The 72,089-nt window shown below is 34.1% G+C and overlaps 4 protein-coding genes across 4 annotated transcripts; all 4 read right to left on the bottom strand.

Moving 5' to 3' along the window:
* Positions 1-17,512: 17,512 nt before the first annotated feature.
* Positions 17,513-21,143, bottom strand: LOC127868977 (uncharacterized). Its single transcript, XM_052411203.1, has 6 exons — positions 21,072-21,143; positions 20,428-20,611; positions 20,072-20,188; positions 19,134-19,283; positions 18,032-18,155; positions 17,513-17,647 (listed from the first exon to the last, which is right to left on the bottom strand). Exons 1-6 carry the CDS (start codon positions 21,120-21,122, stop codon positions 17,617-17,619), a joined length of 657 nt encoding a protein of 218 aa, XP_052267163.1. The 5' UTR covers positions 21,123-21,143; the 3' UTR covers positions 17,513-17,616.
* Positions 21,144-32,850: 11,707 nt separating this feature from the next.
* On the bottom strand, positions 32,851-35,520 carry LOC127865482 (uncharacterized). The gene is made up of 6 exons (XM_052405337.1): positions 35,414-35,520; positions 34,771-34,978; positions 34,020-34,127; positions 33,573-33,722; positions 33,285-33,408; positions 32,851-33,124 (listed from the first exon to the last, which is right to left on the bottom strand). The coding sequence occupies exons 1-6, from the start codon at positions 35,462-35,464 to the stop codon at positions 33,097-33,099; spliced, it is 669 nt and encodes a 222-aa protein (XP_052261297.1). The 5' UTR covers positions 35,465-35,520; the 3' UTR covers positions 32,851-33,096.
* A 13,628-nt stretch (positions 35,521-49,148) lies between these two features.
* On the bottom strand, positions 49,149-54,738 carry LOC127865526 (uncharacterized). The gene is made up of 6 exons (XM_052405371.1): positions 54,615-54,738; positions 53,385-53,580; positions 51,828-51,935; positions 51,431-51,580; positions 50,124-50,247; positions 49,149-49,544 (listed from the first exon to the last, which is right to left on the bottom strand). Exons 1-6 carry the CDS (start codon positions 54,663-54,665, stop codon positions 49,517-49,519), a joined length of 657 nt encoding a protein of 218 aa, XP_052261331.1. The 5' UTR covers positions 54,666-54,738; the 3' UTR covers positions 49,149-49,516.
* A 3,447-nt stretch (positions 54,739-58,185) lies between these two features.
* Positions 58,186-59,950, bottom strand: LOC127865490 (uncharacterized). The gene is made up of 3 exons (XM_052405342.1): positions 59,806-59,950; positions 58,610-58,733; positions 58,186-58,288 (listed from the first exon to the last, which is right to left on the bottom strand). The coding sequence occupies exons 1-3, from the start codon at positions 59,930-59,932 to the stop codon at positions 58,228-58,230; spliced, it is 312 nt and encodes a 103-aa protein (XP_052261302.1). The 5' UTR covers positions 59,933-59,950; the 3' UTR covers positions 58,186-58,227.
* Positions 59,951-72,089: the final 12,139 nt, after the last annotated feature.

Raw genomic sequence — 72,089 nt, 5'->3', positions numbered from 1 at the left:
AGTTGATTTAGGTAAAATTACCACTTCAATTTTATTGCGATATATATTTTATGGTTGAAAACAAAGCCTCTGACAAATAGCCACAATTCTGCCATTTTTCGTCGCATGTAAAATTACTGCCTCAACGATCAACAATACAGGAAGGTTCTGCATCTGTCAAATTTAAGCGAAATACAAGAAGTACATACAGCGGGTTTGATTCTACAAACATTAAGAGGGTGTATATTATATAAGTTAAAAATAAATAATTAATCAAAGTACTGAAAGTACTGGTTTGTGTGTTTTTAAAATGGTGTGAATAATAGGTGGAATTAATTGAGTTAAAACAGTGTTTTCACGTTCCATTTCAAGTTTTTCAAGTTTTTGGACTAACACGTAAAAGGTTTCAAAGTGTGAGTATGTGAAAATTGCTTTAAAACCGTCTAGACAGTTAGCAGGCTGATGAGCGGTTGATGATTCAACTATTGTGTTATGTTTTTCGAACTTTTATGGACACCGCCATCTTTGGTGACATGTTCAATCAAGCCTAACCGAGTTTAGTCAATGGATTGTATTTATAAGCAAGGGTCACGTCGAGGTGTTCAATGTATACTGCCCAAATAAAAAAGTGCCCAAAATAAAAACAGTTTCTCACCAATATCCGAAATGAGTAAACCGGACAAGAAACGTAAAAAGGAAATTAATTCTACTGGGAGTGTGAGTGAGATTGATAGTGAATTGAAAGCTGACCAGCTAGACAGTAATGTTGTGCCAAAATCGTCCAAACATGAGAATCCAATTGATGATAAATTACGTTCAAACGAAATATCGGAAATTAAAAAGCAATTAAAAGACATAAATTCTAAGTTATCGAACATAGTTTCCAATGTCGATAGATCAGTAAGTAAAATGAATGAGAAAGTAAAAGACATAGTTGAGCGAGATGAAGAAAGGCTAAAAAATCTCGTCACTGAACTCTTTGAAAAAGTTAAAGAGGGCTTTCTGAAATCCCTTACAAAGCAACTAGAAGTTCTAGAATCGAGAATTTTTGATAGGGAAGTAGAAAACGATAAGTTAAAGAACGAGATCAAAACTTTGAAATCGGAAGTAAACCATCAGACAGAAGAAAATGAGAAATTAAAAAGTGAGATTGGAAACTATGATGATAATCGAAGAAAAGTAGAAAATGAATCAAACCAATACAGCAGGAGCAATAACATTATCATTAGTGGTGTCGAGCAAGTCAATATAGAAAGTGAGTCCAGCTTTGAAACGGCAGAAGAGACAACCAAAATAATAGTCGCAAAAATAAATAGCATTGCCAACGAGAATCTTACCACAGAGGACATAGATATAGCCCATAGATTAAAGAAGGGTCCAGCTGGCTAGAAGGATATTATTGCGCGTTTTAAATCGAGAATGACCAGAAACAGAATCCTGAGGCAAGGTAAAGTGCTTCGTTCTCAAAACCTTTTTGTGCGCGAAGACCTCACACCCTTAAATCTCGAGGTATTTATGAGTGTCAAGCGTAAAATGAAAGATGAGGTGAAAAGTGTGTGGTCCAGAAACGGGTACATTTCGTATAAAGACACAAGGGACGTTGTGCATCATGTTGAATGGGATGATTACCAACACTGGCTCGACTTGCCGTGGCCGAAATAGGTTCAAGCCGTCTGTATTCCTCAAACCCCCTATGTAAACGAATACCGGGGTATTACGTGCGTGCACTCATCAATAACATCAATAACAAGTGTATACTATATTAATACAACAAACATCATCAACTCATTTTTTTATTGTTAAAACCAGTTTAAAATTATTGTAACCTGATTTGTTTCGGTCTCTATACTACGATTTTTGTCTGTCCATGATATCGAACAGTTGTAGTAAGTTATAATGCACGTGCTCCTCGAGTATATCGCTTTATAGTGAACTGGAATTTATGTGTCGCTGATATTGTGTTAGAAAAACTAATGTAAAACTTGTCATTGTATGCATATCTCTTTTTGTACGCCTCGAAAGAGACTGTCTCGATAGTTTTATTTTTAACTGTTTTACTCATCTGAATCTCAACAATTTCGCAATAAAACCATATTTATATAAATAACGTATTCTTTGAGAATGTTTCGTTAAAAAATATTAAAAAATAACAGCAATAAAATGTATTCAGAACTCTACTAATCCCGATATAAAAACAACTTTTTTACCGTTATGTGCCTTGTGTCAAATTAATAGTCTGCTGTTAATAAATGATTTTGAGACACTTAAGTTTGTAATAACAATGCGCGATCTCGCAGATTTAGGTCAGTTTTAATTAAACTTCATTAGTGGTATAATAAAGATGTATCGCATGGGCTGTTACTATTGTGAATTAATTTCAATTAGTTCTCCTTGTGTGATTTATGGTTATGTATATATGCACATGTGTGTATGTTTATGCAAATCTGAATTCATATATATATATTTATATATATAGGTGTGTGGGTGTATGTATATATAGAAATATAAACGCATATGTGTAAGTGCATTTGTATGCGTGTATATATGTGTGTGAATGCTCGTATGTGTATGTATGTATGTGTGCAAAAAGGCATGCATACAGATTATAATGATATTTTAGTGTATGTAAACGAGTAAGTGTGTAAAATGAAGGTCTTGTGTCATGCTTACAGTTACGTTTGTCAAAATGCTCATTTTAAACCAAGACATCAAGAAGCCTTTCTGCTTTCGTTTTTTTTCGTTTTAAGGCTCCTTGTTGTCTTTTTTTAGTTTCTTTCCAATTCGATGAACAGTGGCCTTGGTACATCTTTAAACTAATAAAGGTGTATCGCACAGGCTGTTCTTATTGCTAATTAATTTAAATTAGTTTATTTGTGTGATTTATGGATATGTTTATATGCACATGTGTGTATGTGTATGCAAATCTGAATGCATGTATGTATATATAGCTGTGTTTGTGTATGGGTATATAGAAATATAAGAGCCTATGTGTATATAAATGCTGCAGTGCATTCAAAACAAACATATAGAGTAATATGGCACCTTTTTAATTTTTTATAATTGCAAAACATGAACTACATTGTACTTATGTTCGAGTTCTACACTTGCGTAACGAGTGTTTTAATATCACTATCAAAATGCACTAAATAATGTTTATAATTAATTGACCGTATTTCTAATAGGCAGACCCCTGTTAACTGTCTAGTCAAATATACATGTATTATTATCTCATGTTTATTTGTTCTTTTTTTTTCTTTTCAACTTATTTCTTGATGTTAAGCGGAAAATATCTTTGTTCATCTTTGTGTTCAACTTATTTTTTGGTGTATAGTAGAAAATATCTTTCATCTAGGATGTTTTTTTGCTCATTTTGTTTCTTTTCAACTTATTTCTTGGTCTATAGTAGAAAATATCTTTGTTCATTTTTGTTTTCAACTCATTTTTTGGTGTATAGTAGAAAATATCTTTCATCTAGCATGTTTACCCCAATTCGATGTCTTAGGACAGTAACCAAGTGGACAGGCGCACAAAAGATTGCAATTTACTTAACTCTCCTTTTGTATGAGTATTAATATATGTACTCTAAATGTAAAAGGGCTAAATAACAAAGACAAACGCACTAAAATTTTCAAATGGTTAGACGAAAAAAAATATTATATATGTCTTTTACAGGAAAGTCACCTAACACATACCTTAGCACAAACATTGAAAAGTGAATGGGACGGAGATATTTATCTTAGCGGACAACATACAAATAAACAAGGCATCGCTTTTCTGATCAAAAGTAATACAGGAATAACAGTGGATAACTTTAACGAAATAATAATTGGCAGGCAAGCAAGTATAGACATAACAATACACGAAACACAATTAACATTAATAAACGTTTACGGCCCAAACACAGATGAATCGAAATTTTACGAAACATTACAATCCTATATAATAAATAACCAAGACAAAAACATTATAGTCGGAGGTGATTTTAATGTTGTTCTTAACCCATTATTAGATAAAAGAAATGGAAATCTTTATACCCACTCAAACAATAGAAACATTTTAAATAACATAATTGAAAACTACAATTTAATAGACATATGGCGTACAGTTAATCCGAATGAAAGAAAATTCACCTGGCACTCAAACACAAAACCAACAATATTTTGCAGATTAGACTATTTTCTAGTATCTGAGTCACTTTGCAATATTATCGACACATGCAACATAAAACCAGGATTTATGACTGATCACTCGACAGTTGAACTTAAACTGCATGAATTACAACCTGAAAGAGGCATAGGATACTTTAAACTTAATAATAGCATATTATTAGATACACAATATCAAACACAAATAAAACAGGAAATAACCAATACTGTTCAATATAACAAAGATGCAAATCCAAACACCTTATGGGAAATAATCAAAGGAAATATACGTAACACAACAATAAGATACACGTCTTTTAAAAAAAAAGAAACACACAAACTTGAAAATGAAACCATAAAAGTCATTGAAGCACTTGAAAAACAGTTGCATGAAACAAACACAAACGATACCACCGCCATTGAAAATGAAATTGCTTCAAAAAAACAAATATTAGAAGGAATTTATCACACACACCTCAATGGCATAATACTTCGAGCACGGGCACAGCATGTTGAACACAATGAAAAAAATACAAAATACTTTGCAAATATTGAAAAACGTAGAAGCGAACAAAAAACTATACACAAACTTGTGGTCAATGGCAAAGACATAACAAATAGAAGTCAAATACTAGAAGAACAACGCCTATTTTTCGAAACGCTCTATAAACGAAATAATGTCGAAAATAACACCCTCTTTAAAAATACGCATCATGCTTTAAATGAAGAAGAAAAACAAGTATGTGACGGATTACTAACTGAATATGAATGTGGATTAGCTCTTAAAGAAATGCAAAATAACAAAAGTCCGGGATCTGATGGCATCACTACCGAGTTTTATAAAATATTTTGGAACGATATTAAAACACATTTAACTAATTCACTGAATTATTCATTCAACAACGGAGGTCTAACCATGCTTCAAAAACAAAGTATAATTTCACTCATTCCAAAACCTGGAAAAAACTTAGAATCCCTGTCAAACTGGCGCCCGATTAACTTACTGAACAATGATTATAAAATAGCAGCTAAAAGTATAGCAAACAGAATTAAAAAAATATTACCATCAATCATTTCAAGATCTCAATCCGGTTTCATAAAAGGACGTTACATTGGTGAGAACGTTCGTCTTATACAAGAATGTATTAACTATTTCAACAACTCAAATAATTCTGGTCTAATTTTTTTTGCAGACTTTGAAAAGGCATTCGATTCGCTTGATCATTCGTATATGTTCGCTTGCTTAGAAAATATGAACTTCGGTGAAAGTCTCATCAAATGGGTAAAACTGTTCTATACCGACATTAATAGTATAGTTACTAACAATGGCTTCTTCTCAAACAGCTTTAACATTGAACGAGGGGTTCGACAAGGGTGTCCACTTTCATCATCGCTATTTATTATATGTATCGAGTATCTATCACATCACATCCAATCAAAAAACAAATAAAAGGCATATCGCTAGAACCTGACGAAGAAATTAAACAGTCTCTATTCGCTGACGATGCAACTTATTTCTTAAATGACAATTATGACTCTTTCCATAACCTTATAGAGTCGCTAACCCTTTTCGGAATGACATCGGGTCTTAAACTTAACAAAAGTAAATGTACTGTGCTACGAGTAGGTAAATCAAAACAAAGTAATGTTCATCATAAAAAAGAAATGAAATTTAATTGGACATCCGATGAAGCCACTACGTTAGGAATTACATTTACAAATAATGAAAACGATACAGTTCTAAAAAACATACTGCCTAAATTACAGAATTTTAAAAATTGCTTAAAATCATGGCACCACCGTAAACTAACACTTATCGGAAAAAAACACAGTATTGAAAACATTTGCACTTCCTAAATTAATATATGTATTAACAGTTCTCCCAAATCCACCAAATGATATTATTAACGATATTAATTCAGCAATATTTAATTTCATATGGGACGATAAACCTGACAAAATTAAACGAACTCAGTTAATTCAACCCGTAGAAAATGGAGGTATCCACTTAACGAACATTGACTCATTCTTGAATGCAATCAAATGCAGCTGGGTTAAAAGATACCTAGATAGTACCAATACGAGTAAATGGAAACTATTCTACCAGAAAATTTTAAAAAAATATGGTGATTCCTTACTGTTTGAATGTAACATCAGCAATAATATCTTACATGAAATTGCCAACGAAAACATATTTCTATATAATGTTCTATCAGCATGGAGTAATGTTACTCATAACCTAGACTACCAAACCAACAGTAAAATTATTTTATGGAACAATAAAGACATAACTTCAAACAATAACACGTTTTTCTATAAACATTGGTTTGAACGAAACATTAAATATGTCGACCAATTATACGACGACAGAATTAAGGACTTCTACTCTTTTGATAATATATGTTACATATACGGAATACCTTCAAGTGATTTCCTGAAGTACTACACATTATTCAAAAACATACCCAAACATATCAAATCTAAAATCAATACAAATAACACACCATGTACTCAAACAACATTCGTAGAAAACATACTTTCAAGACAAAAGAAAACGAATAAAATATTTTACACACTACAAATAAAAAAACCTACAGAAAACTCCAAAACCCAAAATAAATGGCAGGTCCTTTTTCGAGATCAAGAACTTAATTGGAAACACATATTTATCATGCCATATAAAGCAACTATTGAGAGCACACTGAGAAATTTTCAATATAAATACGTCCATAGAATTATAGCTACAAACAAATATCTCTTCAAATGCAAATTATCTAACTCCAATTTATGTGACTTCTGCGGTGAAAACATCGAAACTATAGAACATCTATTTTGGGAGTGCAAACACATCCAGCCTATTTGGAATCAATTAGCATCCTTTCTTGAACAACAACAGCTAAACGTTAAACTATCCTTATTAAGTGTTAGTTTCGGAATTAACTCATTAAAATCAATACATGGTAATAATATTGTGAATTTTATTCTTATATTGATGAAATATTTTATCTTTCACATGAAATACAGGAAACAAATACCAAATTTTAATTGTTTTATCCATAGTCTTAAACTCAAAATCCAGATTGAGAAAGAAATAGCCCTCAGTTATGACACTTTGCAGATCTTTGAACAAAAATGGAATCGAATTAAATTCTCATAATGCTTGTCCACTTATATACTAATCACTTATATACTAATCACTCTTATGTAAGTTTTGCTTTTCCATGTATTTTTCTTTTCATTTTTTTTTTTAGTATTATTCACACCAAGATTTTTTTTTTCTAAAAACTTTATCAGGCATAGTTTATGTATACTTTGTTAAAACCATTGTTTGCAAATGAATAAAACATGTATGTATACAATATATGCTTTAAAATGAATAAAAAAAAAAAAAAAAAAGAAAGTACTGGTTTGACGATGCTTTTGAAAAGGATGGATATATAGAAGATATTTGTGGGATCCGGTGGCATATCGATTTTCCCAGAAAAAATGCGAAAAATATCGATATTTTCACTGTTATTTTTCACTGTTTAAAAAAGTGAAATACCAGTTTATTTCACTGATATTTCTGTATAAATCACCGGAAAGCATAACATAAATAAGCATCCATTTAAGTTAATCCACTGGGGGCTGACGAGGTCAAAGCGTAGTCCGTTTCGCTACGACGTCGGGTATATGTTTTACTACGAAAACATTGTGTAAATACACTACTTAATCAGGCGAGGTTTATCTTTTCTGGTGTTTATGGATTAGAAAACGGAACATCCAGTAATGGTAGGTACTTATTTTCAATAACAAATGCGCGTAGTTGCAACCTTCAGGTTTACTTTGAGCTAAAATCGAAATATTTTTATTTGAAGCAATGCATAAGGTGGTTATTCTGTTAAAATAGCTGTTAAAATAGCCAATTACGGTAACTTAAATCAAATAAAAAATAAAATAATAAATAAAACTACATTTTACGTTTATTCAGTGTACATTACACATTTTAAAGTACAATACAGGATACGAACATGTATTTTAATTATTCAAATGCTTTGTTTCGAAGGAAATTACAAGTAGCTTTATGTATAGGTTTCGCACAGAGTATGTATTGGTTGTGCAACGAAGTACAAATATAATGTATAGGTTGCTCAACGAAGTTTCTGTATCCATTTCAGGATATATCACATGCAGTTACTGCAGACTGCCATTTCCCAGTGCAAAAGATGCCTTGCTTCACTGTGCGCATGAACATCCAAACGAAAAGGTTGAACCCTGTGAAAGCCGGCAGAGCCCCGGTATACTGTCACTACGCCGGCACTCATCGGGGCTATACCGGCATCAGACCCCGGCAGAGCTGCGGCAACGCCCCGGTCTAACCGGGGCTCCACCGGGAAAGTATTCAAATGTTTAATACCTCCGGGATGAACCAGTAGGACATGCAATGACCAGCTTGGCACTGGAATGAACCGGGACTGCACCGGGAACAACCGGGACGGCACCTTCAGAGCACCGGTTTACTTATGTAACGTAGCTATAAAGGGACTCTGCCGGCTTTCACCGGGGCTCCACCTTGGCGTTGCCGTAGCACTGCCGGGGTGTGTTTGGGCCCCGGTGGAGCTAAGGTGCCGTCCCGGTACAGTCCCGGTTGTTCCCGGTGCCACGCCGGTCGTTGCCGGTCCTACCCGGTGTCTCCCGGTTCATCCTGGAGGTATTAAACATTTTAATACTTTCCTGGTGGAGCCCCGGTTGTTCCCGGTCGTCCACGGTTCATCCCGGTGGAGCACCGGTTCATCCCGGTAGGCCCCGGTTCATCCCGGTAGATGCCTGATCACGCACTGGGGCTCCGCCCACATAATAGTGAGACTGGGCCTTAACAGCATTGTAATAGAGGTAAATCTACCGGCCGTCATGTACGCAGTAAACAATAACCTGTGACAGAAACCCACTGCCACACCTTTACAACAATATATTGGTTATGCAATTGCGGATTTGTGCCAACGGCTGTTACAGGTGTGGATTTTACAGGTAAAATCATGTATACGAACATGAAATTCATCTCAAAATAAGTTGACGATAACCGATTTTCAAGAAAATCGCTTTAATATATACAATGCAAAAATCAAAGTCCGTATGAGATAAATAATGATCGAAGTTGGGACATGGGATTTACTTTGACATAAGCGGAGTTTCGAGATAAGCGAGTTGGGATAACGAGAATCGAATGTTATTTGATAAAGAGTACCGTATGCTGAAAACCTATCGTCGGTCTCTATCAAAATAAACGTATAAGGGATTGTCACGAGGTGAAGATGCGTCATTTTGATTGAGACCGACGACATTAGGTTCTTGACTCTCAACTGTCATCTTAAATTTGGATTTTCGATTTTTCCTTTGGCCTAGTCGTGAATTTAATTATATCATAATAATGTGCATTACCATGTCGACTGTGCGCTTCAGATCATGTTGTGCTGTTGTTACTACCTCTTCCTCAAAGGAAACATCCAGCCACTCCATGACTCTGTATCAAAAAAAACTTCTTTATTTTGCCTTCGAGAGATAACCAATACGTCTTCTTTGAGAAACGCATACACGCTAAAGCGTTGTCGTAGCGAGGCATATACGTATACTGTCAGAGACATGATCATGCCTAATAATAATATTTAGCCTTTATTTCTGATAACTGAGTCACCCTACACTTTTCTAAACACACCATTGGCTTAACGATACATAGATCAATATGGAAATTGTCGAATTGTGTCAATTAAACACAGGTGTAAACCTTAATTGCATTTTTTTAAAGTGAAACTTGACTTCGGCTTGATAAATCAGCGGTATATTTCATGTTTAACCGCATAAACCACACACATCGTGGATTATAATTTGATGTTACAGACCTATGAAATGTCATTATGCTTAAATTCAAAGTTTTGATATTAGAAAAGCATAATCTTACATGTTTAAAACAAAATTTTCTACTAATCCGTTCTCGATGTCAATGTATTTAAACAATGTTTTCGTAGTAAAACATATACCCGACGTCGTAGCGAAACGGACTACGCTTTGACCTCGTCAGCCCCCAGTGTAATCTACATCACCGCAATTGTGTCATTTTTATTGCTTGCCATTTATCTGCAGGCCAATAGTTAATTGTTGTGGTGAAATCGTTTTCGTTCTTGGAGACTGCATCCCTTCAATCAGTTCAATGAAATTTATTTACCTAAATATCTCATATTTGAACTTAAAATTCTTTTGGGAGAAATGGTCCAGACAACTGGATAAAACAGCAACAATATGCTAACCCATTATTTTTCGAGGAACATAATTTAGAATTCCTGTGCTAGCCCCCAATCACAGTATGTTGGGGTATAATAATAATCAAACTTTGTTTTTCTTCTCAAAAGATTGTCGTAGATTACAAATTGATGAATATATCATCCAAGACTACAAGTTTTAGAAAGCCATTTTTTTCATTTATTTTTATTGATAAACAAGGTTTTGTAACAATCTATACTATACATAGATAGCTTTAACAGCACAATGTGGCTCACCTGAAACTGATCAACTGCCATGAAGATCAGGTAAAAAATGTAAGTTTTAACATGGATTTTAATGATTTTAGTTATTGATCAACTGCTTAGAAGCACATGACCCACTTTGGAACGTGACCTGTTAATCACTGAGACTAGACCTTGTGACCTAAATGTTAAATATGCTACTTTCACGCTTGACTTTGAAATCATTTAAAATAATGTTCTAACCAATTTACAAGTGGATCAGAGAGAGAATGTGACCACTAAAGTATTAACAGACCTTTTCTTATATTTGACCTTGTTCCCTAATTTTGAATAAAATATGAAAACAAAAATGACATAGAGGTGACTAGTTTCATAAGAATCTGGCAAAGAGGTGACACCCAAATTATCTTATGTGTACACAATAAACTTTGGATAAAATACAACAAAGAGTGATAACAAAAGCTCACCTTGTCACATCATAACAAGTGAGCAAAATAACCAAAACTATGACATCATATAATTGCTAAGTTACTTCCAATGACAATAAATTGTTACTTTTGAAACAAATACAATACCTTCCCTTTCTTACTACAGGCTGTTCTAAAACAAGATAGACCTGTATCGCTCACCCAAAACTCCTTCTATAGTGTCAAAAACTTGTGTATGATTTGACTAAGTTGTAACCTAGCTTTAGCCTGCCAGGACCAACTTGCAAATTCAGCTTTTGATTTGATTAAGATCATTGTAAGCAATTTTCATGAAAATCAGGAAGATAATGTGACCTGTAGAAAGGTAAAGGAAGTTTTCTATATTTTAACCTAATGACCTAGTTTTTGACAAACTACCAACTTTCAATCTGAAACTTTATTTCTTCGGGATAACATTCAATTCTGTCCAATTTTTATGAAGATCTGGAAGAAAATGTGACCTCTGGAGTGTTCACTAACCTTTTCTGTGATTTGGTTTGTTGACCTAGTTTGGACCACATATGACCTACTTTCAAACTTAACCTAGAATTGACAGAGATGAACATTCACCAACATAAGACAAACAAGGGCTGTTTGTAAAACATGCATGCCCCCATATGGGCTGTCAGTTGTAGTGGTAGCCATTGTGTGAATACATTTTTTGTAACTGTGACCTTGACATTTGCCCTAGTAGCCTGAAAATCAATAGGGATTATCTGCCAGTCATGATCAATTTACCTATGAAGTTTCATGATCCTATGCCTTGCTTTTCTTGAGTTATCATCAGGAAACCTTTTTACTGTTATGAGTTACTGTGACCTTGAACTTTGACCAAATGATATGAAAATCAATAAGGATTATATACCAGTCATGATCAATGTACCTATAAAGTTTAATGGTCCTAGGCGTAAGCATTTTTGAGATATCATCTGGATTCTATTTGACTGCTTTGAGTCACTTTGACCTTGACCTTTGACCTAGTGACCTAAACATCAATAAGGGTAATCTGCAAGTCATGATCAATGTACCTATGAATTTTCATGATCCTAGACGTAAGCATTCTTGAGTTATCATCCGGAAATCATTAAACTGTTTTATCTCACTGTGACCTTGACCTTTGACCTAATGACCTGAACATCAATAGGGGTCATCTGCGAGTCATGATCAATGTACCTATGAAGTTTCATGATCCTAGGCGTAAGCTTTCTTGTGTTATCATCCGGAAACCATTTTACTGAGTCAAGTCACCGTGACCTTGACCTTTGACCTAGTGACCTATAACTCAATAGGGGTCATCTGCGAGTCATGATCAATGTACCTAAGAAGTTTCATGATCATAGGCGTAAGCATTCTTGACTTATCATTTGGAAACCATTTTTCAAAGTTGAGTCACTGTGACCTTGACCTTTGACATAGTGACCTGAAAATCATTAGGGGTCATCTGCGAGTCATGATCAATGTACCTATATAGTTTCATGATCCTAGGCATAAACGTTCTTGAGTTATCATCCTGAAACCATTTTACTATTTCGGATCACTGTGACCTTGACCTTTGACATAGTGACCTGAAATTAAATAGGGATCATCTGCGAGTCATGATTAATGTATTTATGAAGTTTCATGATCCTAGGCATAAGCGTTCTTGAGTTATCATCCGGAAACCATTTAACTATTTCGGGTCACCGTGACCTTGACTTTTGACCTAGTGACCTCAAATGGGGTCATAATTTTATGCGAGTCATAATCAATGTATCTATGAAATTTCATGATCCTAGGCATAAGCGTTCTGAGTTACCATCCGGAAACCATTTTACTATTTCGGGTCACCGTGAACTTGACCTTTGACCTAGTGACCTGAAAATCAATAGGGTTCATCTGCGAGTCATGATCAATGAACCTATGAAGTTTCATGATCCTAGGCATAAGCGTTCTTGAGTTATCATCCGGAAACTATTTTACTATTTCTTTTTTTCGTTAAACGTCGTCAATTATTAATTGTATATAGATTTCTCTATAGTTTGAAAAACATTTAGGCAAATATTTCTCATGTACGATAAAATGCAAATAATTAATAAAATATTCCCTTTTAATCAGTATGTTGGTTTATCGGTCAATAACAATATCACTTTGAACATTGAATTATTTAAAAGTTATAACAAACATTAAATGTTCTCCGAATAAATGACTCATAACACATATAACAGATTGATAGGAAGATATGAACAAATAAAGGTTGCTAGGTTGCCCGCCTAGAATGGTCCTGTTAGTATGGAAGTACTTGATATACAAATGTGTTAGCCTGTCGGTGTTGTAAAGACATAAAATATTTTATGAATGTCTCAAAGTGTAGAATCATTTTGCATTTAGTAAAAGAAAGGCAACATATAACCCTTAAGTGGCTGACAAGAACTTGTGGCTTAATACAACTAAAAAGAGGCATTATGATTCTTGAAAATAAAAGTAAACATCATTATATATGAATTTTCTGATCAAAATTGTTATTTTTAGTGAATAGGGGAAATACATTTTCAAGAATAAACAATATAATTATAAATGTTTTGGCGAAGTGATAGTATTATCATAGTACAGTTTTGGTCTAAAAATCCCGTAACATTTTTTAAATTTCATAACACCTTGTTGCAAAAAAAAATCATGAAAAATAGAATTTTCAGAGTAACCTATTAAAAAAAAAAAAAAAACAAGGGCTGTTTGTAAAACATGCATGCCCCCCATATGGGCTCTCCGTTGTAGTGACAGCCATTGTGTGAATATGTTTTTTGTCAATGTGACCTTGACCTTTGACCTAGTGACCTGAAAATCAATAGGGATCATCTGCGAGTCATGATCAATGTACCTTTGAAGTTTCATGATCCTAGGCCCAAGCGATCTTGAGTTATCATCCGGAAAACCACCTGGTGGACGGAGCGACAGACCAACAGTCCGACCGACATGTGCAAAGCAATAAACCCCCTCTTCTTCGAAGGGGGTCATAAAAATGCTTTATATGACCTTAGATATTATTTTTGCAATCATTTTTCATCAATTACAAATGTTTAAAAAAATTATTGTTTCATGCTACTCATGGTAGCAGTTTTTTGTCAGAAAATTAATCACATTTTTTTAAAATGCATTACCCCTTGTTGCCAAAAAAATCATGAAAATATAATTTTCAAAGATATCCTTTAAAACAAAAAGAAAATGCCTTCTTAAACCTTAAATATTATTCCTTCAAGCATTTTACATCAATAATTTATGTTTGAAAAAATCATTGGTTCATGCTAAATACTGTTTGATATACTGTAAATAATGTAACTACACATCCAAGTAGTGAGTCCATCAAACTATTGCAACCGAAACACCTGGTGTGCCAAGGCACCAGCCGAAGTTAAATGCCTTCTGACTTGGTGCATTTTACTATTTATATTTGTATGCATTTGTATGTGTTTGAAAAAATGTATAATCTTTAATGACATCTTCTGACCATGCATGTCCTAGATTTCAAAATCCAGGCCCTGGTCTGACACATTGGTAACATTAACGTTAAACTGTTACCAGGCTTCTGAATTTAATTAGCCAGGTCACAGGAAAAGGGCAGTCTAATATGTATCCAATTATACTATTTGTCATTGTCAGAAACCGCTCTTAAGCAAACAGCTTTCAAGCAACTGCAGGCTGAACTGGATCTAAACTGGCCACAATCGCCTCAATGTCTCTTTTACTGGGATATGGTTCATTTAACTTTAAAGGGATCTTTTCACGTTTTGGTAAATTGACAAAAATTGAAAAAAGTTGTATCGGATTTGCAAATTTTCATTTTAGTTATGTTATTTTTAGGAAACAGTATTACTGAACATTTACCATGGTCTAATATAGCCATTATATGCATCTTTTAACGATTTAAAAATTATAAAGCATTGCAACGCGAAACGATTGAATAATTTGGAGAGTTATGTTGTTGTTGTTTAATTATGTGAAACTACGAAGATTGCTTATACTACGTATAAAATACGTCAATCATTTATACTTGCCAGAATAGTCGAGCAGGCTAATGCGTTTTTACTCCAGGACTAAGGGGATCACTGGTTCGATCCCTGCTGCGGACTACTTTTTTAAAAGAATTTTATTCTCGATTTTTAACTGCTGGAGCTTTTAATATCCAATGTTTACATTTATCAATATAAAGCATTTAATAACTTACTTCAAAACATGTCAAAATCTGTGAAAAGGCCCCTTTTAACATAATATCTACTCCTATAAATATGAGGTCAATATACATGAACTAAACGGTAAATTACGTCTAATTATTTGGACTGTAATGACATCAACTACTTAAATAGAAAGAAGAAAGAATTCATACTTACCAGTAATTTGAGTAAAGAGTTTGGATTCAATGTTGTATTTCAGGACAGCTTGGTGATATGCAAATCCCATATGAAATGTTGATATCGGGTATCATAGTCATTCAATAAGTCGCAAAATGCTCGAATACAATTTATAAAACACAATGTGACTTATATTGATAACTAAAAATACCAGTAATCAGTATGCCAGTTTTGCCGTGTCAAGCTGTTACGATCCAGAAAGACCTTCATTCACATCGAGTATATATCCTTCGAATTCCAACTATTGTTGTCATAAATTTAGTGAATAAATAATTCATATATCCTAAATGACAGCTTCTAAATAGCGAAACAAGCCAATGTATGCAGTAAGAAAGTTTTGAATCGAGACTCTCATTAAGGCGGCCATTGTTGAATGTTGAAACACGAACGACAACTCTGCTAGGAGAATGTTATCAATGCTTCTACGCAGTGGCGTATGCAAAAGGGAAGTAACTGAAAAATCGAGTTATCTCAATCGGACTGGCTCGGTCTTTTACATAGGCCGCCATTGTAAGAAAATTTTCTACTGGTTATGAAACCTTGGACGACGCTGTTCCAGCATCGTCAAAAAGGGTCATAATTTTTGCCAACGCGGAAGTTCAAGCGGAAAAGTTAAAGAGTTTGAGTACACATAAATTTCACGCCCGGTAAACCAACGTATGCATCACAAATAGGGATGCGCTAAAAATTATAAGTTGTCTTTCCGGAGATACATAAATTGACAGGAAAACTGTCAAAATAGAGCCTCAACATGTGAGTCGTTTTGATTGTTCACATATATGCTCTACTTGGAGAGCAGTTTTCCCAAAACGCTCAATGCTTTTCGACAATATACACATTATTTATGGCAACTTTGAGCTTAATTTAGAACGGCCACAATTCTTCCAAATCTAATAGAGATAATAAGCGGTATTGAGGGGGGGGGGGGGTCGACTTATATTGACAGCAAAATATGTGTTCATCAAGAAATGGCGGTTATTAAGTCTACTAATATGTTCTGATTCTCTCAGTGATGGTGACACAATCATTTTTTTTTATTTTGACCTTGCAGTCAAGGCTAACCCATGAAAGTGCAAGCACTTATTTCCAATGGGGTCCTTTGGTTTTTGCTGAAGAAACAGCATGCAGAAGAGACAGTACTGAGATACAAGGAATCCGGGTGAGATACCCTAGCTAGCTCTTTGCGAATAGATCCCTTGGTTCTTTTACGTGCTCAGTGTATAGCACCGATACACGCGAGAATTACCTGGGTTTCATACCAGTAAATCTCTAGTTGGGTGGGAAACACTTGAAGCATTTCTGAAATTTCCAGTGACACGGACAGGAATTGAACCGGGTACCTCTGGAATGGTAGACCAGATTGTTACCACTCGACTACCTTACCACCTATTACATGTATTATTATTGCTGTTATTATGTTTTGATGGGTTTATATGTCATTCATACTTTATTGCTTTAATACTGATTAACAATACATGAACTAAATTTAAGCACTTGTTTCAGGGGGGTCATTGCTTTGATACTGACACACGACTCTGGGGCAGGCAGTCCAAAGAAAAGCCAGTTTTATTTTTTAGACTTCATCAGCCGCTCATAGGCGACCAGCTTATTCGATCCCGTTATGCGTACAGAATCAATGACTTGTTGACTTCCAAACGGAATGAAAGTGGCTACCAACAAGGGAACTGTAAATGAACATTTTTTTCATTCAAAATGTTACAATCACATTGTTAAATTCTATGTAATTTCTTATGATTTAAATTAACAGATACTGCAGCAATTCATAATTTATTTAGTTTGCTATTTTTCGCATGCTGCTTGAAACAAACTTGAGTGAAGCTACGATCGGTCCGTCATCTTTGTAAAATCTTGAAATGTGTCCGAGATGAGTTATGAAAATACAAAAAGGATGTCATTCATTTGCTAATACCAATCTAACTTCTGTCCCGGCTACTATTCTGCATTTGCATCAGTTGAACATATTGCCTTAAATATGTTGATTTTATATGTTGGGCTTACAAAATATTATACAAATAACAATAAGTTTTTAACGGTTGTATTCAAGAAATATTGGATACAAACACGCCTTAGCATGCAAAGACATACGATGATATATCTGAGTCGTTAGACTTGATCATTCATCGGGCTACTCTCTCGGTCTATATGCGTTTTCACATCTGAAATAAAAATACTTATATTGTACAATAAATTTTGCAGGATCAAACTTTATTACAGATGAATTCTCTAATTATGCCTACAGCTGTAAATAATACAATCCATTCGCCCAAAAATTGTAGCACAATTTAACAATACAAAATAATCTGTCTGAAATACCACATGATTATTAAACGCTTTTATTGAAGTCAAATTAATGCAAGTTTTATCAAATGTTCAATACTAAATTTGCTGAAAACACGTTTCACTCTTCGAATGAAACAAACTGAAATTTATGAAACACATGAAATTATAACTAACAGCAATGTTGAATACATTATTTGTTTTTGCTTTGAATAACGATTGCTTCTACACATGTATCTAAAACGCGGTCTTCGTTAACTCACGTTCCCAACTCGCCGATCGGTATATCAATCTGTCCATTCCCTTCACACTCTAGCCCCTTGTTACATGGACAGGACAAAAAGACGCTGGTTGTTGGTCGACCGGAACCGTTACGTACCAAACATCCTACGGATATAAAAGCAAGGAATACTTCAATCAAATTGTTTCGCTGCATCAGCTTCTTCTACTACTTCTACTACAAATGCTACTGATACTGCTGCTACTGTAACTGTTACTTTAACTTCCACCACTGCCGCTGCCGGCAATTACAACAACAACAATAACGACAACTACTACTACTACAACTACTACTAGTAAGTACTACTACTATTACTACTACTACTACTACTACTACTACTACTACGACTACTACTACTACTACTACTACTACTACTACTACTACTACTACTACGACTACTACTACTACTACGACTACTACTACTACTACTACTACTACTACTACTACTACTACGACGACTACGACTACTACTACTACTACTACGACTACTACTACGACTACTACTACTACTACTACTACTACTACTACTACTACTACTACTACTACTACTACTGCTACTATACTACTACTACTACTACTACTACGACTACTACTACTACTACTACTACTACTACGACTACTACGACTACTACTACTACTACTACTACTACTACTACTACTACTACGACTACTACTACTACTACTACTACTACTACTACTACTACTACTACTACTACTACTACTACTACTACTACTACTATACTACTACTACTACTACTACTACTACTACTACTACTACTACTACTTACTACTACTACTACTACTACTACTACTACTACTACTACTACTACTACTACTACTACTACTACTGCTGCTACTACTACTACTTCTACTACTACTAACTTTCAAGTTCGCACGAGTCATTAAACCGAGATTAAGTGTACCAGGTGCTCTTCTCCGGACACTTGACGCCCTAATGCTGTCTCTGTAGTCTCCTGTATCTCACACTTTCCTCGGTTACCCAGCTAACAAGTCGTCTGGAGCAATGGACATATAGGACAATCCCGGTGCTCTTTTAAAAAATCTGTTACATACACCACACTCACCACTCCCAGTCGTTCCCATCGGTTGACAAGTTCCAGAGAAACTTTTGGTCAGGTCACGTTTACCAATGGGCCGCACCTTGCTAACACAGCATTCGTTTTTACCGCAGTCATTTGCGTCGTTACATTCCTTGACCTTTGGTCGACACACACCTTCGAAGGCAAAGGTATGTTTCAGTCTCAATAAAAAAATCTGATTTTGTTTCATATATTGTATATTCTGAGAACAGTTTTAAATTTCTCATTACGGATAAAACCCAACATTTATCCACCGTGTGTACAAGCGACATTCATCAATTTAATATATAATATCAGCAGAAATGTATATACCAAGACATTCGGCGTACTTCATATAACTTGCACAACAGTTTAAAAATTACATTTCGCAATACTTAACATTAAAATTGATGAGTAATTGAAATACTATGACTGTATATAGTAAGTTCATTCTAGGAAATCTGATTATATTCTTCCCATGGAATAAAATGAGGAAAACTGCGCAAAAGTATGTTCGTTTCAAAGAAGGACATTATAGATATGCTTATTTCTTCATTTTAATCGCTTAAATTAGACCAGCGTTTAACATGTAAACCCCATAAAGTCTGCAACCACTTAGAACGTGTGTCAATTAATTCAAATATATACATTATTGCAATAAATCAAGGTGATAAATCAGATTAGACAACTACGCTGAATAATCGATGACCTCGGTAAAATAGCAGGCATAGCTCTATCGTTGCGATGGCTTTGTTGGTAGGAGGAACTTTTTTCCGTATATATGAAACTAAAACTTGACATGACTTAGTATTTCACACGCAATAAGAGGTTAATAACAGGCAAGTCTTTGAATAGACCTGCGGGGTTTTAATATGGGTTTATCTACTCATGACGTATATTGAAGTAAACTTTTGTTATATTATTTTAAATGCCTGTAAACATACCTGACTCTCCCAAAGGAGGGAGGATCATCCCGGTTCCCTTGCAAAACTTTTCTCTAACACACGGGCACCTATCAAGGTACAGCCCTGGTTCCTCCTCTCTTGGTTCCACATAGCAACCTTAAATTTCATTTGTCGTGTATTAGAAACACTAGTTGTTGCCGTTGATCAAAACAAAAAGAAAATGTTTGGTTTCAAAAAGTTAGTAAATAAAATGTATTTATTCGTTTGTACGAAGAATATTAAAATAAACGTTCGTTATTTATTATTTGTAATGATTCGATATGTAGCACTTAGTAATATTAAAAATAAGTTAAACAAATTTCAAACGGTCTTAGAAACATGCATGGTGCTTTTACTCGAGTCAGCTGTTCCCAGAGGCCTGCATTTGCCCTTGACGAATTTCATAAGATCTTGGGATAGGTCGTCCACACCTCTTTTGCCCTTGACCTGTGTGAAACTGATACAGCATTCATTCGGTTTGCAGTGCTCGGAGGTGACACAATACCCAGTTAGAGCTCCGCGACCTGGGGCAGGAACGGCCTTCGAAAACAATAGCGAGGACGAACAATGTGGTATAAGTATACAGAAGTTAAGAATATGTATTTGTTTTATGTGTTGAAAAGGGCCGCCGTTTTGATTGATAATAAACGCATAGGAATTCAAAACCAGTAGATTGTATTGTCTAAGCCGCAACAGTGACACACTTTTTTGTACGGTAAATTATACATTTATGCTGGCAAAAAGAAACAATCACTCTCGTCTGTTTAAAAACTTTTGTTCATAATAAAAGCTCAATTATATTGTCTAGAAGTATATTCGATATAAGCTGTCATACGAACACAAAAGAGAGCAAACGTTTCAAGAAAAAGAATATGCTTTTTAATATGAATGGCATAATAAGAGTGATGTTTTATCTAAGACGATCAGATCAAATTCACAAATTAACTTCAAACTATATATTAATGAGAGAAAAGTAAATATACAAATTAAATCTATTTACCTGCGATTTCGCGAAGACTATCAACGCAGATAAGATATAGATAAACAACATCCTGTGGTAATGAGGGAACTGCACACTAGTGTTGAATGAGATCGTCTTTCTGCGATTTATATACTGTCGTCTTGGATAAAAAAAACGTTATTACAAGCGGGTTAATCAGTCTAGGTGATTACAATTCTATGAATAAATTAAAACTACGTCAAGGACGTAGCGTGTCCTTGAGTACCGTATGTTTTGAATACTAATTATCAAACATTGGTAATAATATACATATACGTGAAAAAGTTTTATATAAGGTACAACTGAAAAGATTTGTCATAAATACATTTGCGACCACAAGATGAATGTTTGTTGTTTATCTTTTGAGTATTTTAGTAAAATATTTTCTTTAAAAAATCAATAAGTATAATAACGCATTCAGCAAATCAACTAATAATCATCACTAATATGCTCATATTTCCTTTAAAAGTACATCAGCTGTTGTCAGTTATAATTCCTAATCCTACATGTTAAGCTGGGAAGGACATACGCGAACACATGGCATTTGATCAGTGCACAAGAAGTTTTTAGTTCATCGGGTAAAGTACAATCCGGATATAAAGTAAAGAAATTTCGGGAATGTTATGTTAAGTAGAAACTTTTAATACAATGTACAATTACGTTTTCATTTATTCAGGAACATAATCAACCAATTAATTCAGTTGATCATTAGTGTAAAATGCGTAGTAATAACGATAAAAGAAACCGTTGAAATAGAGATGCTCTAAACATTCTCTCGGGCTTTATCAGGGGACTATTTTTAGATTGAAGTTGTGTATAAACATGGTTTACGCTCCTATTTGGAGACATTTTGTCATTGAGTCTTGTTGAACATTTTGTCATTGAGACACGCCGTTTGATTGCAATTTAATATAAAATTGTTAAATTTGACAAATCAACAATGGACAAGATAACTATTGATGCAAAGCATCAAAGGGCGTCGGGAATTTCAGTGTAAAAGGCACTCAATGAAGTTACATGGAACGATTTTTTTTCTACTGTAAATATTAATATATTGGCCGATTATTTTAAACAAAATAGAAAAAGATACTGGTATAACCATTATCTATAAATTGTGTTATAACCCCCAAATAACCATTATTTATGATGTTGTGTTATACCCCCAAATAACCATTATCTATGATTTTGTGTTGTAACCCCCAAATATTTCATAGTTCATTTTATTTACATTGGTTTCCTTTTTTACTGGCATCCGTGTGCAGTTTTCATTAATGGAACAGAACTGTGTAGGTTTTAAAAAATCTGCTTCATCTTGTAAGCGTAATTTCATATTTTTCTCAACTTCACGGGGAGATGATTCTGAACTTATTCTTACGTTGCTCATTTACGATAGGGATTGAGTACTCATTGATATGAAAACACTGTAAAAGTTTGAAAAAATGAATTAAAACTGTTAATTGCATAAAGAAGCTGCATTTCACAATACTTTGAAATTCAGTAAAAGATCATACTAGATTTATTGCTCCGATATTCATCATTTTCAATAGGTTCGAGTAATACTGATATAAAAACACTTAACAAGTTTGGAAAGATTCAGACGAAAGTTGTGAAATCTTTTAAACAAGTGGAAATTGTTTATTTTGTCAAATTTAATAGAAAAAAATTCTGGACTTATTGTCCCGATGTTTCTCATTTTAAATGAGTTAACAATGCTCATTGATATGAAGACTCTGTAAGTTTGGAAAGAATCTGATGAAAAATGTTGACATAATCACCTAACCAAGCAGTTTTTCACTTTTATTTTTTAAATTCAAAGAGACATAATTCTGGACTTATGGTCCGATATTGCTCATATAGAGTTTGGGTTGGTACCTCATTGATTAAAAAAACCTGTGCAAGTTTGGGAACAATCGGATAAAAATTTGGACTTCGAACAACGATTTCAAAATTTCTCAACTTCTAAGAAAGATAACTATGGACGTAATGGTCGGATAATGCTAAAGGGCCTATACCACCTGGATAGTTATACGTGTCGCACTTCGCGCTCTATATGTGGTTCTTTAAAAAACAACTCCGAGGAGTGCTTGACTCTAGGGAAACGGGTTGCTGGGACACAGCTCCTCCTTGATAAGCGGCTGCTTCCTTTATCGCAACTCATTGTTACAAACAATAATACGTGTTGCGCTTCGCGCTCTATATGTGGTAGGGATAGTACTTAGGGCCTATGATAGACAACCATAAAATACATGGATACTAGATGTGTTGTTTTCATTTATTTGTAAATATAAAAACACGTGTATTTTTTTAATAAGATTTTTAAGCGATGTAAGAAATTTTAATTAACGTTGTCACCACGCGGCATCCATTAATTTAAATAAAAAAGTCAAATTGTAGATGTAGTAAAATGGATTTTAAAATGTCTAAATAAACTAAAGCTTTATTATATTTATTAACCTGACTGAAAAAAATTGTCAGCCGCCGAACTGTTCCGATCGTGCCGGAACCAGGGATTGAACCGGGGGCCTTCAGATGATTGTTGCGTTAACAACTTCAGTCTAACGCTCTCCTAACTGAGCTACTCCGGCTGACGTCATTCATGTACTGCTATTTGGTGAAGTTGTGTCTAGCGATCGTTATTATATGTCTATTCATAAACTAATACATTGTACGTTTTCGTACCACAACGCCTTCCAATAAACTTACTTGCGCGATAGGTCGTCAAATATCGTACTACATTGATTCTCCACTAAATAAGCAATTTAGAAAAACCACAAAATAAATATATTTTGATTATGTTTTGTTTTTATACAAAACCAGAAAGTTTCGCGTATTTGCCCAGTCCCTGAGATCTTTCTCCTGTGATCAGTTGTGGATCAGTTATTAATTAAAACATTAAAACAATTAGCTTTGCATTATTGGCAATAAATGTTGTAATAAATGTAATAGGAACACATGCAGTGCTTTTTTACACTAATTTACACAAAAAAATCACCACTATGCAAGATATTCTTAAAACAGAAATATATACATTGATCCGAAAAATAACTTCTCCTCCCATAAGCGAAAAAAAAATGCATTACATACTAGTCGCCGCTCTCCAGAGCGACGCCAATAACCAATGAAACCATACACGTATATGTATCTTGTGGCATCTGACCCAATCCAAGTGTCCGCATAAAGAAAATGAGCCGGTCTCTTATTTCCGCTTTGTCCGTTCTGTAAATGAGCCGTGTTCTGAGAAAACTGGGCATAATGCATGTGCGTAAAGTGTAGTTTATGACATTTTTCGTTTAAATGAAGTCTCTTCTTAGCAAAAATCCAAATTTAATCGGAAAGTGTTGTCACTGATTAGCCTGTAAGGACTGCACATGCTAATCTGGGACGACACTTTACGCACATGCATTATGCCCAGTTTTCTCATAACAAGGCTCAAATTATTACCACTAAACGCCAATATAAAGAAACAATCCTAGTAAGGATGCTAACGGTCCAATATTAAAAACAAGGTACAGCAGCAATGGTATTTAGCCACACAAATGTTGCATTTATAGAATAGTGCAAGGTGCGGTGCATACATTATCACAAATCAGGCATATACCGGGTACACGCATTTTTATTGCCCGTCATGATAATCGCAAAAGGACACATACTTGTCTGTGTTGTGCTTGTGTGTATGAATGTGTGTGTGTGTGTGTGTGTGTGTTATGGAGGGGAGTAGGTAATTTCGTTACCGGCTCACAACATTGTCTTGTATAGTGTAACATAACTTTGTGTTACGACTTTATTTTTTCCACTCTTTTCCTTCTGGGCAATGTGAAATCCCAAGTGTTTTCGTTAATCCTCTTCAATGGCGATGTAAGTAAATTATTGTCATGTCAAATATGTAAATTAGTATTATTATCTGTGTTATTATGGTAAATTGCCACGAGTTAGTCAGCCAATCAAATTGTTCCACATGGTAGTTCATGGTGATCTTTATACAAAGGGAAGTAATCATCACAGTAAAACCCCGCTTCGGCCAGCTATATATATATATATATATATATACACGTACAGAATATTTGCACATGTTACGCAAAATTTGATTGGCTGACTAACTCGTGGCCACGAGATAGCTAAAATGCTCTCCTCTAATGTTCAATGCACCCTTCTTTTATTTACTGCACTGCTCTTTTTTTAATTGCACTCCTCTCTTATTTAGTTTTGCACTCCTCTTTTTTGTATTTCGTGGCCTCGACTTAGTAACTCGGGGCCACGACATAGCTAACTCGTGGACACGAGATAGTAAGTCGTGGCCACGAGATAGAAAATAGAGGAGAGTACCGGTAATTGGTGTTTTTTTATAATGTATTATCATTTGCATGACATTTCAGTAAATACGGTTCCATGTCAATATCTGTACTTCGGTCACGTGTGTTTTAGCAAAACACATATTCATTTCCCTGATTAAGTTGATTCCTTCATCAAAACACATCTGAAATTGTAAATCAAATCATGCATAGTTAAGTGACACTACACAGGCAGTGTTGAACAATGAGATATTATCATAGTTTATTTTTCCTATAGGAACAGTGCGTTGAACGAAATAGCGTAAATTGTTTTATATATTTCGTACTTCATTGGAAAATGTTTGACAAATTTCTACCTTCCAATCGACCCAAAGCGAGCCTCAATGACGTCGACCTTGCCGCAAACATGGTTATCCATGCATGGACATGAGTAGGATACCATTCCTTCCGGTCGACCGGCTCCATTCTTTATAAGGCATCCTACAAAATGTGCATTTGTAACTTATTTGAAAGAATCAAATATCAATCCAATTTACATTTTCTATGGCGGCAAAATACGTTTGGAATTATATATATTGTGCATTTTTATTATCAAAATCATCTCCCTTGTATAAGTATAAATAAAATGAACTTAATAGTTTATTTTAGTATGTATGTGTTTAAGATTATTTATTTATTTTTTGTAAAAGAAATTAACAAAACACAGACGATAAACAATGTTATAATATAAAAACTATTGGATGTTAAATGTTTTACACATTTGCTTTTAAATATGAAGTTTTTAATGTATATTACATGGATTACTGATATTTAGTAAACACACATCTCCTCCGTGACACAGCTGTGATAAAAATACTTATTTATGTATTGTGATTGTTAGAAGGTTGTGCATATTTTAAAGGGGCCTTTTCACGCTTTGGTAAATTGACACAATTAAAAAAATGTTTCAGATTCACAAATTTTCCTTGAAGTTATGATATTTGTGAGGAAACAGTAATACTGTACATTTACCATGCTCTTAAATATTATGTTCATCTTTTGACGATTTAAAAACCTAAAAATTATCAAGCGTTGCAACGCGAAACGATTGAATAATTTGGAGAATTCTGTTGTTGTCGTTGTATATTTTGATACTACGAGGATTGCATATATGAGGTAAAAAATATATTGAAAATTGTATAAGAGCGGATGGTCTAGTGGATAGAGCGGTAGACTTTTGCTCCATGGTTCCAGGGGTCAGTGGTTCGAGCACCGTTGAGGGTTACTTTTTTAAATTATGAAATTGTATTTTTGTTTTTTTTACTGGAGATTTTTAGACCCAATGTTTACATTTATCAATATAAAGCATTTAATGAAAAACTTCAAAACATGCCAAAATCTGTGAAAAGGCCCCTTTCAACGTTAATTTTTAAGTTTACACAATAACAAATCACACCTCTCCGACGTCGTTCATTATTTCTCTAAGCATAAGCACGAAACAACAATTATAACACATTGAACGGAAATGATGTGTGTGTTTTAAAAATTAAAAATAACTGGGAATGTCGGCTTTAAATATCTGAGTTAAACACATATGTATTCATATAAAATGCCACCACATAAAAAATAATGCCGCGTTTAGCACGGCTAAACTCTAAAACAATATGAAAGAGTTACACTGAATTTTAGTCTCGCGCTGCTTTCGCCTAGTGAGTGATATCATGAAGCCACAACACTTACTGTCCCCAGGTTTTCCCATTGTCTGGCAGGATCCAGGACCCTCGTTTTGCCCCACAATGCCGTAGTCACTGACGCAGCATTCGTCGGATTTACACATGGTGACGTTATTGCACTCAGAATTCTCTGCGCTACAGACTCCAACATAACCTTCTATAGTGGGAAAACATTATTTAATTACGTCTACTGCGTTATTACAAGTTTGTTTAGAACCAATCTGAATATCAAAAACACTTGATTTGAAAGTATTTTCATTACATTGGCATGTGAAACTTTAGACATTCTGTGGCATGCTATGTGTTAATTGTGCAAACAAAACAAACGACGACCGACATTTACAAAAGGAATACTCTAGGTGTCAGCAACAAAACCATAATCTTGTTACCTGGAGCATTCACGTTCTGGTCTTCACAATACAGGTTTTTTGCACACTGACATCGATTAAAATTAAGTCTCGAATCGTCATCTGGATACACTTGAAACTGATTGCAACCTGCAGAAACAACATGTTAGTGGATTCTGGCGCGTAGTCTTACGGCTATATATGTATGGAAACTTCGTAAACAAATGTAAAATCGTATTCCTAACGACACGCACACTTTAAAGGGATCGTCAACCGCGATTGAAAAAGTTCTAAAATAACCGTATTTTTTTGCAATTGTTTGTTTATATTGATTAAAATATCACGACTGGAATTTTAATTACTTGAAACATGTTTACATTTCCAGAATATTCGATATTAAAATTTCGCGATGTGAAATGGAAAGTACATCGCAAAAATAAGTGACATAGCGACATAGCGATATACGCACTATAAATAACGCAAGTGGATTTATCATTTTATATATAAAATATATACAATTCACTACGCATGCACAATTTGCATTCCTGAGTTTGCCACGTGACTATGATGATCAATCTACTTGCGTTATTTATAGTTAACTGGTAGTTACCTGGTACCTGTACCCAGTAAAATTTATTACCAAATATACTGAAAATATGAAAAATTAACAACTTTTTTCAAGTAATGTAATATACCAGTCGTGATATTTTTATCAATATTAACTAATGATTGTAAAAAAATACGGTATTTTATAACTTTTATTTTTTCGTCAATCGCAGTTGACGGTCCCTTTAATGTTTAAATTAAAAAAAAAATCCAAAATAGAGGGTTGAAAAAATTGGAATATATATTAAAATTAGAACACTTTTTTTAATTATTAAAATATGACTTCATTAAAAATTTGCATTTGAAATCGAATATCAATATCGCATTTACATATAAATATTAACATTATTTTGACACTTTGCTTAAATAACTTTTAGTTTGAAACATTGAGACTTTGTATTCAAATCAATACAAGTATATAAGTAATTGCATATTTAACCTATGTGCAATTATAAAAGCATGCCGTATTTTACATTCTTTAATGGTCGATGTTTTGTTTAAAAAAAAATTCTATAATTTTTTGTTATACCTTTTAGAAATATATGAAAGGACAAATAAATTGTCATCTATACTTTTGAACTACTTGCTATTTAACGTTGCAAAATATAATTATCATGAGAATTTGTTTAAAGATTACACATACTTTTAATTTGTGTAATATAGAACAGCAATAAGAGCAAAATCAACAATAACAACACACTCATAACTCTTATACACCTGCTCCTTTTCGACTGTATGGTCTGCACACCCCTTTGAATTTTTCCTTGGTCAGTTGATTCACCTTCTTTGCCCACGGTTGTTCCGTGCCGTTTGGTTGAAGGAAGCTTACACAGCATCTTTTGCTGGGACAGTCGTCGTTGATAGAACACGCGCGTCTCCTGGCTTCAGACCGCTAGTTTTCAAAAGAAAACATAATATTATATTGTTTTAACGTTCAAATAAATTATCTTTAACAGATCAATTGATGTCTGAATCAAGAACGTGCTTTTCGACGTACCAATAGCATAGAAGAACGTAACATGAAATACTGCATGCAAAGAGGTTTAAATTAGCTTCTATGTTCTTCTGTAAACTAAAGTTGTTCTTCACATTTGATATCAATTATCATGTTTCAAAATTAATTTATGCATTATGTTAAACGGAATGCATGTTAAATACTCATATTTGCAACTCACCTCCCAAACAATAATATATAACACAGAACAATGCAATATTGTCAACCGCATTTTAGTCCGATAAAATAGAAACTGTTACAACAATACAGCTGCATTAAACAAAAATCATTAGCATTTTACAAACGGTTTCACACGGAATTGTGCCCTCGCTTTTGTATTGGATTAGATGCTTTACAGAAGGTTTAGTATGTTCCATTTACTCCAGATCTGTATATGAACGGAGTATTATTGATGGAAAGAGAAAGGGACACATATTTGCAATCAAGGCGATTAAGGAAAGTACTCATTTGATCAGCGAATCAAATATACAAGCTATACATATGCATTTTGTGGTAGTCGCTATACTGCATCATTTTTTAAAGAAAATTGAGTGAGGGTTAGGTAAACGATGAAAGCTTATTCAAGTCGTATATTTTTATGCAATCGACAGTTAAGTATTTGATACGTTTGTAGTTTATTTACCACTCCCATTACAAAGGCTTATGTGTGAGATTTTATAGTGTATTGTAGCAGAGTATTGAATTCAGAGACAAGCAAAACTTACGGAAGTAGGATAAGTTGTCTGAATTTGTTTCCAATATATTCATTTCATACTTATGTAATCATGTACATATCTTGAACAAACACGTTTTAAATTATTACTTATTGCCAAATTGTCATAAATTCCACACAAGACTAAAAAAAATTAAGTGTATACTCATACAACAGCATAAGTTTGAAGGCGGTAGCATTTAAATATATACATTAGATGTCATTGATATCTTAGTTTGGTATTACATAACCGACAGGCAGGTTTAGAATATTTGGACTTCATTATTTGACGGAGATGTCTCTAAAAATCATGCGTGAACGGCTAAGAGTGTCAGCTGGAGACTAACACGAGAAGGCGCAGATATACGTTAATCCAACAGCGATTAGTCAACCGACGAATGCCAGTTTCGCTAAATTTTTCGCACAATTTAATTATGCCCATTCTGTAATCAGGCTTCATCATGTAATCAAGCTTATCTGCGGTATGTCTAGTTAAGTAACAGTAACAGTCAAGTAACACATGTAGTGCTGTACATTGGTCAACACTATTCATTCGTAAAGAATTATCTATTTACTGTTTATGTGCATTGGTTAGGGGGTTGTGTTATGTGCTTATGTGTTCAAAAATTGTTAAAGAAATATTTACCCTATATAAAATTACTTAAACTTAACATAACACTACTTTTGTAATTAATTAAATTGTCAGAACTGCTAGAGCTTTCATATAGAGTTCAAATGAGCGTCAATACATAAAAAACACAATTGAACACTTTTCAGAAAACTGTTTATAAAATGCATTATTTTATTGGTGAAATATCTTTACGACAAAACTCTTTGTAGCGCGGGGAAATAAGTAGATGTTGAATGGAATGTGCATACCGTAATGCTATACGCAGGAGCTCTATCAATAAACGGACTTCGCTTCGAATCCTATTAAAGACCTACATCAAAAATACAGTTTTTTTTAATGTTTATTATAATCTTAACGTTTAATCAATATAAAATTGTTAATAGATAAGTATTGGAGTTAAAAGAGGGAATATCTATTGATTTAAAACATGCATATACTTAAGGGAAATTCCGTTAAAATTCCTCCTAAATACGTTTCATCTTTGTCAGGATTTATAATGAAGTGCCAATGTCACATTTTGTTCAACGCAGACTTTGATACACAAATCTAAAACACAATACTTAATGATTACAAAGAAACTGACCTAATGCACCATTACATATAATATGATAATATTGAATCAACACTGACTATCTCATCAAAGTGACTTTATGCATATGAATACGGATAATTGAGTAGTATTTATATTGAAGTCCAAAAACGTAATATCTAGTTGCTCTTCATTTAACATGTGTTTAAGTTAGGCAAGTCTTGAGTTTCCAAACATTAATTGATACCAATCCATTAGAATGAAAATAAAAAAGAAACTGTTTTTTGTTTTAATTCATTTCAAACAATAATATCATGTTGTCGTACAAAAGTGACATAATGGATCCCAAATTTACTTAAATGGATAAATGCCGAATATTATCTTTAGTCTAGCCTTCACAAATCTGAGAATATCGACATCCGATCGTCATTAGGAATATGCTAATGTATCGCACCTGGTATCGTCATGCAATATCCATTCAATATTTCATTTTTGATTGATTTGATTGATTGATTTTTCGCTGCCTTGGTTTTGTTCGCTCAAGCCGTGGTATGCGAAATGTTATAGAGTTTTGAAATCATCAAACGTTTTATGTTTATATATTTGCATATTATTTAAATATATTTCGTATTGCGTTGAATTAATATGCAGTTAATCATTAAATGACAGAACTGCGTGGGTAGCGAAGTCGTAAAGAAACTTCTAAAGAGATTGCAGGTACATACTCGTTAAATTGTGGAAAGCATTCGAATACTTTCAATTAACTTTATTACTCTAGGATGCGATGAGTACTTCAAATATATTTAAATGAGCCCTGTTATTTGACATTTGCTTGAAGTAATACTATGTTTAACGCTTACTATAAAAGACAATTAATGTGATTGCATAAAACCGTTGGCAAATTATTTTAATACAAGCACACTGTTATGCTTCTGTCTGTGAATATGTTGGATTGCTTATATATGTATATGGCAATACTATTAGTTTCGCTTTTTATTGTTACGTCAACGAAGGCCTTATCCAGGATGTCCACGATGTGCCGGTATAGCAACCATGGTGAAATTTCCATTATGATTAATTTGAACCTGTAATTTTGGTATACACGATATAAATATGAAATATAATACTATTTTAAAGTTCCGCACTAAATTCCGCAAGGAAAAGATATCAGTTATTTAAAAAGGTTAAAACACAAATAACAATAAAGAATTATGACTTAATAATATTTAATATCTTCTTTAAATAATTCAAATATGAAAAAGACCTAATTTCAATTTTAGTTTATTGTTAACAATTTTTACCTAGCTTCCTGCGAAAGGAAATGTAATTGACAGACATGCGGTTTTCACGGAGGAACATCGGGGGTGGTCAAATTAACATGTACTTTGCTTAAAAATATTACGAATATTAGAATAATTCATTAAATTCCTAAAATAGGAACAACAATTTGTTTCTACCCAAATTGTATTATAAGTGGTAAGGAACGTATTATGATAATTTGTGTTTACTCATTGTTAAATAAATGATAACACAATTCGAATACGGTCCCGAAACCATACCGAAACTATATAGTCATCCTTCATATTGTCTCTTCCAGCGTATGACGGCTTAAATACAACTGTTCATTAAAAGCATTAATTTTGTTAAGTCACCACGGTAGCATATACACAAACTAGTGTTTACAAAACGTTTGCCTTTTAGGACAGCGTTAATATTTTAAACAGTATCGTCATAATCAAATATTTCTTTTCACATGTGGTAAATGAAGTTTGAAGCTTCTTTATGCAAGTGTATTATAAATTTAAATGTCTGTGGTAATGGTTTATTTCAAATGTGAGCATTTTTACTTTTATTGGGACTTTAAATTTTTGTATTTAAATGATAGCGATTAAATGAGACTTGAATAATAAAACTGTTAAACCGTTTTATTATATACATCACAAAAATGACACATATTATTACATAATATTTTTATAGTTATTTGTTTTGCCACATTCACTTTTATTATATATATGCAGAAAAAGGAAAGGGAGTGTTGTCGTCTGTGGTTGTGTTTAAATATTTACACACACTTTGAATAGCGATACATTCATTTATCCGTTTTATAATAAACGTCTTTCTAAACAATCGATACAGTCACATTGGAAAATAATACAATAAAAGTTCCGTCGCGTGTATTTAAGCCAATGTCACGATCTCATCCGATTACGTTGATTCTGTTACCGCAACGCATCTGAAAGTACACATTGAAACATGTATACAAGTGTGAGACTACATGAACTGCGTTGCAAAGGATAAAGTTTATCTTATGATGTTGAACAATACGTTGAAAAAAATGGTGTTAAGATGTTTGACATGTTGAGTATCTTGACAGTTGTAAGGTACATGTCTACCTTCCTATTGATCCAAAACGAGCAGGAATGACGTCGATCCCACCACATTCATGATTCTCCATGCATGGGCAGGAGTAGGTTACCATGTCTTCCGGTCGTCCGGATCCATTCTGTATAAGACATCCTACAACAGGCTTGATTTATTGAAACCAGGTTCACAATGCCTTATTGAGTTTTTATGGTAGTACAAAAATATTGCGAATGGAGGTTAAAAATATATTGCTGTGACATTTTGTATTTTTACATGCATATATATAGTGAATGATAACATGAAGCAACGATACTTACTGTCTCCGAGTTTCCTCATCGTCTGGCAGGTTCCAGGGCCTTCTTTCTGCCCAACAATTCCGTAATCACTGACGCAGCATTCATCGGATTTACACATCGAGACGTTTTGACACTTAGTCGGTCGTGGGCTACAGACTCCGACATATCCTTCTACAACGGGAGAGAACATTATTTAAATACGTCTACTACACTACTTGTTGTGAAAACAAACAACTGAATTACTTGTTATGAATACAATCATCACATTTTCTAATGCGCTTCGTTTAATAGTATTTTTTTTATTTCGTTGTCATTTGAAAGTGTTGAAGTATTTACCTCAATATCTTTAAGACATTCTGCAAAATCCAATGCCATACGTTTGCATGTATCATATTAAAAATACACACGAGAACCGACGTAAACAAAGGTAATAATAATAAGTTTCGACACCACCCTTAATATTCTTACCTGGAGCTTGAACGTTCTGATCCTCACAGTACAGGGTTTTGGCACACTGACATTGACCGAAATAAATCCTGGCATAGTCATCTGCAAACACTGGGTACTGATTGCAACCTGTTGAAAACAAGTTTTTGGGTTCTGTTTAACCTTAAGGATATATACTTACGAAAATTTCATAAATACATGTAAAATCATTTTTTAATACAAAAATATCTTCTTTTTTTATAGGCAAATGCAACAAAAATATGTCAGCTACATGTAATTAGAATGTTAAAAAATATTTTTTTCGTACAACCATGCGAATTTCGGCATACGATGCGCGATTTCATATCTACGCAGCATAACTGTACAATTTGTGAAATATCCGATTGAATTTAATCTTAAAAGCTTTTTATAATTTATGAAAAGATGAATAAATTATAAGTATGAATTTCTTTTAAACGAATATCAATAAACTGTTCATAATCAATCTGTTTGTTTAAATCCCGCTATTGTTTAAAACAATGGGATTTGATATAAGATGGACTATTATTCGATTTGTAATTTAATTTAATATATGTACGATTATTAAAACTGGCGGTTTTAATTATATCTCCTTCTAAAATTTATCTCAATAAGCTTTATATTTATATAATGGTGACGGACCAGTTGTCACATGCACTTCTACACAAGGTGAAATTCATTAAAGAAAATATAATTATAATTAAAGCGAGTAAGATAAAACGAAAAAGAACAAAACAACAAAGTAATGTTATACCTGCTCCTATTTGGCTATATGGAATGCACTTCCCTGCGAAATCCGTCTTGAACCGTACAGGCACTTTCCTTGCCCATGGTTGTTCCGTACCATTCTGTTGAAGGAAACTTACACAGCATGTGTTATTGGGGCATTGGTCGCTTGTAGAACGCGACGGGTAACGCACGTGTCGCGGACCACAAAACAGCTTTTCCTTGCCTTCAGACTGCTATGTTGAAGAAAGAAAATCATCACGATTTACATTGCTAACAAATTATCAAACAAATCAAACAAAAATCAGAACATTTGAAACTGACGAAGTTTGAAAACGTACTTTCTCAATGTACCGATAGGATAAATATCGTTGTTAAACCAACTAAAAATAAGCAATAATATATTCACGTGTAAGAGCGAAGCATAGTATAATACAGTCTTCAGTTCAATTGCAAACATTTATAAAGAACGATATGACTGCTACCAGGGATATTGCATTAGACCGTTAAACGCAAAGGTATAGGTCAATGGTAATATTTCGAAAAATCGCTTCGTACCATTTTAAATTACAGCTGTTATGCACATTTTACTACAAGTATTTTATTTTAAAAATTATGATATATTTGTGTTCAATAATATATCTGTTTAAATACTTATATTTGAAACTCACATTCGAAGCAATAATACACAACACAGAAACAAGCAATAGTCTTCTCCACATTTTAATGAGATAATAGAAACAGTTGCAATAACATAGAATAAAGTCGCAATAAATGAACATCGTGAGAATTTTACAAATGGTTTTATACGACACTCTGTCCTTTTTTGTATTGGATGAGACGCTTTGTAGACGGTTTAACACTTAAATATCGTTTGACGAAAAATAAATCAACCATGTGAACCTTAATGACTTTGGCTGATATCCAAATGTTGCTATTGCGCATTCGCAAATAATGATTTACTCTGCGTTTCGGAAATGTTTTTATTAACATATTGAAATATTGCTTTTGTTTATTTCATTTTTTTTTCTCAGTGTTTGTAAGTTTGAATTTAATTTGCCGCAACCGTTTTCGGAATCAAATGTTTGTAAGTTTAAGTAAGTATAGATGTAGTGCTTCCGAACAACATTGTGAACCTGTTTATATGGTCTTACCGGTATGTGCATTGATGTGTATTGACATGCATTGTCGAACGTAGGTCATTTTTGCTCGCAATTTCTAGTAACACTCAAGTTTTCTTGTTACTTAGGTAGTCAATTTTACAATAATCATTGAATGAGTCGACGTGATAAGGAAGTATTTATTAGCAAGTGTGAATGTGACAGTTGAGACATATTGGCATGGTTGCATTGGTACATTAAGTAAGATCAATGTTTCATTTTGATTGGTCTTTCCGCAAAATACCAAATTTCTTATCGAAGTCCGCAATATGTGTTGCATTAATGTCCGAAACAATGTTTGTTTCGCCCTGAGCTTTGTTTCAGCAATACCTTTGCATCTGAGCTTTATTCGTTGATGCTTCCCGAAGCAACTTACGTGGTCGATCACTTTCGTTCAATCATTTTATAACAATGTGTTTATGCAGATACACGCCTTCTAGGTCGACTCTACCTGTGATTGGCTGTTAAGAAAGTTAGTATCTGATTGTCGCACGGTTCGCAAATTCCAAACCGTAAAATTTTGCATTTTGTATCGTCCGAAATATGTACACAGTATGTAAATACAAATTATTCGTCGTTCATCTTAATAATCTAGTATGCATGCACAGTGTCGATGGTACTGAAGTACTAAGAACCAGTCATTTTAAACGAATGAATCTAAGGTATGCTTTCTAAGTGTGGTCATCGAATTGCACAGATTAATGCTTCGTGCTCTAAGCAGATTCTTTAATTTCCTGTTTTAAGTGTCTCTACTTTCCCAATTGTGTTAGAATTGTCTGTATTACCTTCGCGATAATGCCGTCTCGCTTTGAGCGCCGAATCGCCACGTATCTTTAAGTGAGTCTGACACACGTCAGTTAATTATAGGTACAGCTTAACGTGAAATGTGCAAAGACATGGAATAGTTCCCACGCTTTAAATAGGTCACGGTAGTCGATACTTACCCCTCATCAAATGGGGTATTCATGAGTTTTAACTCTGAATAGGTCAGTATGATTCGACCTAAATCAACAGATGCTTGGAGTCTCTTTGCTTGGCCTGTTGCAAGATCATGAGGTTAATCGGCGAATGGTAGATTCAACGGGGGGGGGGGGGGGGGAGGGTTGAGCTTTCACGTGTGAACTTGTGTTAAGGGTGAAAATGCATTGGCGTTCCGGATAAGACACCGTTAACTTAAAAAATATACCTTCAGGATGAGACAAAAGCTGCCTTATCTTTTAAAGTTTCATATGCAGTTATGGCAATCATTTGCAATCATTGAAACACACTATTCAAGAAAATTGTTTGTGTGGTCTAACAGTTCGTGAACTGTTTCAGCAACATTTTTAAAATAGTTCATTACCACAAATGTGACGATGTTGCCTTTCTGCTTTAGATTTCGAACCTAGGTCTGTGTGGTTTGATGTGATGAACAGCTTGCTCCTCCTTAGCTGCTGATTAAAGAACCAAAATGATTCCGCAATGTGTTTTGCTGTGTCAACTGTAAGCTCCGCGACAATATTTATTCTCTCTAATCCATACAAATGTCATACAAAAAACGATTCATTCCCGTATCATGTCGCTGTTGATCATGGTGATGATGATGGTGATAATGACGACACTGGCGACGATGACGACGTCGATGGTGATAATGATGACGACGACGATGGTAATGATGATGATTATTATTATGTTTCTGCTGATTTTGATGATTATGCTGCTGTTATTGCTGATGCTGCTGCTGATGATGATGATATCCTCGATCTTTAAGTAATGTTTATTATGCATTGTCGTGTTTACCGTAAACTGATGTTGATATTTGTTAAACATTCAACTGGATTATATGCGAAGTAACACTTGCAAATGTAATAATTTGATACACTAATAAAAAAATACAGCGTCACGTGTAAGAACATTATTTTGTTCTACAAGGTCTTTTAAAATGTCATTTGATCAAACCTCTCATAGAGCATTGCATATGGTTATATAATATATAATGATTGACATGTCACAAGTCCTTCAATAACATTCAATGTTCAAATCATTTTGTAGATAACGATGTTTTGATTGTTTGGAAAAATTCGCCATTTCAATAAAAAATAATTGTATGCTTATGATTGAATTAAAAACATTCCAATAGAGAAGTTTCATTGAGCTCGTTCAAAGAGAAACGATCTTGATTGAAAAAAGTATCTAATTTGGATGTGTTTTGTTGTTACAGATTCACAGACGAAGCGGACATACATAAATCTAATTAAAAACGTGTTATGCACATTTTATTACAAGTACCTAATGTGAGAACTCGTGCTGGTTGATAAAAACATTATGGAATGAAAAAGGCATTTGTGAATTGTCAAATAAACATTTATACAAAGTTTTCCTCATTTAAATCAAATTAAACTTTTGACAATTATTTCATTCAATTTGTTTCTAATTTATTCGAACTTGATAATATTTAACCGATGCGTTGGTATAATAAAGCAATACAAAGGCTTGATTTCAGTATGAGCGAGGTTGAAATTTTAATCATTTATGAGCAGACATAAAAGTTGCGAAAATTCAAAAATCCAATTCAAATAATGGTATCAATATTTAATACCGTACATAAATACTGTTTCAAAACCATCGGAATATCAACTCAAAATCAATTATAATTTTTAAAAAAATCCACAAGGCAGGCCTAACTAGGTTATCATTAAAGTTTGAACAACTTTTATCCAGATGAAGTTTTATTAATCTGAGCTACTCTAAATCAAAATGTATTTTTAATGAGTATTATTAAATATCCATTAAGGATTCGGTTAAGTGTACACGATCAAATGACAGAAACATACACATTTATGTATGGAGGTATAGTTTATACTTCTTTAAATCAGCAGACCTATGTTTTGGAGATCGAATAAGGGCCAATTATTGTATTTTATTTATCGGCTTAATTACTTATAGGTCACATTCCACCAAAAAAGTGTGTATCCCTTCGCGATAAATTCGAAAGTATGTAGTGCCTATTTCTACAGAGCTTATTTTCTGCTGATAAAAATAGAAATATATCGATCACAGATACGGTTATTGTCCTGTATCCTGTGTGAGTTTGCGATATTTTGGTGCGTTTCATTAAGGAAGAACCCTAAAGCTGAAGTTTTAGAGTGCGTTTAATGTGGTTCCTGGCGTTCGTCTTCTGAACCTCTATGAGTTCCCGCATTCAAGCGAATACGATTTGCCTAAAAGTACCATGACCTTTCTATTTTGTAATTGCAATTTAAGACGGAAGACTACTTTAAAGCAACTATTTTTTTGTATTTGATTTCCGTGAATTAAAGAAGCTTAAAGCTTTGCTATTTTACAATGTGCTAGTTTTTCAATGGTTACTAGGCAGTCTGAAATGAACGAAAGGGGAGAACATGCATACAATTTGGCCGTTCTATAATGGGTCCGTATTGAACGAATGTTAAGTGATAGTTCATCCATAGAGCGAACATACATAGCAGCATCATTTAATATCTAATACTTTAATTGAGAGGTTTCTCTGTTGCAGATTAGACATATTGTTTTTGGCACTGGTCGGACTTGCAGCGAATTTGGTGGTTTGTTGTTGAAAAAAGAGTAAATCGGTTAGGAAGCAAGATAAATTAAGACCAAAATTCTTTAAATTACCTCTTTAAAGCAACTTTTATTTGTATTTGATTTCCGTGAATTCAGGAAGCTTAAAGCTTTGCTATTTTAAAATGTGCTAGTTTTGTTTTCAGATGTTACGGTTCTTGAAATGTGAACGTTATTGATGTTCGATTACCTGATTCAGACATGCTGAAACGTTAAAAACTGTCTATTGACACTGTACGGTAAAAAAGCACTTTAAAACTTCCGCATATTGTCTGGATATTCTTCCGTTGTTCTGCACTTCACCATATTGTATTGCATAGTATTACGATTGTCGGGGCCTTAATTATTGACGGAAGTTTAGTCTGAAAAAAGGGAAATTTACTATGTACCTGGCATTTAAAAAAATGAACATTGTATTATCAAAACAGGTGTTTTTGAGTGAGACGATTTTAACGAGTTGAAATCATTTAAAAGATAATGCATTTTGTTAAAATCTAAATTAACTTTTTAAAATGAGCTGGACTTGTGCATTAATGCATTTTGAGAACTAAATATGTGCGTTTTGTCATATTAATTTTAGTGGCATAGATTGCTTGGGCACTCAACACGAGCATATATAGGTATAAAACGCAGTAACGACCCGTTAAATGCATCAAATAGTAATTGACATGAACACACATTGCAATCGTATTTCAAATGGATTTGAATTGTTTTTGTGAAAACAGCATGCGTGTGTTACAATAGATGGTGTGGTATCAGTCGAGTCAAATTGCCCCCCACTTTATTTAAGAAGTGTATTGCTAAGCTACTTGTCGCAAGGAGTCGCAAGCAGAACTGGCAGACAAATGTATTTTCTTTTTTCTTTTTCAGACCAGCACGATAAAATTTGAATTCATAGAATGATAACTCTTCTGACATAAACAATGTAGAAACCATGTGCTTTGGTTCATTTGGTTACACATACAAGAGCGTATGTTCTTTGTTCATCTCAAATATTATACACGTGTTTTGCATGTGACATTGCGGTTGTTTTTAGCTTGCAGTTTTATTTTTGTTTGCATGCTGGTTATTCTGAGGTTAATGCCACTATTTTGCACAAGTGGACAGCCTCTAGACGGTAAGATGCCATCTGTTGAGGACATCACCGTCAGCGACTACGGCTTGGTATCTCCGAAGCTGCCTATTGTTCAGATGTACGTGGCTTCAGTAAATACTAATTTAGCAAGTTTATGTGTCTAGGTTAAGGGCGTATAAGAAGCAATTTTTTGCCATGTTTTGGTTTGGAAAGATACATGGTTAATAAGAATTACACAATATAATGTCTCGCGAACAATCAAACCACTCAGGAATGAGCTTTTATACACTAAAATACATCTGAAAGCGAATTCTGGAATGGAAAATAGAAGGGGCCTTTATGTCCCTTACACTATTTAGGGACACCCTATAATTTCTGTGAAAACGTATATGTACCCCATACAGGTATTATTGAAAGAACTATTGTGGCAAGGGATTAGCAAAATTAAGTTACTTTCCTGCAACTCCACTTTATACCTTTAGCCTCAGTGGGAAAACTGAGCGTCACGCCTATGCGTTAAGTGTCGTCCCAAATTAGCATGTGCAGTTCCAAAAGGCACTTAATAGAAGTCATTTCATTTCTATGGACTGCCTTCCAGGACCCCGCTAAAATATATATAAATATATAGTAACTATCGAGATTTTTATTTTTCGCGTAACTTTCGTAGTAAACTCGGGAATCCATATTGTCGCGGAACTGCGCAAATCATCGTAGAAAAAGCGGTTTAAAAAATCGCGCGGAACGTTCATTTCTCCGGTCGGGAATCCACATCTTCGCGATCTGCGCAAATATCATCATAGAAACATCGTAGAGAAAAGTGGCCTCACAAATCGCGCTGAAATTTCGTATCTTTCGTCGGAACAATTGTCAATTAAACAACGTACAAAAAGCGGGATCTAAAAATCGCGCGGAATATATCTTCCGTCGGAACAATTTAACATTTAACTACTGTGCAAAAAGGAGGGTTGCTCTTTTGATACCCGCGAAAATGATTTGATTGGGTAAGGAACACTTACGCATTGCATTACTGCACGAACAGCGGGTTGTTATGTAAAAGGCTATATGGTTACCCGATAAAATTTGATTGGTTCCGACACATAGAACGAACCAATCGAAACCCGCGTCTTATCAAGCATTCATGCAGTCATCGGGCAGATGTTTCACAATAACACAAAACCTATAAAGGGCGAAAGACGCATCAATTTTGATGTCATAAGCCACAAGGCTAGTATTTAACATGCATGGATTTGAATGCAATTAAAACAGCCTAGGAGTATTGAGTATTGTTCTCACTGTTTACCTATGTTAAAACATGTAGGGAATAAAACACATGAACTATTAAAATATTTTTAGACAGAGTGTAGTTTTTGTGAGTAAGAAGCATCTTCCCTTAAGCTTAGTTAGTAGGGCATCATGCTATTGTGTTTTATTTCAGCACCGTATATATCTTCAATAAAAAAAGTAATAGAATACGAATTTACAGGCAATTCGTTTCCAGTTCAACTCCTACATTGGTAAATTCTTAGCCATGTTTGTCAACTCTCATCGTGGTAAACTCGTATCTTATTCAAACTTTTCAATTGCTAACTGTGCCTTATTTTGTCACAGTTTTCAAACCCTTGAACGATTCCAAGCAAAAGTGTCAATTTTCAGCAACCCTTTCGCTGCTTCATACACATCTGCAGCAGACAACTTAAGTAAGAAAAATTCTGAAAAACAACATTCAAACCAAATTAGACTTTGTGTTCCGATATTCAACATTTTGTTTACATGACAGGCCAACTTAGTCAAAATAATTTGACATAACCAGTGAGTTCTGAGCTAGTTTTCTTAAAACAAAATCCGCATTATATATGTTAATGAAAATTTCTGGTATAAAGTATGTTCAAACAAACAAATCATCTGGTAAACTTTCAGATATCAATAGCAGAATGCAAATAATACATATAAAAATCAATATTGGACAAGAAAGATAACACAAACTAATGCAAGTGTGAACCATTTGTTTTTGGTATTTTATAGCTGAAGCAGTCTTTCCAGCTGAACATCATCTTCTATGTACATATCTTAGTCAGAGCCAGCTTGCACATCATCTGCTGTGGACAACCGAGTCAGAGAGAGCTTGCATGTCCTCTGTTGTGGACATCCAGTCATCCATGTTATAGCTAGCTTGCACATCCTCTGTTGTGGACATCCAGTCATCCATGTTATAGCTAGCTTGCACGTCCTCTGTTGTGAACATCTGTGTTAGAGTCAGCTTGCACGTCCTATGTTGTGGAAATCCGAGTAAGAGCCAGCTAGCACGTCCTCTGTTGTGGACATCCAGTCATCAATGTTATAGCTAGCTTGCACGTCCTCTGTTGTGGACATCCAGTCATCCATGTTATAGCTGGCTTGCACTTCCTCTGTTGTGGACATCCAGTTATCCATGTTATTGCTAGTTTGCACGTCCTCTGTTGTGGACATCTGTGTTAGAGCCAGCTTGCACGTCTTCTGTTGTGGACAACCGAGTCAGAGCCAGCTAGCACGTCTTCTGTTGTAGACATCCGTGTTATTGTTAGCTTGCACGGCATCTGTTGTGGACATCTGTGTTAGAGCCAGCTTCGCGTCCTCTGTTGTGGAAATTTTTGTTAGAGCCAACTTGCACGTTCTCTATTTTGGACATATGAGTCTGAGCCAGCATACACGTCCTCTGTTGTTGACATCCGATTCAGACATCGTGTTATAGCTAGCTCGCACGTCATCTGTTGTGGACATCTGGGCAAGAGCCAACATGCACGTCCTCTGTTGTGGACATCCGAGCCAGAGCCAGCTAGCACGCCTTATGTTGTGGACATCGTGCTAAAGCTAGCTTGCACGTTATCTGTTGTGGACATCTGGGTAAGAGCCAACTTGCACGTCCTCTGTTGAGGACATCCGAGTCAGAGCCAGCTAGCACGCTCTCTGTTGTGGACAGCGTGTTATAGCTAGCTTGCACGTCATCTGTTGTGGACATCTGGGTTAGAGCCAGCTTGCACGTCCTCTGTTGTGGACATCCGTGTAATAGCCATCTTGCGCATAATCTGTTGTGGACATCCCTGTCATGGAGCATTCACAGAGACTGCACAGATTGGATGCCCATAATGAGCGATTGACTGATTGGGCGAAGCAGAAGAATCGTCTTCGGCAGTGACTTGTTGAAGCACTGACCTTTAATAAAAGTTGAACTGTTGGAATGAGTGTATGTCTAATAAAACTGGCTGCTGTGTTTATGCTGTTATAAGCAGAGCAAAAGCTAACAGCTTGTAATGGTGATGGTAAAAGAGGCATTTAACTTCATTCAGTTTAGTAAACTTTTCATAAATTTGCAAATTCTGTTAACGGGAATATAGTAAACGTTAAGATTGTCGGAATTTATGTTTTACCAGCCTACAAGACAGGGATATACAAGAGAGTGCACTACCCTACGATATCAGTTGAGGGCTTCCCATAACTTGCAAATATGTGTTATTGTTTATTTATATATTTTGTGTGTAAATAGGTTTTATTTATTATACAATTATCTTTGTTAACAAGCTGCTCTGAATTGAATGGATACTGTCGGTATCCTCGGAAATAGTCATTTGTATTGATTAAAAGATACTGTTACTGTTTTGTAAATAGGTTTAAATAAGTACCTCTTTGACTTCACGAATTTACCCCTCTTGCAACCGTAAGCTATTCCTATTGTTGAATAAAACTATTTTTTTCCTTAAAATACTGTTTGTTGGATAATTTGTATATTGAGTTGTATTTACTGGTCTTTGTGTCATTGTAAAGTATCTAGTTATTTTAAGACAAGATGAACATACATTAAGGAGAATAAAAAGCTTATCTTTCATCATGTATATGCATTAAAATGATGGCATGTTAGTGAAAGTACAGTTCATATGTTAAAAAGCATTTTAAATAAAAGAGCATGTGTTTCACTGCACAGTGAATACCATCTTGTCTTTATGCTGATTTAAATAACGGAGCAATAGTAAGCTCTCGTTTTAATAGGCTTATATGGGATTTTAGATCAAGACTTGTGTGCTCAAATGAAAACATTGCCTCGCTTTTTCTTTGTATATTTTATTCCTGCTGAATAATGGATGCAATAAAGTTTAGGTTTTAATGACTTGTGTTTCTTGCTATAGTATTTTAAGCAAATTTGGCTGTAGTATTTAATTTATGCTGATCAAGATATGTTTCACTGCCAATCAACAGTATGCTGTGTGTGCATGAATAGATCATAGTAGTTGTACAGCCATTTGCTTTCAACCAGCTCCGAATCAAGTCAGACAGTTGCAAGTTACTTGAATTAGTATGAACATCGGTTCTATTCAAGCCAGGCTGAATTGATTAAACAAAACGATAATTTGGATTCCTTGGGATTCAAATCAGGTAAAATCACATTAAATGTCTCATTATTATTTTGATTATCTTTGGTTTATTGAACATATAATGTATTAGTAAGCGCATTAAAATAATACAATTTAAATATGAAACTTTTATTAAGTTGCAATACCATTTTAGCTTACAATGCTTGCATGTTTTAGTGAAAATACAAACTTTGAAGTATATTGCATAGGAGTTTCGCCACCTTTTAGAGTAAAATACTTCTCAGGAACCCAAGGTTGCCGATTTATGTTGTACGACTTTGCAACAAAAGGTTTGACAGAATTTTCCAACATAATGTCACAAAGTCGAAAAAGTGTATGGAATAAAGTTAAAGTGGATTTAAAGTGTAATACACAAATGCTTACTTGGTATATATGTAGAAGATGAAGAGAACGCTCATAAACATGATTGAACCCAAAACGTTCCGATCATTAGGCGGACACAATATCCAGTATGCCAGCGTGATAAATTATTGAGTTAATAACGTGTAACTTATAAGTTATCTCTTATTTAATTGTTAATACTGTTACCAAATTAAGCCAAAATAAAATGGCTAAACCCTTACATTACTTATACTTTTTGTTATTTCAGGGACTTTACATCTCACAGTCATTTCAACATGTAGAGTCTTGTGAGCAATGATGGAGCAGCACATCATATTTCCATAATCTCGTCATAAGCTGAAGATTATTGCCGGTATTTCAGCGATGTGGAATGTCTGGCGTTGTAGGGGTTGTTGATGGAACCCACATTGCATGTCGTGCTCCATCATCCGAGCATAGGTCCTCGAGGGTATGCAAGATAAGATAAGTTCTTTAAGTTTTGGACATATGCACTGAATGGTAAAGTTCTGTGCATGATGCCCGTGTATATAGGGACAGCCTAGTCGCACAATACATTGAAAATCTTCCGAATAAGTACCGTGTTCTCGGTGATTCAGCATTCCCCCTGACAAGACATCTCCTTGTTCCGTATCGAGTCAATTGGCATTTCTATCATTTGCAAAAGAAATTCGACAAGTGTAATTTATCTTAAGCGTTGATGTGGAACGGGCAATTGGTTTCTTGCTAATTCAGGCGGCTTTAATACTTGGACGTGCTAATGGAGCTGGAGATGTCCGTAGTGATCTCTGCTTGGCAGTGGGAAATGGTCAGGCCCGCCCAGAAGCAGAGGAAAAGAGTCGTGCTATTGCCCTGAAATTGTGCTGGAATGACAAGTGATAAGAATTCCCTACTGCAATATCTTTGCCTGTGCTCATGCTTAATAGGTGATTAACAATTGGAAGCCAATACCTGTTTTGCAGGATGATAAGTTTTTGTGTTATTGGGACCATGAATTTTGTGAAGGTAAAAAGAATGGAAAATATAATTTAAAGTCAAGGAGTTCTGCTATTGCTAAGCATGCTTTCTTAATTTGTATTGTTTCAAAGATAGTATTATTAACATTATAAAATGTCAATATGATAATTTGAATATTATACTGTTTTCAGCAACATTTAATTTGATACAGTTCAAAATGCGATATTATGTAATATCATGTTCCGTTTCGTGATGAATGGCGTTTCTATGTATATTTGATAATTTGTCAATGCATGTTACAGGCGTTAGCCCTACCATTAGCCCAAAAAATAATAATTACCCCTATATACAAAAAGGATCGACTTTTGAACCGAATAACGACTGTGCATTGACGTTTCCCAATAGCAAACAATTCCCGTGCAGGTTATTCATAAACTTCAAATATCTTTAACATACAACCGTTTGTAAATATATTTTGTACAAAAGTATATCAGGGAAAATGTGACCGGTGGTAAGCTTCGTACATCTTTTTTTAAGGCGTATGTCACTTGTAAAAATGTCAAGAAGTGCTGTGTGATCAAGATTTTGGGGAACCCATTTAATTATTTTGAAGAGCATCTTCTCTCAACTAAGGGCATATGTTTATACTGACGGTGGACTTTTGAATGCAATGTAGGCACCAAACGAGGCGGTATATCTTCAGTGATAATAATTTTTTTTCATGTTTATTTGTTTAGTATCAAAGACGAAATATTTGTTTCAAATGACGTTGCTGACATGATCGCTACAGGCTTTGCAGAAACAGCCGGCCTGCTACAACCATATACAGATTTTCCTCAGAAACAGACTGCAGTAATATTTGTTAGAAAAGGTGAGCCTCTCAGAAGCTATAAGCGTAGGACTAACGAAGGTAGTGACCTCGAAGTCAAGCCGTTATATAACTACTTATGAATATATAGAGACGAAGCCTTCCTATTCCACGTGACCCCTATACACGTCAGCTCTATCTTCTAAGCAGTCGCGACGACTTTGGCTGAACTAAATGGTCGTCGCGTATTAAGTACATTCTTTTTCGACAAGGTTTTATATATGCTTAAATATGTCATTTTTATATCAAATATATATCTATACGTTCTTCATAATCATCTTTCCCAACATGTTCGTACAGAAAAGACATATTAAAAACTATTCACACTCTAAAGTTAATGCGATTACAAATATACAATGTATTGTATGTATGTATATTAATAACATGTATGTGTTTATCATGAACACGGTTACGAACGAGGACCGATGCCTTGATTTATTTGTACTGATTAAACGTATTGCAATTTGTAAAACAGTTGTGAGCATCGTTTCTTTTTTTCATGTCTACTGTAATATAACATCAATCAACAATTCACCTGTATCTTCCTGCGATGCATCAGACAGTCAACGCAGCGAGGAGATCAAGAACGCACTGTTATAATGAGCACATTATATTGTGAGTAATTACTCATTGTGACTTTTATACTTGAATCCGGGATGAAACACGTTAATTGTTTTGCTTAAATGAAAATTGTAAAAATAGATTAATCATTATATGAAAAAGTTATTAAAAAAAACGTTTGTTATGTTTTTTATGGATATTTAACAAAAACTTTTATTACCGACAGGATAAAGTCAAAATCCAATGTGGTGAAGTGCTAGCGCGTTAGCTTTTGCTTCTAGAGGTCATGGGTGCGACACTCCTTTTATTTTGACGTTTTCCTTCCAAAGTGTAATACATCACGTCCTCATCTTATCAAGTTTATTGACATAATTAATAGGTTTAAAAATACGTCAAATATAAATCGAAAACTAGCCTTGTTGAGTTTGAAATGCTTAAAACTATGTTAAATATGAAGTTTTTAATAGTGATATTTTTCACCAAAGCAAATAGGTGCAGGATAATGTAATAATGTTAAATGCAATTATTTACTACAATTGACGTTATTTAGTCACCATGTATTTAACGCATACATGTGCAATTGTTTGTTTATGAAAAACATCATTCATCAAAATGATGTATTTGTATTTGCTTCAAACGCATGCTACCGTGGTATATCATGTTAATGGCGATGAGCTTTATTTGTTTAAGTCAAAATAAACTGTTCCGTTTTATTATGTTCTGTTCGTGTTACTATAATAATTTAAAACAATACATTATATTACATAAATTCATAAAATTCATGTTATACTGAAATGCAAAAAAAATTCTTAAAATAAACACACACCTTTAATTGTAAAATAATTATATGATTACAATTGTGTGCATAAATTAAAGACCATATGATTTGACGTTAATTGTATGGTATGGTATGATTAATGTTGGACATTACTTACTATTTACAAGTATAATTAAATATAACTCTAAACGAGAATTTTTCAGCAGAACATTATTATATATTACAGAAAATTACATGATAGTTTATGTTGTTCATATTCTAAAGACTTGATTATTAATACGTCTGGTAAAAAAATAATCCTTACAACACCAATACTTGTGATAAATAGAATTATGAATTCAGCAAGCCAACTTACTACCTAAGCTTTTTTCATCTTGCATATTACAATTCAGCTGTTGCGAACCCTCAGCTTTAATACTGTATGTTGAGCTTATAATGCTACACGAACATCGATCCTATCAAAAGAGTTCATAGCATTATCAATTAATACACTACAATAAGGATAAAATGATATATTTTCCGAAATAGTTCTGCCACAAATAGTACATTGCTCTTAAAACTTAATACCTGCCTCTGTTCGTAATGCTTTTTCGACAAAATTATTAGTTATTACCTGTAAATATTGCTCATAAAGGATAAAAAAATGAGTTGTACAATAGGATTTTCTTTAATAGGATTGACGATAGAGTGCTTTAACAGCGAACGACAATAAATGCCAGAACGTTATGGCATACGGAATTGTACAAGAAAAAGGTAGAGTGCACATGTGTGAGATGTCCTTATACAAGTAGTTTCGAAACAGATGTTTTTTGAATATCGGACGGTCTACACAAATATAATCTTATAATTATATAATGTTGTGATGTAGGCTGTAAAACAATATATGTTGGTTTCTATGAATTTCTTTGTTTGAAATAAACGTACTGATTTGCGATGTCATGTTTTATTCCGTAAATCGTGTTTCTCTAAGGAAAGAAGTCGTTGTCCTGAGTTATTAAGTTTAAATAATCACACATGATAACATCATAACACTATTAAACGATCGCCGCTCAGATTATGTTGACTCTTTTATCGCCACACACCTGAAAAGACAAATTGGTACACATGTTTCACTGATTTAAAAAACAACAACATATTAACCTTATATTTTATACTAAACCATCTGTATATAAATTCCACAAGTTATTAGTTTCGTGTGGCAAATTTGTTATTTCTAATATATGTACATCAAAGAAACTTATATTCAACGAACTAAAATACTAATTAATATTATTTAATTAATAACTTTCATTATCGCATCGATAACACATACCTGCTCCTGCCATTGATTGTGTTTATTTGTATGCATATTCTTAAATGATGTTTGTATGATGTATATAATGTTATTTTGTTATACATATATTTACGTGTCTGAAAATAGTGTGAATATTTAAGTATGAAGATGATGTATTGTTGTATAAGTCTGAATGCAATATCCGTCATTCTGCCTGTTTTAAATGACTTCTTTATATTGAGACTTCATAAGCAGTTTTGTGAAGGAGTATGTTTGTTTTATGAGTTTCAAAAAACGGAAATATGCCGCCATAAAACATTTTGAGAAAATGAGATACATTTGTGTTTGCCTGACCAGAGCATTTTACAATGACCAATCATATTCTTACCGTCCCAATGATCCAAATTTAGCAGGTAAGACGTCAACTTCGGCACAATAATAGTTCTCCATGCAAGGGCACGAGTATGGTACGATTTTGTCCGTCCTTCCTGTCCCATTCTTTAAGAGACACCCTGGAACAGACATGAGAATAGGTACGGATATTAATATTTTGTTATCGATTATTTTTGCAGCATATGGCGTTTTGATTGTACAATATTTTATTGGGTTTATTTTGATTTATATGATATTGTCTTCTGTATTTCTTTAATTAAACGGTACATTGTAGACAATTTAAGGCTTTTTCTTTCTTGTTATAGCTACTGGTAAAACAGATGATTAGTAGTGATTTATAATATATATATATATATATATATATATATATATATATATATATATATATATATATATATAGGATCTGGCAGGAGTTGTCATATCATACCATATTTAATTAAACGAGTTCAGGAATTTTGTTAGTAACCAAGCCTTTGGTGAGCTTACTAACGAATTTCCTGGACGAGTTTAATGAAATATGGTATGAAATGGCAACGAGTGTCAGATCTTTTTTATCACATGCTTTTAAATGAGCAAATTAAGTAAATATTTACGCAAGCATAATGATTTATCCCGAATGTTGTTTACATTTCGTGACGTCATTTTACGTTGCAACGTCATTTCAGCAAAATAACAAAATGCGATTGGCCAATAAACGAAAACTAAGCCAATGAAAACGCTTAAAAATGTTGTATTACACATGTGTAATAAAAATAAATGTAATGGTTGTATTACATCGGAAACAGGGTATAGCATGTGATAATTAACATTATATGGTTTCACTTTGTGTACACTTATACGTTCATGGATTTTAAATAAAATTTACTAATTATCGATTTATTTCACTTGTTATGTTTTAAAATAGTTATATATAGATATATATATATATATATATATATATAGATCTCGTCTGTGTGACAGACGTTTTGCTGTGTAATGTTTTAAAATTGTCTAAACTTTCACTCGTACAAAATAAATGACCAAACGAATTCGGCTTTATTCATTTTTTCAGTAAACACATAACTTATGTTTAAAAGCACAGGATGGATTTTCATTTTGTTAATCAATTAAAATATTAGCTTGGGATATGTCTTTATTGTATTTGAGTCATAAGTGCTGGCGTTAATATAAAAAACAACAACATGACTATCGTATTTAATTTAGGTTTGTGATATAAAACATGGAGCATTGAGCCAATTTAAGGCTAATTTGGTGTTCTAACTTTCGCCTAGCACATTTCTAACACGAAGCCATGACACATACTGTCCCCAGGTTTTCCCAGTGTCTGGCAGGTTCCAGGGCCCTCGTTTTGCCCCACAATGCCGTATTCACTGACGCAGCATTCGTCGGATTTACACATGGTGACGTTTGTACACTCCACAGGCCGCGTGCTACAGACGCCGACATACCCTTCTAAAGTGGGAGAGGAAATGATAACGTATACCACATACAGTATTTATTTTTGTCAAAAACATTTCTTAAATATGTTCTAGAGGGTTTTAATGTTTTGTTTTTCATAAGGTTTGCATTTTAAACTGTTGCAGTATTTTCATCGGGATAGAACAAACATATGTTTAATCTCTGTATATTAAATTTTGCAAAACACGCGGCAATCCGCACAGAATGGGTAATAATGTGTAAACAATAAGCCATAACTAACCGGAAGCCTGAACGTTCTGGTCTTCACAATACAGGTTTTTGGCACACTGACATCTATCGAAACTAAGTCTGGCATCGTCAGCCGGATACAATTGGAACTGATTGCAGCCTGAAGAAATAAGATAATGTGGAGACTGGCGTGTAACACTGCGGCTATATTATTTCGCAAATGTAAAAGGTAATGACCTGCTTAAAAATATTCGAATCAATTTAACGAAGACTTGCAAATATAGTAACTGTGTCAAATTTGCCGCATCTTGAAAGAAAAAGTTTTACGAATCTTTGAAATTTCACGTACAGGAAACGAACGCGAACACATAGTTATGAATAATTACTATGTGTAACGAACGGTTACTGTTATGCGTTATGAGGCGTTGCGTCACGCTTAACTAAATGATCTTTTCATTTGCGAACTTAAGGTCTGTTTTGCACCCGCCAGACAAGAATGTCTTATGAAATCGTCCAAGGCGTTCTGCAATTATTTTCTTACCTCCCTCAGGACGTTTTATTTAAGGTTGAAGTTATGGTCCTTTTACAATAGATAAATTTGGTCTTATGACTATTTATTATAACTTACATCATATATCGACATGTTGCGATACCGGTAACCCTTATAGATTCGTATGCAAGCGTTAATTGTTGGTTTTTAATTCTTCCGAATTGAATTAGCTACGATACGCAAATATTAGAAACAGGTCGTACTAGCTCGTAAAGCATCGCAAAGTTTCGATATGGGATATGTGTTGATCTACTGATATTCAAAAAATAGCTGATCTCAACACAAAATATTGCGTTCTCTTTATTCTTGTTGACGAACAACGAAGAAAATCGATTTTCTAAAAATGATCGAGACGGTTGCAAAAGTTATTACCGAATTTTTGCAAACACAAGAAGCGATGTACAACGTGCGCGTACTAAACGAAACGAATTTTGCTTTTCGCCACTTGACATCCGTGATGTTCGACTATGAGAGATGTGAAAAGATAATGCCAAACGCGATTAAAAAATAACAACAAAATGATTTAATGTTTTTAATGCTTGTATTATAATAATAGTGTTTTCGTATTTAAATATAAATTTTGAAAGTGTAATACAAATAATGACAATCGGATGTATAGTTGAGTTGGGAACTGAAAATCGGTGTTATATTATTGATTTAAGATAAAACAAACTGTTTATAAATTATGAAAAAAATGACAAAATAATAAATTGGCCTTTTTTTAGAAAAATACAAAATTTTGAACATACATTTGTCTATATTATTTTAAAATGTACATTATTTACTTGAATACCGTTCATTAAAAAATACTATAATATATTTCTAAAAGTTTCTAAATGTGCTGAGTTACTTTACTGCTACATTAATTGTTTCATTTTACACGGTTGATACACTTCTTCAGATTCGTAAAGAGTCGAGAACAAAATGAAACCTGTAATTACCTGGAACATTATTTGTTCAATAGACTCAAATCAAGAAACATATTATGCCCATATAATTAAATGTAAAAAAATATTTTCAATCTAATAAGATATGACATAATTAAGCAAATGTTGTTACCGGTTCCTTTTCGACTATATGGAGTACACTTTCCTTTAAAATATTTCTTGATCAGTTTATGCGTGTTTTTTGCCCACGGTTGTTCCGTGCCATTCGCTTGCAGGAAACTGACGCAGCATCGATTCTCGAGACAGTCATCGTTTGTATAACAGACGCGTCGCAAACCGCAAAACGGGTGTTTCTTGCCTTCTGACAGCTTTATTTGCAATATAAAACACGAATCTTAACGGACTAACAGATAGCACGACTTATAAATCATACCACGTGAACAAGTTTTGGAAGAACATACATATGCAATAAACTAGGATTCACGGTTCTTGTTCACAGAAGACCGACTTGGCCATGTTCCATCTTTCACCGTTTCAGAAAATATAAGATTGTTCATGACAGACAAAAATAAAATCGCAGAAATAAACGTACACTGAACATTAGATAGCTTTACAAACGCAATACGATATAACAATTTGCAATTTGTATCACTGTGTGCCTTGCTTACATCATCTAAAATAGCACTCTTCTAAATATGATTCAGGATGGTCGAGATATTATGACAGTAGCCTTATGGTTCAGGTTTAATAACACAATTTACAAAAACATGACCAACACATGTGAACAACTCTCTTAAAAACGCGTCTTAAAATTGGAAACAAGTATTAAACATTGGCTACTAAATAGTCCTGTGTCGTATTATACTTGCCCATAGTTATACACATTTCTCATCTGATAAGGTTTCTCGAGTTTAATACTCCCTGTATCCATTCTTCTATTAATGACAAATATTACGCATATTTCGTCAATGCTTTTCTGTTGTTTATAAAGAAATAGCACTGATTTAACAATGATAATTCACTGTTTCAAACAATTACAAATAACAGTGGAAAAAATCTAAATTGTATACTTTTTTAAAACAAAACGAGTCTGTTTTTTGAAGTCATGCCGCTAATATTTCCGTTAAATTCTCCAGATTTTTCAGTTTAAAGTACTTAACAATAGTGTTTAAATAGCATTACACTTGGAATAACAATGTTGTTTTCTGTTTATGATCGAAATTCACTCGCTCAGAATCATAGAACATTAAATTTAAATGTATCTTAACACTTTTAAATTAAAATCGATAATATACCGAAACCGACAAATATCCATTATTACCGGTATTAATCTTATTTTCAAATTAATATATAAATCTTGTTTAAAAGATTATATGTAAAAACAATCATATTTTAATCTCACCTCCAAAACAATACAGCCAAAAACAACAACACGCAATATTGTCATCCGCATTTTAGTCACATAAAATACAACAGTTAAAATGGAAAAAGCAGCAAAGACTTAACATATTCAGGCTTTTATAAATGTTTTATACAACTATCTGCCACTGCATTAGATTAGACGCTTAACAGATGGTGTAATATGTTTGATTTACCTCCAATTAGTTTATAGGCGAGCATTACCAACTGAAGCGAAAGCGTCCCATATTTGTAATATCGTATGGCGAATAATGCGATTAATCTCTTCATCCGCGAAACAAATGCACACGTATTCATATGAAATGTGTCTTGGTTATTATACCTTTTGGTCAAAGAGCATTATTCATGACATATTTATGCAATTTCAAAGCCAGTGTATGCTCGGTTCGAAGGCAAGAACTGTGGACGTGTCAGACGAAATATATTTGTTAGAAATATAATGCAGTTCAAAGGAAATATGTTTAGACATGCATTAAATGAAATGGAATTTGAAGGGAAAAAATCAAAGTGCCATAAAAAAGTACATGTATTATATCATTTTGTCGCTTTTTTCATGATAAATATGTTGATGTATTAAGATATGAATTCTAACTCGCCTTATATTTCTTGTATTTTGATCAATTATAATCATAAATTACAAAATAACATTGATATTTATTGTAATACGTTATTTCTTAAGTAATTAACAATTTAGTTGGACAAAACAGGTATTAACACGAGACAACTCATAATGAGCAGCATGAGAAACACCAGTGCAGACATCAACATGAACGACAAGAAACTGGAAAATGTGAGTAGCTTCATGTACTTGGGAGCAACCCTGTCCACGGACGGTACCAATACCGCTAGTGTCCGAATAAGAATCGTCAAGGCGACGACAGAGATGGCAAGACTGAGCAGGTTGTGGACAAGCAGCTCCGTCAGCTTCCATAATAGCAGGCTCTACGGGTCGTCCCTTGAAGCCCCCACCTTATTATGCTGCTGCAGAGACCTGGACACTATACGCGGACACATAGCGCATGAAACGGGCTTTTGAACACAGGTGTCTACAAAGACTGATCCGCATCTCCTACATGGGTTGGACGCGTCAACAGGCAGGAATCTCTGTGAATGTCTGTGCTTTAGGGCATGCTAGGGAGCGGTCGACGTCGAGGCCGTCAGATGAAAAGCTGGATAGATTATGTGAAAAAGTTGACGTCACTCCAAATGGATGTGTTACTTCCAGAAGCCCACAAAAGACATGAATAGCGAAGGATATCTGTTTCATCGTCCCTCATTTCCCCAAATCGCTAGACAGGTCAAGGGAATGATGATGATGATGATGCTGATGATGATACATGCTTGTGATCATCATCATCATCATCATCATCATCATCATCATCATCATCATCAGCAGCAGCAGCAGCAGCAGCAGCAGCAGCAGCAGCATCATCATCATCATCACTAGCAACATCACCATTATTAGATTGAGCATTTCTGTTATTTCTGCTGTTTCTGCTAGTTTTGCTATTTATAGGAGTACCACACAAAACTGATGATGCACCACTGAAACCCACTTAAAGCATCAGTCGCCATTCAATTCTTTCCATTTATTGCATTTTTCAAACACAAGATGCCTAAAGGGCCGTTAGAGTTGGAGGTATTGATGATTTTTTTCTCATACAATAAAAGCGTTTCTCATTTAAGGAAAAAGGAACTCAGGGGAGCTATGCTTGTGATCGTTTAGGAGCATAATACGATACGTTAAATAAAACACAATTTTAAAGATCGAAGCACCGCATTTGAGTAGTCATTAAAAACCATTTAAAAGTATTTAAACGGGTCTAAAAGATTGCTTTAGCTAACACTTAGCCAAGCATAAATCGCTAACCGACACGTTAAGTCGTGCACATCAGGAAGGTTCCAAAGAGGTGGGCTCTGGTTGTTATATTGGAGATCAAAGAAAGTAGCTGATCATGGAAATATGATTGAATCGAAATAACGTATTCAATAGTATCTAGTTTGAGATACAAAAAAAATGCAAAATCTACTTATTAAAAAATGTGAAGTACATTTAATTGTTAATCCTCCGTCACGTACTTTTTGCTTACATTTTTTATGTTGCTGAAATATGCACAAAAGTTTGTTTTTTAGTTGCCTCCAGTGAAGAAACTATATGGCTTGTGAAACACGTTGCGTACCACTTAGACGCATAGACAAAACAAGAGATACGTTTTTTTAATGATGTTAGAAATACAAATATAAAAAGGTAAAACTATTTCTTTATTAATTGTTATAACTAAAGTCAAATCTGCTTAACATTTTTGGATTGATATTATTACACAGAAAGTAAGATAAACTGATAAAAACTAACACATAGAAATATATTGTTATACAGGCGTTTGCTGTATATAATGAAACGAAAAAAGCAATTTAAAGCACTTAAGGTTAACTTAATAACATAGTTTTCGTTCTTTTGTTTACACATCTACGTTAAACTTGGTCGAAAATTAAAATGTTATCGACATAAAATCAACATTTAAATCTCAGAAAGTGAGCGACGAACCACATTTAACGCATTTAATATGTGTGTTTTATGATAAATTGTGTGAATGACGATATTGTTCGTAAGGTTCCACGACTTTAACTATAGGTCTGAGTTCTGTGTAGGTACTGACTGCATCAAAAATAAGAAAGTCATTGGCAACCTGCTAAAGAATGTGATTATTAAAGTATGTTACTTTCTTTTTTTACGTTTCTTTTCATGCCACCAAGTTACGCACATTTGCATCTACCGAAAAACAAGAACAGTCATGAAAGCCACAATCGATGTTGAAATTGTTATTGAGATTACATTCCCTATGATGATACAAGAGAACCATGTTAAGATGTTAAGTGATCTTATAATCTGTATTTTAATTGCAGAAACATTAAAAATAATATATGCCTGAGAAGTCGATAGAAGAGTACAATGGTTAAGTATACCTAATACAAGCAACCACAACTCTAATATAAATTGATGTAGCGTAAGTTCATTTAAATAAATATGCCCATTATCATTATGATTAGTTGAACGGCGCGTTTAACCTGTCAATTAACCGCTTATGTATATTGTAATCCACAAGGTATGTCATTGGATAAATAAAACCATTGCTGTACGTTTGAATTATCTTAATGTTAATGCAGGGGTCAGCCTGTTATACATTTAGAAAATTGGTCCATTTCTATTTGCGTTCAATGTTCCCATTTCACAGATATTTGAAATAAATCTACGACAAAAGTGATCATCGAAAGCTACGTCGAAAATCTGTTATATCAATATTAAATAAAACAAAATATTTCTTAACAAAGTAAATAGCTTTTCCAACAGATTTCATTTTTACATATTTTCAACGATGCAATACAAATAAAGTCGACAATGTATACAAAAAGAAACATCGTTGTCAGTTGACAGCTTTCAGCCAATAGGAGTTCATAAGAGGGGTGGGAATTTATCAGACATAGACATAGCTTTGAGGGAAGGGATAACAAAGTTACATTTATATACTTATATATGCAAGAACAAAACATGAGTCTATGGCTTAATTTTCATTGAAACACATCAATTCATTGATATCTCAGTCCGATTCATCAATATCGTGCGTGTCCACTGTCAACATGTCTGCTGTAGAAACACATCTAAAAGTATATAACATCCATGTTCGGTCAGAGATAATTTATATATTTGCATTCAATTTACGTATAAACTAAAAGAATAGTTTAGTTGTGTATTTACTCACACCGTTTAAATAACTAGAAGTACGTTAAGACATCTGCCTTACGCTAAAATATAGGCCTTGCTAATTGGTAATCTACATTAAATTACGTAAGACACGCATTAAAACAATATATTACAGATACTAAAAGTTTAACATTATAGCATGTACATGTGCGTGTAGTTGTAATACATAATTATAAGTAAACATCTATGGCAAATGATATTGCTCATCATATACATACTTTCCGATTGATCCAAACCGAGCAGGTATGACGTCTACCTCGGCACAAACATGGTTCTCCTTGCATGGGCATGCGTATGGCACAATTCCTTCCGGTCTGCCGGATGGATTGCTCAGTAGACATTCTGCTCTCATAAACATTAGACAGGGTTAAATATTTCAGAGGACCACAACTTTGTGCATTTAAAAACAAAGAGTTATTTTTATGCCCCCGGATCGAATGATCGGGGGTATATTGTTTTTGGTCTGTCTGTCTGTCTGTCTGTCTGTCTGTCTGTCTGTCTGTCTGTCTGTCTGTCTGTCTGTCTGTCTGTCTGTCTGTCTGTCTGTCTGTCTGTCTGTCTGTCTGTCTGTCTGTCTGTCTGTCCGTCCGTCCGTCCGTCCGTCCGTCCGTCTGTCTGTCTGTCTGTCTGTCTGTCTGTCTGTCTGTCTGTCTGTCTGTCTGTCTGTCTGTCTGTCTGTCTGTCTGTCTGTCTGTCTGTCCGTCTGTCCGTCTGTCAGTCTGTCCGTCTGTTCGTCTGTCCGTCCGTCGGTCCGTCCGTCCGTCCGTTCGTCCGTCCGGCCATCCGTCCGTCCGTCCGTCCGTCCGTCTGTCTGTCTGTCTGTCTGTCTGTCCGTCATTCTGTCATTCTGTCCCAAAACTTTAACCTTACAGTAAAGTTTTGCAATAACTTTTGAAATATTGAACATAGCAACTTGATATTTGGCATGCATGTGTATCTCATAGAGCTGCACATTTTGAGTGGTGAAAGGTAAAGGTCATCCTTCAAGGTCAAAGGTAACAAAAAAGCGGCGTATTAGGGGGCATTGAGTTTCTGACAAACACATCTCTTGTTTAAATATGTTAATGGTATTGTTATGTAATTAATATACAGACAGAAACATAAATTTTGATTGTCTAAAACGGGTTGTTTACATCAAAATATTTGCTGTATTGTTGTGCTGTTGTTGTTATTCGATGCTCATTATTAATGTGTCCCATGTTTGAAATTTACTTCCTTTTGTAACAAAAACAGCACATGTGTTTATGAAGTAGTTCGTAGCAATTGCGGTGTTGTTCGATTTTGATATTTTAATTCCGGAGTGTTAATTAATAATATACATATATACATATCGGTCAACGAATTGTATCGTTTGATGTCGATCTATTGACATCGACATGATATTTATACATAATTAATTTATCACAACACGTACTATCCTTCGCAATTCCCATGGGTTGGCATTTCCCAGAGCTCATATTGTCCCCAACTTCACCATAGTCGCTCACACAGCATTCCTTGTCTTTACACATCGAAGAGTTTTGACACGGCGTGGGACGCATTGCACAGATACCCACATATCCCTCTAGAGTGACACATAAAACAAAAGACACATACAAATTCACCACAATGATACGTTTTGTTGATATGAATAACAAAGGGAAGGACGCTATAAGTAAAATAGTAATAGTCAAAAAGGAAAACATGTTGATTTAATTAGCTCACACGAGCGAGCAGGATTTGCTGCAGTTGGGCTTGTGTGATAACCCTTTTTTTCGATTTGCGGTGTGCGCAGTGAGTGCAGTGTGCGTCGTCAAAACTAAGCTCGTTTTTTTCCTTCCCCGCAAATGCCGAAGGCATTTAGAATATGCATTGTTCCAAAGTCATTCCGTCAGTCCTTCAGTCCGCTCGCGTCACAATATTGTCAGATCTATATCTCAGAAACTATATATCATCATGAAACGTCACTGTTGTCAAGATTTATTATCCTTTGTTGTTTTGTATGATGTAACCTTTCAGAGATATGTCTCAGATACTATATAAGATTTCCACACGAAACTTCATAGAGGTATTGATATTAATGAGGAGAATTACAATGCATAAAACAATTTACATTTTAATTAGTTCTGCACCCAAAATACACTAACAATATCAGGCGGGGGAAATACATTCTACGAATTTTCTTGTTTGACATATAAATTAAGCAAAAGTTTAATCTTGGTAAAGAGGGATGACAAACTATGGCACCAGGTCAAAACAATATTACCACTAAATATTAATATGTATAAATCAATCTTTTATCATGCGTCGTTAGAAGGTTTATAATGAAAATATCAATGCCATGTTTGAGTTTGGGTCAAATTGGATCCAGTACTAAGTCACCAGGTCAATCTTCCACTATTGGTGAATCTTGCTCTCTCGCTGGTGTGAGAGGTAGAGTCAGAAGAGACTCGAGTTTACACAGTGTTCATCAGATCTATGTTTTCATGTGACTTAATGCACGTAAAGCTAGAAGAATTAAATGTAAATCAGCATAGTCTGAAGTTGCAAAAGCTTATTCTTACCAGGTGCTTTAACATTTTGGTCTTCACAGTACATGTCTTTGGCACAAGGACACTGATTGAAATTGAGGCTTCTATCGTCGTTTGGAAATACTGTGAACTGATTGCAACCTAAACTCTCAAAAGATAATAATGTGTAATATGATACATACTATTCAAATTGTTAAATGGCTTAACGTTCAAAACTAATTATGCCAGTTGCTTGGGCATTAGAGTGTTGAACGTTATGTAAAATGTGTAGATTGTTTATAAATAACCAATGAAGTAATATTTATCATGGATTGCAAACATTTCGTGGTTTTCGAATAAGAAATAATTTCAATTACTTATGTTTATGTGATACAGCGGAGCATAATTTATTAATATGTTCTTATGTCCCTGTAGCTGAATGAACATATATCCATCTAAGTAAACAGTATTATTTAAACCATTGGCCATTAGAGTATATTTCAATTGCAAATGGTTTTTGTTTTAAAACAATTTAACACGTATCAAAATAATAAATTAATACCAGCTCCTATTCGACTAGATGGTCTACATTTTCCCTTGAAGGATTTCAGATGGAGCTTGTTCTTTGCCCATGGTTGCGATTCGCCATCTGGTCTCAGGAAGCTTACGCAGCATTTGCTCTGCGTACAGTCCTCGTTTGAAGAACACAAGTGTGAACTCACCTCACTCTTATTTATGATACAAAAAAATACGTTTGAATATGCATCAAATTTTAATATATATCATACTATTTGAATTAAAACATATTTTATATATTCATAAAACAATAGCATATGTAATATATGCTTTATAAAAAAAATATTTTTTTTAATTGTTTTTAAAATATATTAAGTGTGTTCTTCAATTATAAGAAGTGTAGGACCAAGGCATATAACAAGCACTAACCTTAAAAACGATGACACAAAATACAAAAACAGATAAAATTTTCATCCACATGTTGGAGAGCGTTAATGGTCCACGATAGAGATAAATGTGAAGTTTAATGAACACAGTCTTCTCTGCAAACGCGTCCACAAGCGAAAGTGAGGATAATTTTACTTGGATAAGCACATATTGTATAATGCGAAACATCAAGCGTAGGTCTTTTTATGATCAACATGATATATTTGTGTAACAAGACATGTAAAATCAACCACAATCGTCTAAGTAGATAATGCTTTTCCGATTTGTTCACAGCTTGGAAAACAATTGTTAGCTTACACAAATTCTCTAACAATATGATCCTGATTAAATAACCTTTATCGATTAAACGCAAAGGAAAAAATAAGTTATTCCAAGAAGCGTGCAGGTATGCATTGGTGCCGTCCATAAAGTATGTCACGCTCCAGGTGGGGGGAGGGGGTGTAAGAAACTGTGACAGTTTGTGACATGGGGTAGAGGGGGGTTGTCAGGCAATGTGTGATGTCACACATTTATTTAAAAATAATATTTCTAATCTATTTATTATTTCTTTAGTAGAATTTAACAATAATTTTCAAACAAGAACTTTAACCATAGGATGACATATGCCCCCTATAAGCGTATTGATAGAAGTTATGAGCATTTTTCGTAACCTAAACGCAGATAACGAAACCTTAACGCGAACCCTTAGTTCAAAGTCAATGCCACAGGGGTCAAAAGTTGTGTGCGTATGGAAAGGCCATGTCCATACACACATGCATGCCAAATATGAAAGTTATATCTCAAGGGACATAGAAGTTATGATAATTTTTCAAAACCTAAACGCAAAAGTGTGACGGAAGGACAGACAGACAGGCGGACAGACGAACGGACAGTGCGATCACTACATGCCCACCTTCGGTGTCATAAAAAATGAAACATTTGAATTAGTTTTAAATAAGACGAATTGCGTATCTTCTGAATGTGTTGTTCGAAATAATTTATTGGACTGTTCCATTTTTTTTTTGTTCGAAAGAGTGAGTTTGTGACGTACTTTAGGGGGTGGGGGTCCAAGATTGTATGGCAGTTTGTGAAAGGGGGGAGGGGCGTTAAAATGGTAAAAAAGCGTGACATACTTTATGGACGGCCTCATATACGCATTTATATACACGTATGCAACCACGTTGATGTTGTATGGCCGTCGTGCTATCAATATGGCGCATAAAACGGATACATACGAACGATTAGTTTTAATGTATGTTCATGTGTAAAATCAAAAGTAACAGCTTATCAATTATGCAAAACACGTACCATATTTATACAAGTTCGAGTCGACACAAACAAAATCGCTGACAATCTTATCGTCATTTGATCCCGAAAAGCAGCCCCATCGCCTACTCAAGAGGTACTGACGTTGGACAATTATACTGTTTGTCGAGGAAAATAACATAAGCGCAGGAAAGTCAAACGTGGAGTTAACGAAGTAAAACATTCGACATCACATTTGTGTCGGAAAGATTTGGATGTTACTCAACTGAAATAAACAATTAACATTCATTTTAATAAATGTCCACTAAGTAAGCGTTAAATTCACATATCGTATGTTGAGTGACGGTATTTCTGCCGTTAAGACGCATTCACCACAACCATTAGTTGACACGCCATTAACACAAAGGATACAAACACGAATCCCTATAATAAAAACACTTCCGGAAACCAGGAAGGAAAATCAACATCAACCCAGACTCCAGCAGATTCCTGCTATGACCAGATAGCAAACCAAACGGTCTTCATTGCGGCTACAGGGAAAATAACAAAAGCGGATCAGCAGATGGAGGTAAAGAAGGTTCCTGGCAGTGCCATGTCTGTATGTTACGCCTCATACACCAAAAACATGCGTAATAATGAGCAAACCTCGTGACCCGTTCCATCGGAAAGGTGGCGCATGGGAAAGGGCAAAATTATCCGTATGCAGAGCACCGATAAACCGAATTCCACTCTTACTATATATAGCAAATATGCTTCTACCCATTTCGACATGAACTTGCGAATATTTCGAGTGTATATGGCGATTCTAAAAAGTAAAAGATGCACATATCGGTATTTCAAGCATATAGCGTTCTTTCATAATCGTTTATATTTAAAACGTGGTTCGAAAAGAAAAGGCATAAATGGTCTACACGTTATAAGATTCCCAGGGTTTGACATATTTTGTATTCCAATTATGTTTACAAAAAATGCTTTTGTTATATGTTTGCTATAAATATTGACTTATTTTACAGCGTAGGGAAAATGGTCACTCAACATGCATTAAAAATGGGTATAACTCTTACACAAGTAGAAAAGAACTGCCTTGAGTGTGACGCATGAGTCTGACTTAGAGAGGCACTAACCGGCGAATAACATTTTAAAGCCAAATAAATTGAAAGGAAAATTAAACTAGAATATGGAAATCATAATGAAAAAATAACATTATACGATTACCCTTTTGTATAAATCAGCAGTGTCCATTTTCCGAGAAGAATCTATATCAAAAAGTGAATCCCACAATGGTATAACAAATTGTTATATTTTGTTAACCATTTTATATGCATGTGTACTGATATTTCACGTCATCGGACAAGATGTTGTCTAAATGGGATTCATGTACACGTAAATTTCACGTCTCCTCAACACATGTCTGCTAAATGCGGTATTCCGTTCAGTCAGAAAAAAACGCAATATACGTTTTATATGATGTTGATGATGATGATGAACTAAATAAAAAGTAGAAATTTTTCAACTACATGTAATGTAATGAAAAATAATTCAATTGTTTTTACACGTGATGGTACTGCCACTTAATTGCATCTTTAACATAATATTGATCATATTGTATACCAATACAGGGATTAGTTGCGCTTATCAGACACGGAATGTTTGAAGTCCTTACATTTGTGAAGGCATATTCTAGTTATTAAACAGTTAAGTCAGATTTCCAGTGTTCAATTAAAGTACCCAAATTGAATAATATTAGCGTAAGTTTAAAATAATACAGTAGTATTACTGCTTGTTCATGTGACTCATTAAATTTTACTGTTCATATGTTGCTTGTACATCAAGTACACCTCGTAATGTTATATTTGTCATCACATATAACAAGTGTTATAAGGAATATTTCGGTCAAACTAAACCACATATTTGACAAACACCGGTCATTAAGTCTGAATTCTTATGTTGCTATACTTTTTGGATCCTCAACAATGTTTATACTTAACCATATTTCTGGTTTAATCATTATATTGGACTAAACGTGGCATGGCGGTGATTGAAGATTCACGTGTAGAAGTAAAACAACGGGAGCAAAACGCCTATCATTAATAATCTTACATCATAATACACACCGATTCAGCAACCATGTAATGTTCGAATTGAAGGATGGAAAACAGTCATAAGAGAACAGAAACAAAAAAGCAAGCTTTCTAGTAAAACTCTGAAACAGGAAATATGGGGCCCAAAGGTAAAAAACACACACTTTACTGATCAGAGCGAACCCTCAAAAAAGAAAGTATTTCAGAATCTATTCTGTTTTTGTAAAACTCAAGGTGTAAATTATATAAAGAGATATGTAGTTATATGAAGTAGTAAGTTAACATATAGAATAAATATTATAGAACAATTTTAGAAGTGGACATTTGCTTTACTCGTGTCACTGCCATTGCATAAATGTTAACCAAAGATGTATCTGGTCTCGTTGGTAGGTTTTAAACTATAAATGGTGCTTAAACAAGAATATAAAATATGTATGAACTTACATTTGTAAATATTATATCAAGATAGCATACACCCACACAACCATACAAGCTACATGTGCTATTGTCCATTAAAAATGAACGACCCCATTTGATACAAATAAAATGTATTAGACTTTTAATGTGCACACGATAATAATAGAACGCAACAATTATTTTAGTTCTGTATATCAACGTTTTATCATGCATTGGGCAAATTTAAATCTTGCTGCCATTTTAATTCCAGTGCAATTGTATACCGCATTGTGTGTGTGTGTGTGTGTGTGTGTGTGTGTGTGTGTGTGTGTGTGTGTGTGTGTGTGTGTGTGTGTGTGTGTGTGTGTGTGTGTGTGTGTGTGTGTGTGTGTGTGTGTGTGTGTGTGTGTGTGTGTGTGTGTGTGTGTGTGTGTGTGTGTGTGTGTGTGTGTGTGTGTGTGTGTGTGTGTGTGTGTGTGTGTGTGTGTGTGTGTGTGTGTGTGTGTGTGTGTGTGTGTGTGTGTGTGTGTGTGTGTGTGTGTGTGTGTGTGTGTTACTGTCCATTTAAAAAATACATAAAAGGTTTACGTCTGCTGCTTTACGATAAAATGGCCTATATCATGAAATAAATTATAGGAACGAATTAAAACCGTTTTATTGGTGTCAGCCTAACGACCGGTGGACATGGATTTGATTACCACTGTGGGAGCGTTCTTTAGATCTCATCCAGAGACACTAAGGAGTGTATCTTTCACACGAAACGGATTCGAGAGCGTTTCAAATAAGCATAAGCCTTTAAATGCAATCGAGCTTAAATAAATAGGTTTAAACTAAAACAATATAATTATGTTGCACTTAACTTATTATTCACTCATTATTAAACGTATCACAGTGCATTTTTAAAGCAATCAAGAAGGACAGTCAATTTTAAATATAATCAGTGTCATTGAACATCAAAAATATTTAACTTGCAAACTGCCCCAAAAACAGTTATCAGCCATCATCAACAAGCTTGTTCAAAAATATGATCATGCATAAAGAATAGTCAATCGGGTATTTAGAAGAAAAAACTTCAACGGATTATAAATAAAATAATAGTAAGACAGATTACCCTTAAGTCAGCAAAATGGGTAGGCTGTTGGTAAACCTCACCAAACTTATTCGAACACCCACACTGCAATTCAAACAATAATCAACTACGGTGCAAATGTATTTAAGCATCTTGAAGCAACAACCAAGCAAGATCGCCATGTAAGTAAGCATATTTGGAACGTAAAGAAGTAATAATGCTATTTGAGCGACATTATATCTTTATGAATTGGTCGATAACATTCGTTGAAAGTTGAAAAGAAAATATCAAACATGTCAAATACAATAAATAAGGGAACTTTTAATAATCTTACCCTTACTGTCACTTTCATGCTGTATATGCAGCGATATCCGCAATTTCTTTTTTAGCTGAATCTTTCTTTGACAATGCAAACGCTCAGCTAAAGCACCGCTAACTCGCCGATTCCCTTTTCTTTCTAGTGTTCAAAAAATGTAATGTAAAGCCAGATATTAAATAATTCATTTATGAATTCTATAACCACATAAGCAAAAGAGACCTAATCGAAGATTATTTCCATGGAAGAAGATCTAAATCGGATACAAGTCGAGTCGACTATAACTAATACTGACCTTTCGTCACTCTGTAAGACTCATTGGGCATATATTTGTATTTCGTGTGCTTATGCTTTTCGTTTGCAGAGTTTGTTTCCGTATTTGCCGCGTTTAGATATTTGTTCGCAAGGTTTGCGCTGTATGGGCGTGACAAACTAAGAATATGTTCGTCCGTATACGATACATATATATAACATATGATGAGTTAAACTTTAACTCAGTGAATATACACAGTTAATGCGTAACACATAAGAACGAAGTCGACCTTCTTGTATTCGTTGTGTTATGGTAATTAAGCGCACTCACATATGCTTACAAGTAAAATATTTATATAAAAAAACAACAATCGATGTCAAAATTAATATTGACATGACTACCCTATAGTAATAAATGAGAACCGTGGTAAGATGTTAAGTGATTTATACAATATTTAATCTACCAGAGAAGTCGATAGAAAGGTACAATAATGACGTGTTCTTCATTCAACCAATCACCTTTCAAAAATAAATTAATATACAGTCAATTTATGAAAATGTAATTTAAAAGTATCATTATTAAATAAATAAAATATTTTTATTAGTGAGTTTTTTTTTAATTAAAATTGTTCATTGTTATGATCGGTTTCACGGCGCATGTTTAGGATGTGCGTGCGACGTCATTTGTGAACTCTTAATGATAATATAATTGTCTATTGGTCCTAACTTTAGAAATTATGTCCCGTTCTATTTGCGTTCAATTTTCCCGCTGCATATTTTATCGAAAGAAATCACTGTAAAATTAAAATAAAGCAAATCTTTTCTTACAAACGTGGATATTTGACATAAGTTAAGTAAGTTAAAAAAACAAATATTAGAAAGCATCGCAAAAGCTTTTCTACCATACTTTTTTTTATCATTTTGTCTACGATGAACAACACACACAGCCGTGTATTGTAAAACATACACCATTGTCCTGTGACAGCTATACACCAACCAAATGATTACTTTATATATGTAGGGAGGCTTTATTTTTGTATGGAAGCTGTTTATTTGGAAAAAATTCTGAAGAAATGGGAATGAAACATGATTCTTGTTTTACATGAACTCATGTGACTTCATATTATATACAATAACTTGTGATTATACACAGGATGGTCATCCTATGGTGTGCCTGCATACTTTGCAAATTTCATTGATTAATATGGAATGTGCCACCAGTAGTGCAAAAGATTATAAAAGATAACCAGATCAATGTATGTTGTTGGGAAACAGATGGCATGGTCTAATAAAAATGGAAAAATACATTCGGGATCAGAAATATTCCGTAAACAGCATTCATGTTTATATAGTTGATGTATGATGTTTATTTTAACAATCAGTGAGAGTGATACGAAAATACTTTCTCGTATTTCAAAATGGCCTCGAAAATAAAATTTTTAAAAAGAACTCTCGCGGCAAACGTCATGCTCTTCACTACATACTTCTAAAAGTAAATTTGTTGAAAACTCTTTATTAGACTAATTGGGAAAGATGACCGATGACAAATCGTAACTGATTTAAATTGAAATATTATATCGGTATCAAACGAATTCCATAACAATATTCATGTCCATTTATCATATTTGTGGTGTTTATTTTAACAATTATAAATATATTTTCTCGTTTTCTCAACAATCGACACAATGTTGAAAAAACAAACAAAATCTATTATTTCTATAAACATACACGGCTAAATCATTCAGTTCAGATCATACTATTAAAAAGCATCATCTTTATTAAACTATATATATTTAAATAAAAAAAGATACATTCTTACATTTCAATACACATTATTATTTGAAAATGTCATAATATCTCTTGATTCGTGTTGTATCAAGACAAGACAAGCGCTCTATTCGAGATCAGTACATAGAACATAAATTCATAAAATAATGTGTTTAAATACACAAAATCAGCGGTCAGTTTGTTTGTTCAGGTAATGTTTTAAACAGAACAATAAAACAGTGTATATATTACAATATTTTGACTGCGAGGCATTACAAGAACCAATCCTGAAGCGTGTAACAAATTTCATCAGATTAACAAGCAACATTAAGATAACTTTCACTGGAAACAGTATTTTTGTAATGAGCTTAATCTATGGCGTACCATTCGGGTCGAAAGTCAAAAAGACCTACTAGGTAAAATGAGAAATGTACGTCGACGTACAATATGTACGTCGACGTACAAAAATTGTACTTCGACGTACAAATATGAAATACACTTTGACGTATATATTTGTACGTCGAAGTACAATTTGTACTTCCACGTACATTTTTGTACGTCGACGTGCAAATTTTCTGAACAGCCAATCAAAACACTCGTCTCTTGAGCCGCTTTTCCTTCAGATTTATTCATAATAAATGTTTAAAATCTCTTTTTTTAATTGAGGACAAAATGAATAAAAAATATCAAAATTGAAAAAAACACAAAAAAAAACAAGAATTAAAAATAAGTATCTACTTGACGGCATTTATTCTAAAATCGTTTTAAGTAATAAATATTATACACTTTATTAGACAGCCGGCCGATATCTGATCTATATGTCATAATATGACGCACAAAGGGATAGGGATCACCACAGCAGGTTTCTAATACACAGTGTAGACTTCCGCTGTTTTATTGTGGTAACACGATTGTTTAAAAAGCATAGACCAAATAATATGGAATCAAATTTTGAAATAAAAATCGTATTAAGAGTCTGAAAATAACGCAGTGAATGTTTAACATGCGGATCAAAGCAACAGATGTACGGGGTCTTCTGATTGGCTAACACTCAAGGGTCGGTAAAAATTGTACGTCGACGTACAATTATGTACGTCGACGTACAAAATAATGTACGTCGACGTACATATTGTACGTCGACGTACATTTCTCTTTTTACCTAGTAGGTCTTGTTGACTTTTGACCCAAATGGTACGTCATATTAATCCGCTTAAACAGAACTACGTAGTAATACAGATTTCCGTTCTTGGATAAAATTGCGTATTAATTGCTCCTTAATGACCAAAGGATAACAACTAAATATATTTGCCGGATTAAAAAACATCTAAAAACCCAAAGTCAACCAAAGTTTCACAGGACAACCAGTTAGAATAACCTAATTTACATTCTTCTAAAGTTCTAGGATACAAAGTTGAACTAATCATAGTATCGCTTTGCAACCCCTTACACCAAAATAAAATGATGTTCGTCGACCTGGAAACATATACATGTTATCGCCCCGAATCGCACATACACATACAGAAGAAGTTGATTTCTTTACATTTCATACAGATTTTAAAAAATGCAAAAGTTTAATATCTGTTGATTAAGTAAAACCCCAAAATTCTGACAAATTATTTTGTGTAAAACCTTAAAAGCATCAAACAATTCGCAACACGTCTTTGAACTGAAAGGATTTTTTTGAATTATTTAACATATATAAATAGATTAAAAAGATTAACATATGATGAACTCATTATTTGCAGTAAATTCCTAGTATGTTTGAAAACACAGCCGTGATAATTAAATTGATCAACAATTTGTATTTGTTCATTGTTATACAACCATTGCTCGACCTCACATCGAACGCCACTTCTTCTGAACACTATTTTTCTAGAGATCCAACAACTGAATTCTTATTGCCACATGTTGCAATAAACTTACAAATTATTATAGTGCGCTTGTTATTGTTTGGGTGTTTTGCTGAAAATCACTTTATCATCTTCAAGAAGTAAACGCAGCAAAACAATATCATAAAGATCAATACAAACATTGTATTATTTTGTAAAAACCTTTCTAAATCGTCTAAAAATAGATACTTCAACCAAATGGAGAAAACCTCTCGTTGTCTTAAGCAAAAAAATCTAAGAATATGAAAATAATATTAAAATGCTTTACCCAGGATTTGACATGTTAATACATATTTTTAATGATTTTCAATACTTTGTATTTCAGCATTTAATAATTTATAACAAAGTGAATTTCGGTATTACTTTTAAAACAAGTGTTAAAGGTCAATTAATGCAACATATATCCGTGTATTATTATTCAGATAGTGTTTGGCAACAGATAATAAGGAAAATATGGCATCTGCATTGGACGAACCTTTACGAAAACCAAATTGCGCATCAAACATAAGGTTGTATTTTTCATAAAATGAATTATATCATTCAATATGGTAGTAAATAAAATTGAAAAACAACTTAATATCAGATAAAAAGTTAAAGCAACATAACTTGTTTTAACAGTGGAATAATAATTCAATCCGCAAAATTTTGCGGTAAACAGCAGTCACTTTTAACGCATTACATATTTTACAAATATGAGGCGCCACCATTCAATTAAATACTCAAGCAATAAACAGTCTATACAAATTGCTTTATTATTTCTTTCTAACCTTTATCAACCGATATTAGAAAATCTAATTCGTCATTTTAGTCGACATAAACATCATTATCGTGGTTCGTATTAAGGTTCCACAATTTCGTTGGATGACTGAAAAATAGCCTGTTCTTAGTTTAGAAAGTATAAATAAAATCCTCCTTAGATATAGAGACGTCGGCATTGTCTATTTTTCTTTTTGTTAAAGCCCCATACATACACAAAATCAACGAATATTTCGTAAATTTTTTCGTTAAATAAAGTTAACCCATACAAAAGTCAGTGTTACTTATAGCAATTGCCACAATTTCGACGCTATATGTGGTATTGTAACATAGATTAAACGAGATACAAAATGCTCGCTTTTATTTTGTGTGTTACAATATATTCCATGTGAATTTTCCGCATCGATATCCGATCATTTACGAGCAAACGCGAGATTGGTCTCGGGCAGCGTCGGAAGCACGACCTAGTTCTCAC

Source organism: Dreissena polymorpha, chromosome 2, assembly GCF_020536995.1.
Source record: "Dreissena polymorpha isolate Duluth1 chromosome 2, UMN_Dpol_1.0, whole genome shotgun sequence".
Classification (NCBI taxonomy): domain Eukaryota; kingdom Metazoa; phylum Mollusca; class Bivalvia; order Myida; family Dreissenidae; genus Dreissena; species Dreissena polymorpha.
The sequence above is the reverse complement of the archived record's forward strand: the minus strand, read 5'-3'. Positions and strand labels throughout refer to the sequence as shown.

What these genes read in the sequence shown, in the direction of transcription:
- LOC127865526 (XM_052405371.1), bottom strand. Translation starts at nt 54,665, where the DNA reads ATGCGGATGACAATATTGCGTGTTGTTGTTTTTGGCTGTATTGTTTTG. An exon ending in TTGGCTGTATTGTTTTGGAG is followed by an intron (nt 53,581 to 54,614) that starts GTGAGATTAAAA and finishes TTGCAAATAAAG; the next exon opens with CTGTCAGAAGGCAAGAAACA. An exon ending in ATATAGTCGAAAAGGAACCG is followed by an intron (nt 51,936 to 53,384) that starts GTAACAACATTT and finishes TTATTTCTTCAG; the next exon opens with GCTGCAATCAGTTCCAATTG.
- LOC127865490 (XM_052405342.1), bottom strand. Translation starts at nt 59,932, where the DNA reads ATGCGTCCCACGCCGTGTCAAAACTCTTCGATGTGTAAAGACAAGGAA. An exon ending in CATGGGAATTGCGAAGGATA is followed by an intron (nt 58,734 to 59,805) that starts GTACGTGTTGTG and finishes TTATGAGAGCAG; the next exon opens with AATGTCTACTGAGCAATCCA. An exon ending in CGGTTTGGATCAATCGGAAA is followed by an intron (nt 58,289 to 58,609) that starts GTATGTATATGA and finishes ATATACTTTTAG; the next exon opens with ATGTGTTTCTACAGCAGACA.
- LOC127865482 (XM_052405337.1), bottom strand. Translation starts at nt 35,464, where the DNA reads ATGTGGAGAAGACTATTGCTTGTTTCTGTGTTGTGTATTATTGCTTCG. An exon ending in GATGAGGAAACTCGGAGACA is followed by an intron (nt 33,409 to 33,572) that starts GTAAGTATCGTT and finishes AGCCTGTTGTAG; the next exon opens with GATGTCTTATACAGAATGGA. An exon ending in CGTTTTGGATCAATAGGAAG is followed by an intron (nt 33,125 to 33,284) that starts GTAGACATGTAC and finishes GTGTACTTTCAG; the next exon opens with ATGCGTTGCGGTAACAGAAT.
- LOC127868977 (XM_052411203.1), bottom strand. Translation starts at nt 21,122, where the DNA reads ATGTTGTTTATCTATATCTTATCTGCGTTGATAGTCTTCGCGAAATCG. An exon ending in TAGTCTTCGCGAAATCGCAG is followed by an intron (nt 20,612 to 21,071) that starts GTAAATAGATTT and finishes TTGTTTTCGAAG; the next exon opens with GCCGTTCCTGCCCCAGGTCG. An exon ending in CCGATCGGCGAGTTGGGAAC is followed by an intron (nt 17,648 to 18,031) that starts GTGAGTTAACGA and finishes TTTTTATTTCAG; the next exon opens with ATGTGAAAACGCATATAGAC.